The sequence below is a fragment of the Miscanthus floridulus genome, chromosome 9 (assembly GCF_019320115.1).
Source record: "Miscanthus floridulus cultivar M001 chromosome 9, ASM1932011v1, whole genome shotgun sequence".
Classification (NCBI taxonomy): Eukaryota; Viridiplantae; Streptophyta; class Magnoliopsida; order Poales; family Poaceae; genus Miscanthus; species Miscanthus floridulus.
In genome coordinates, this window is record NC_089588.1 from 92412720 (window position 1) to 92484808 (window position 72089).

General features: G+C 42.4%; 1 long non-coding RNA gene and 1 pseudogene across 1 annotated transcript; one reads left to right on the forward strand and one right to left on the reverse strand.

Annotated features, from left to right (window-relative positions):
* Positions 1 to 29769: 29769 nt before the first annotated feature.
* On the reverse strand, positions 29770 to 43195 carry LOC136483954 (transportin MOS14-like; annotated as a pseudogene).
* Positions 43196 to 54069: 10874 nt separating this feature from the next.
* On the forward strand, positions 54070 to 55741 carry LOC136482385 (uncharacterized). Its single transcript, XR_010765057.1, has 2 exons — positions 54070 to 54298; positions 54960 to 55741. It is a non-coding gene; the product is annotated as an uncharacterized lncRNA (long non-coding RNA).
* Positions 55742 to 72089: the final 16348 nt, after the last annotated feature.

The window sequence follows — 72089 nt, forward strand, 5'->3', positions numbered from 1 at the left end:
ACCCTAACTGCACAAATCCATTTTTACAGCTACAACTTTAAACTAAAACCTGACATATTATAGATCTAGTGCATAGAGAATTTCACAAGGATTCCAAAAAGTCCTCATTTGCTAATTTACGAATTTCCTATGATTTACTATGAAGTTTCAAAGTTTTACCCGATTTACAACAAATAAGTCCTCGGAAGCACTATTCACTTGAGTCAATGACATTGCAGATAGGCCCTTGACTATCGTCGAATTGTCGCGCGAGGTCCTCGACGGGATTTGGAGCAGAGGAGGCGCGGGAGTTCGCTGTTTCCGGCCGGAGGAGGCTCGTCGGCGGCGATGGGGCGGCGGTGGAGCACCAGGGACCTCGCGCGCACCCATGGGACAACTCGTCTTGGCACGAGGCAGCTCGTGGTGGCCCGGCCACGTGCGCCGGCGGCCGCAGTAGGCGACTGCACGGTGGCGGCGGAGCTCCCGGCGACGGCGAGGCCGGGGGTGGGTGGTACGGGTTCTAGGAAACCATGAGGAGGTGTTGGTGCTGCTGGCTAGGAGCGGGGAAGCACGGAGGCAGGGAACAACGGCGGCGGCAAGCTTCACTGCTCGGCCATGGCGGCGGCTCACCGTTCTGCGTGCACGGTGACGACGAGAGCGAGCAGAAGAGCGAGAGGTGGCGAGCGCGAGTGAGGAGCAGAGGGCGCCGGGCGCTCGGTTTTCATGCACAGAGGTGGGGCGAGGTGGCAAGCAAGGCGGCACACAGGCACCACGCGGCGGCAAGGCTCTGTTCATGTCGGCCACGTTCAAAAATTCCAGGCTAGTTCAAAAATGTCTGAACACACGACTGAACCTCCATATTCTCGCCTCTCTATCTCCTAAACCGTTTAGTTTTGGCATGAGAGGTAATAACAAATGTTGTATAGCTACAGGTAATCTCCAAAATTTCCAACATCAACATCGTCTAAAACTCCACCGTTTTCAAACTATGAGGCACCAAAGTACACTACACGAAAACTGAAAAACGTTCAAAGACTTAGAAATATTTCCAAGTTTTCAAACAGCAATACAATGATCTTTGTGATCCAAATTCAAGCATGTTAGGTGCTTAATTAGCCTATGACTCAAAAATAAAAGTTGTTACTCTACTCAAATACTACAATTTTTCTTAAGTGAACACCTCCATGCAAAGTCTCTATGACATAGTTCAAACTAGGTCAAACATACTATATTTAAATGATGACTTACACTGAAACTATGACTTAGCGACCAAATTAGCCCTAGCCATGTATACCAAAGTTGTTCATAATGACACTCTAAACATGTTTAATGTATTCCTAAGGTCACACAAGCACTTTATACATTGGGTACATATTTTACTTTCTAGGTCAACCTACATATCATCACTTAGTAAAGCAATCCAAGAAAGATTATAACTTATCATTTCATGTAACTTTTTGATTCCAAACTTCACGAGACTTTTCCAATCATCCATGTGGGTGGAAATTGATGTGGGGCACATGAAAGAAGTAGATCCAACATTACTCAAGCATACTTTTTGGAAAGGGCAACATGTAAGCAATGGTGCATGGTCCAAGTTTAAGTGGTCGCTCATTTTGTAGATTAAATCTTGAAACTTTCATCACCACTTAACATGTCATGTTTGAGTTTAAACCCATTGCTTAACTGGTGACAAACACCTGGGGTGTTACACCCGGAACCCTTCCTATCCCCACTCGCGGGTAGGGTTTCCCACTCGCCGCCCTTCTCATCCCCACTCCGCACTCGCACCCCTCCCTCTCCGTCCCGTCCCCCACGCCGCACTCACCATCCTCTCCATAGCCGACGAGCCCACTGTTCCGAATCTCGAGCTGACGACGTGCCCTGCTCCAACATCTGCAGCGTCCTCCTTCACTCCACCTTTGAACATGATGCCTCCTGCACGGAAGTTGGCACCAAGCAGATGGCAACCAGCAGGTAAAATCATCAGATTTCTTGGATCTTAGCATAGGGTTCTTGTCGGGGATTAGATAGGCTCTGCATGTAGGTGATGTAGAGCTGCTGTAGTCGAAATCTGAGGGTAGCCTTGTAGGCAAGCTGGGGCGGCCGCCCCAGCTACTAGCTACCGAGCCATAGGAGAAATCTCTCCTTTTCTCCCTCAAATCCATGACTGGTAGCGAGTCTTGACGCATATCTGAAGAAGCAGAGGCAACGGCGACTTCAGTTCTGCCAAGATCCTAGCTAGCAGCATGGTTAGGAACTTGACTTACATTTTCATTAGGTTGCTGATTATGTGTTTTTAAAGTTAAAAAAGCTTGGTTCCTGTTATGTGCAAGCTATTCTTTTTAGTAGTACCTTAGCAGAATGAATTCATCTATATATTAAGTCCTGGCAAGTGCTTTTCAAGTTTAGAGCCTGGTTCCAATTCTGCAGCAAATATTTTCTAGTATTGTAGTTTGATCCTCAAAGAATCAGTTGATTTTCAAACCTTTTATCAGGCTCTGATGTTTTTTTGTTACCCGGCGTGTTCTTTTACCTATGCAGTCCTTCCGGTGTGTAAAGGACTGACGTAGCTTCAAGCTGCATTTTCATTGATAGGCGCCATTTCTAATAGGAAATATATCTTTGACGAGGCTATTGACATTGATCTGTTTTCCTGCATTCACAGAGTCGCCAGCCACTGAATGTGAAAGAGTAAGGGCTGAAACGATCATGAGGAACAATCGTGTGTTTCAGTCCCTTGGTATTAATGCAACAAAGGACATTTTGAACAAGACCACTGCAGCTAAGAAGGCTATGGCTCGTGAAAACTCTGGTTCATTGTATGACCCTAGAGATAGTGATGGCAGTGAAGAGGGTGTAGTTGATAAGGTATTTGTTGAACTCAGGTTCTTTGTATGACTCTGGTTCAGTAGGCAAAAAAAGATTAATCTTGATTTCTGTTTTCTTGTGTTATGCATATGAGGTTATGCAGGTTTCACAGAATGTGCCTTGTGACACCATCGTTGCTAATGGAGGAGCAAGAGGTTCAAAGAGAGTGCGAGCACCTGATGAACAAGGCCAAAATCAACCTCCTAGAGTGACTAGGCAGAGGACAAAGGAACTGATTCGAAGAGAGGAAGGCGTCCATGCTGCAACTACAACTATACAAGAAGATGCATTGACTATTGCCAATTGTCTTAACCAAACCGACCATGATACAGAAATGCGCAAAGAAGGCAAGAAGGCAAGAAAGTATGTTCTCTATTTCTCACCACTTTCTGAAAATTTAGAACCTTCCATAAACATTTTGTCCCTGCTACTTTTCTATTGACTGCCAATTTAGAACCTTGTGCTCTTGCCTGCTGTTGCATTGTGATTTTCTAAAGTTTCCTGTCAGGTTAATGTTAAAAATTTTCTATCACATTATATACTTCTAACACCTATTTTCTGATGCACATGCTCTTGACATGCTGTTGACTAGAATCAATTAGCAATTGATACTGACAGCAAGCCAGTCGAAGAGGCATGTGCTAATTTGCTCAGGACTGGAACACGTCAAATGAGGTACAATTTGAAGAAGCTTTACTTCAATGGTGTACCAGCAGATAAAGTTAGAACAACATCACCATTGAAGAGTATGACTGATGATCAATGGAGAGAGCTGGTGGAGATGTGGTCAAGCCCAAAGCACAAGGCATGTTGGTCAATTGCTTTCTTAAGCCATTTATTTTTCTTGCATTGGTTTGTTGCATGTTTCATGTGTAGCAGCAACTTCATGTTCATGTGTAGCAGCAACTTGTACATGCTTCCTGCTGTTCCAAGGAACAATGATCAATTGTTGCATGTGTAGCAGCAGCTTATTCATGCTAATCTGGCAAGATTGCACTGCATGATGTCACTGCTGTCCAGAAACCCTCTTAATAGCACATGTAAACTTGTAGACACTGCCAAAACAGAAATATTTCTAAATTCCCAACCTGTACTATAATGAGTCATCATCCCAAACTGTAGTGTAATAGTTTGTAGCATAAATGATTTCACTATATTGAATTGGGAAGAGTCATCTGTGTCATGCTCAATTATGGTAAAATATTCAGTTGGAAAAATGTTTTCGTGCTTTAAATGGCCTTTAATGTGAACCTTGATTGTTCATCTGTTTTACAAAGCCTGCATTCACTTATTTGAGCAATACTACTATCAATTATGACCACCTTTCTGTTGGTTTTAAATATACTAGTCGGTAATTAATTTCAGAACTGTCTTACTGATATGTTGATGTTTTTAGGCTGAAATGGAATCCATCGCTGCTGCACCTGTAGAAGACGGCCAAGTTTCAAAGACCCCCGCTGAAATTGCTGCTCAAGTGTTGCCGAAATCAAAATTTCTTCAAAATATTGGCCTTCAGCTAGCAGCCCCCAAGAGAAGCTCCAAAGCCATTAATGATGCATGGGTTATAGAACTTGAAACAGAAGTTGCAGCTGGAAAGCAAGACAAAGAAGAACTAAAGGATGAGATGGAGACTTTGAAGAAGGTGGAGGAATCAGAAAATGAAAGACGCAGGCTATTAGAAGAGACAAAGCAGTTGAAGAAGGCACAAGACGAGGCGAATGCTTTATTTCGTCGCATCTTCAGCAAAGAGTAAGACCATTCCTTTAACTCTGTAAGTTTGCAGATGCATATGGTTGGACGTCTGATTTTGAAACTTGGCTACTCAGACCATATTATTTTATGCTACAAACATTTGGTAGTGCTATTACATGAGACTTGGCTGATCTAGTTCAGATTATGCTACAAACATTGGTAGTGCTGTTATTTTGAGACATGTCTGATCTGGTTCAGACCATATTAATTTCTGCTATGTATCTTGTTAGTGTTGTCTTTTTGCTATATGGAAATGTGTTATCTGGGATTTGTAAAATTACTGATGAATGTGACCATATTTATCTAACCTTTGGAATGAGATCTGGATGATCGATGAATGTGTATGGGTTGTCATGCATCTACGGATTATATATGTGAATGAGATTCTAGATGATTTGATAAATGCGTAAGGGCTTTGATTGATGAATGTACAAATTATATATGGGCTGTTATGTAATGGATGCCGAAATGGGCTGATATGTAATGGATGCCGAAATGGGCTGTTATGAAATGGAAGTTGAAATGAGCTGATTATGTATGGATGATGAAAATGCTGTTTTCTCTACATGTTTAAATGGGCTAGGCCTTTTCTAGCCCACTAAATAAATAGGCCGCAAAAAAATTAGCCCAGAAATTGATGTTAATTTTACTTATATAAATGGGCTTTGCAAATTATAAATTTGGCTCATGATTATATTTGGTCCAATAAAAACTTGTTTAGTACATGGACCTTGCTAGGCCTTAAGATATTTAGTGACGACTTTTTAATCAGGTCGTCATAAAAAATTATGATGAAAAAATATGCGGTCGTCGTAGAACAAAGTTTACCACGCATGATCTATGACAAATGGTTTATCGCCATGCAGTCGTCATAAATACATCTGCTATGACAAAAATACTAGAAATAATGATGATAATAGGTGGTCATAGATTCTAAGATTTCTTGTAGTGTGCCTCTCCATCGCAGAATTAGCTCTGGCCATGGCTCGATGCCGATCATCCTCTGAGGCCGACCCGGTGGAGGATAGGTAGGCCAAGGCCAAGGCTAGAATCATCGGTGAGATGCCTACCACAACTTTCTGTCTCTTCTTGATTTTATCTTCAAGATCTTGATCATCCCTCCCTTGAATCTTTTTAGATCTATCAGCTCAGTTGGAAAGCCTCCGATAAGCTGCGGAGTACGCGGTGGGATTCATCAATGCTAAGGGCGCCGTTTTGGTGGTTCACTTGCACGACATTCTGAACCGTGTTAGAAAGGTCGCTCTTCATGCCGTTTATCATGGTGCTGCCATGGCGTTGGCTGATGCGCAAGCCCACTCTGGCCACGAGCTTCGGCTTCTTCCCCATGGTTTTTCAGCCATCGAACACCCTGGGGATCATGAGCGCCTGGTCGAGGACTTCTTCAACGCTGCCAACTCCATAGCCTTCGCTACCCAGGCCGAGGACATAGTGAATAACGTGTTCCTGGGCCTTTAGCTTGTAATAGGAGAAGCTGGCAAACAATTTCTTTGTTCTAATTGGTTTCTCTTTTTGCCCCATACTCCATGTTCCATGCATCAATTTGTCCATGTTTGTTTTGCTCTTGTAGGCGATACATATCGTACCAGCTTTTCCCCCTTCAGGTTTATTTTTGAACTAGAGGCGACACTCTTCTAGTATCGGCTATTAGAGCCGATGATCGAACAAAATCGGCTGTCAAGTATTAATCCAAATGCTAGGATAATATTTCTTTAGATATTTTCCATTGATTGGTCTATCAAACTCTTCTTCTCCTCCTAGTGTTTCCAAAATATAACCATTGCCAAGCGCACAACTTTTAATCCGATAAGGTCCTTCCCAACTAGGCGACCATTTGCCAAACTTGTTGTCCTTTGACCCGATCGGCAATTTCATCTTCCAGACTAAGTCTCCTTCAAAAAATTGTTTGCCCCTAACCTTTTTATTGTAATACTTTGCAATCCTCATCTTATTGGCTTCGATATTCTCAAGAGCATGCAACCGATGGCAACTTAAGTCCTCTAAGTCGTCTATCATAAGATTCTTGTAGACTTCGGCTGACAGATCATTTTGCAATGTGGCACGCCTCGATCCAGTTTGAATTTCCTAAGGAAGGCCTGCATTATGACCATACACAAGTTTATAAGGCGATGTTTTAATCGATCCATGATAGGCCATCCTATATGCCCATAATGCCTCATTAAGCGTTGAATGCCACTTCCTTGGTTGTTTCTCAATCTTTTTCTTGATCACCTTAATCATAATCTGATTGGACGTCTCTGCCTGACCATTAGCCTGAGCATAATAAGGAGAAGAATTTAGCAGCTTAACTCCCATACTGGCAGCAAAATCTCTAAACTCTTCTGATGTGAACATTATCCCTTGATTGATGGTGATAATTTGAGGAATCCCAAAATGATACACAATATGCTCCTCAACAAAATCAACCATGTTCTTTGAGGTTACCATCTTCAAAGCAATTGCCTCAACCCACTTAGTGAAGTAATCCATTGCTACCAATATGAACTTATGTCCTTTACTTGAAGGCGGAAAAATCTGGCCAATTAGATCAATTCCCCAACCTCGGAACGGTCATGGTTTGATTATTGGATTCATAGCCGATGCGGGTGATTTCTAAACATTACCAAAACATTGACAGTCTTGGCACCCTTTATAATATTCAAAATAGTCTTCCAGTATTGTTGGCTAGAAATATCCAGTCTTGCGAATAATCCATTTCATCTTATAAGTCGATTGATGAGCTCCACATATCCCTTCATGTACTTCACCCATCAACACCTTAGCTTCTTCTTGATTCAAGCATTTAAGCAACACTTCATCGACTGTTTTGTAATATAGCTGATCATCTAGTAAAACATACTTAGTCGATTTGTACCTTAGCTTCCTGGTAACTTTCTGTGATGGATTCCTAAGGTAATCGGCTATTTCAACTCTCCAATCATTATTTGAGGTTTCACTACTTAAGACCTCTTAAAACACTCGATAACCTGTTGCACTTTGAGCTAAACGATTAGCTTCTTGATTTTGTGCTCTTGCAATATGTTGAAGAGAGACATGAGAAAATTCCTTGAGCAACCCTTCACTCATCATAATATCCCCTCAGAGTATCTTCTTTGCATTCATATAAGTTGATCAACTGATTAATAATTAACTGTGAAGCTCCAAATACTTCAATTGCCTCGGCTTTTACTGCACGAAGAAGTTGAAGCCCCTTAAGAATAGTTTCATATTCCGCTTGGTTATTAGTAATCATTGGTTCAGCTGAAAAAGCAAACTCAAAACTTGCCCCCCCCCCCCCGAGGTGAAATAATGACAACACCAATGACACCACCTTGCTTGCATGATGACCCATCAAAGAACAACGTCCAGGGTACCGGCTCCACATAGCCAACACTTGGCTTATGATGCTGGGTGACAAAATCGGCTATTACTTGCCCTTTGACTGCTTTAGCCGATTCGTACCTCAAGTCAAATTCTGACAACGCAAGAATCCACTTTCCCATTCTTTCATTTAATATTGGCATTGATAGCATGTACTTGATCACATCAGTCTTGGAGACAACTGTACACTCAGCCGACAACAAGTAATGTTGTAACTTACTACAAGAGAAATATAAGCATAAGCATAACTTTTCAATGAGAGAATATCTTGTCTCTGGATCTAGAAGCCTCCTACTGAGATAGAAAACAACTCGCTCTTTCCCTTCGAACTCTTGCATCAGGGCCGATCCAATTGTCTGGTTATCGGCTGATATGTACAACTTAAAATGCTTACCTTGCCGAGGAGGGATCAGCATGGGTGGACATTTCATGTATTCTTTTATCTCCTCAAACGCTTTTTGTTGTACATCACCCCATTTAAATTCTTGATCATTTTTTAACTTCAACAAGGGAGAAAATGGCAGGACTCTCTCCAACAAATTTGAAATAAACCTCCTAATAAAATTAATTTTACTAAACAAAGATTGTAACTCTGTTTTAGTAGTCTGGGGCACTGCCTCATCAATTGCTTTCATGCTTTTTTGAACAATTTCAATTCCTCTCTCGTGGACCATGAAACCCAAGAATTGTCCAGCTGATACTCCAAAGGCACACTTATTAGGATTCATCTTTAGACCATATTTTCTTATGCACTCTAGTGTCTCCCGTAAATCAGCCAGATGTTCCTTGTACCCCTTGGATTTTATCATCACATCATCAATGTAGATTTCAACAATCCTGTCGATTAACTTATGAAAAATATAATTCATTATCCTCTGATAAGTTGCACCGGCATTCTCCAGACCAAAGGGAATCACAACCCATTCAAATAAACCGATTGCGCTAGGGCATCTAAAAGTTGTCTTTGCTTTGTCTTCCTCAGCCATGAAAATTTGGTTATATCTTGCATTGCGGTCCATGAAGCTAATAACCTTGTGCCCGGCTGCTGCGTCTACCAACATATCGGCTATCGGCATCGGATAACCATCCATGGGTGTAGCCTTGTTCAAATCTCTGAAATCGATGCAAACCCTTAACTTTCCATTCTTCTTATACACAGGAACAACATTTGATATCCACTCTGCATATCGGCATGGTCGAATAAACTTTGCTTCTAGTAATCTTTCAGTCTCCTTTTTGATATCATCAAGTACATTTGGGTTGAATCTCCTCGGAGCTTGATTAAACGGCCGATATACAGGTTTGATTGGCAACCAATGTTCAACAATCAATCGGTCTAGACCAGGCATCTCATAGTATTCCCAAGCAAAATAGACTTTAAATTCCTTTAATAAATCAACTAACTCTTGCTTATACTCAGGATCCAACTTGGCACTTACATACGTCGGCCTAGTCCTATCTCTAGAACTAATATCTACCACTTCTAATTCATCGGCCGACGTGAAGCCATGTCCTAGTTTGCCATCTGTACCATCTATTGGATTATCCATTAAAACAAATTTTCAAAACCAATTGCTTGGATCAGCTGTTGGTTTTCATTATTGATTCTAATGAAGACTCCTTCCCATAGCTTGCTAGAAAAACACTCGAAGTCTTCTAGCTCCCAATATATTGGATCGGCTATTGCGATACTCACGGATTCATAAGTGCAAACCAGCTCAACATCATCTCCATGAGATTGAATCAAACATTGATGCATGGTTGATGGCACACAACAATTTGCATGAATCTAGTCTTGACCGAGGAGTAAACTGTATGAACCTTTTCCATCGATGATGAAGAATGTGGTGAGCAGAGTCTTACTCCCGATTGTTAGTTTAACGTTCATTGCCCCATGGGTCTTAGACGTATTACCCCCAAAATCCTTAAGCATCATGTCGGTCTCAATCAAATCTCCTGGTCCCTTGCCAAGTTTACAAAAAGTGGTGTAAGGCATAAGATTGACAGATGCACCTCCATCCACCAACATCTTGTTCATCGACTTTCCATCAACAAAACCTTTTACATATAAAGCCTTTAAGTGTCGATGCTTGATTGGCTTATCGAATATAGCCTGCTGTATAACTATTAACTTGGAAACTATTTCTTCATACTCTGATTCATCAAAATCGGAATAAACTTCTTGATCTGCTGGATCTCTGAATTCTGATGGCAACAGAAAAGCCATTCAAATATTAGCTGATGGTTGCCCTCTATCGGCTATTCGTTTAGCATGCCACACTTGAGGCCTACCAGATGTCTGAGCCTGTTCTAGTTCTCTAATCCTTAGGCGTTGCACCCTTCTTTTCTGGCTTCTTATCAAACCTCTTGGACACCATTGGCCTTCCTGCCAAACATATTCTTCCTCATTACTTTCTTCTTCATAATCAACCCAGTTTTGATCAACAACTTGCTCTCCAAGCCGATCATGAACACTTCTATTTTTTAAGCGCCGATCCATGTTATTATGATGATACTCATCTTGAGCATGGATAGACCGGCGGTTGGTTTGAGATTGCCTAAACTCCCAATATTGCTCGCTGCACTCCGGACAGTTATTTTTGGTAGGCAATTTTAAACCTTCGTTCTAGCAATGTCTGAAAAAAAGGACAATTCTAATGTGATTCAGCTTGCTTTCTTTCATACCTCTCTTTTTCCTATTGACGTTGGTATTCCTGCTCTTCTAACCAACGCTGATAATCCTTTTCCTTCTGTCGCTGCCATTTACTCACCAAAATTCGAGATGTAACACGCGGCCTTATTGCCCCATCCTTTGACATTTCTCCCTGCTCATATCGGCTCTTTTGTTGGCCATGATGCCTTCTAACCTCTCTATATTCATCAGCCAATATTTACATTTTGGGATCGACTGTTCCAGTTTCTTTTGATCTAACTGATGTTAGGATTTTAGTCTTCCCTTTGAGCAGCCTAGCATCAACAATGCTCTGATCTCTCGGGAAAGGATTATCATCAACTTTCATCTTTTGAGGCGTATCAAATTTGAGCCTTCCTTGCTGAATAGCCCTCTGTATATGCTGCCAAAAAACTCTGCACTCATTAGTAGAATGAGAAGTGGCATTGTGAAATTTGCAAAACTTGTTCTTCAACTGATCAGGGGGCAACATAACATGATTATCGGGTAACTTGATCTGTCCCTTCTCGAGCAAAAATCAAAGAGCTTGTTTGATTTTGTGACATCAAAATCGTAGCTCTCTTCGACTCCTCTTCCCCAAGGATTTGGCACCATTACTATCTTTTTACCCCAATTCCATTTAGCCACAGCAACCTCTTCTTCTTCGTCGTCCTTATAGTCGTCATCGACAGAATATGGATTATAGGCTTCGGCCATTGTGGTATTCTTCTGGAATCGGATATCCCTGCACATATTCTAAAATTGGCTATTGAGTGTTGCCACTCGTTGAACCAACTGACCCAAATTGTCAAATTCTTACCCCAACAGCTTCTCTCTCCACGTTGGCAACATTCCTTGAACGGCCAAAGCAGCAAGTTGATCATCGGTCAAGTTCAATGAGAAGCACAAATTTCTAGTCTCTTGGAACCTCTGAAGAAACTCGGTGCCTGATTCATTAGCTCTCTGCCTTGTAGTTGTCAAATCAGTAATTTTCTTTTCTCCTGTCCTAGTGTAAAAATATGTATGAAACTTTTTCTCTAGGTCAGCCCAATTGGCAATGGAGTTAACTGGCAGTGATGAAAACCAAGTGAAGGCTGGCCCTGACAGAGACAAGAAGAAGAAATGAACTCGATGGGCCTCTTGAATGGATGCTTCACCCAACTGTGTAAGATACCGACTGACATGTTCTATTATGCTTGTGCTATCTTGGACAGTGAACTTAGCAAACTCCGGGAGCCTATAATTTCCAGGAAGAGCGACCAAATCATACCATTCTGGATATGGGCGTTTGTATGAGAAGGTCTGCCCTTTCGGCTTCAAACCGAACTGATTCTTCATCATCTCAGTCACTCTAAGCAACAACTCATCGGCATTTGAATTTGGATTTCTTTGCAATTGCTAACCCATCTATGGATTAAAATTTTGGGTACCTTGATACCCTAGATTTGGAATCATGTGAAGGGTATTGTAATATGTGCTATAGTGATACCCTTGTGGAATCTCCATCTGTTGGGTCCTTTGCTGGTTTGCTTCTTGAAGTCTCTGGTTATAGATATTAGGATCTATATCTTTACGAATCCTTTGAACTAATGGCGCTATTTTTTGAGCCGACGACGATATCTGGCCTGATGTGCCAAAATTGACCATTTGATTCCGAACTTGCCCCGTCGGCTATTGCACGTGCTGTTCTGAGGATCTAGGGTTATACTATATCTGATTAGTAATAGAACCCTAAACTTGCTCAGATGAACTCTAAACTACCTGAACATCATCATTACCAGTTGGTGCTACTTCTTGATGGCTAGTACTGGCTTGATTAGTCCCCTGAGTCAATGGATGTGGAATGTTGTAATAAGCTAGCCCAACCTGATCAACTAGAAACCCATGAAACACCTCTTTCATGGTGTTGTGGACTGTGTTCAAGAAAACTTCATTATGATTCGACATGGCATCATGAACAGACTTGTTTACAACTTCTATGAAGAAATGTATGTCTTCAGCTTCATCTGCATCTGCCTGCCCATGCAACAGAACTCTTGGTAGTGGATATTTCTGAACAATTGTATTGTCACGTGTTTTGATGTAGAACAACAAACACTTGTACTGAAATTCTTCTATAGCTTTGCTGATGACATCTTTATCTCCATCAGGTAGGTCTTCATAAGGCACCATAAGGATGTCATTGTAGTTGTAAGCCGCCATGACGATTGTGTGGTCCCACCGGGTGTGCCAAAACATATGTCGACACGAAAATGTGTCGGCATACAGCAAGCCAGAAGGATCTGCTTGATGGAGCTGGAGATCCGCTTGGCTTTAACGTAGGGATAATCGATCCTACGAATTTCTCCCGAGACGTGCTAGTCAATTTGACCCTGCAATTAATAAGGAGAGAAAGTTTATCAGTAGTTTAAGGTGGAATATGCTGGTCTGTGCCCAGACAGTTCCAAGTGTGCCACTTTGGGAGCAGCCAGACGGGAAAAATGACTAAATAGTCAATACGCACAGAAATCGGCTGTTACGGACTATAAAGCTCGTGGGCAGCGATTGATTTTATGTTGACAGGTACAGTACACGTAGATGTAAATGAGATCATCAGCTAGGTAGATATTACCAGTGTGAATCATTGAGCCGATGAATCTAACGAGAAAGGATATAGCATGCAAACAAATCGACTGTCTAATACAAATGGACCTACAAATGCTCTAAATCTAATCTGTTGCCATCAACAGTGAGGTTCGACTGGATTGATGGCAGCTATGATGATAATAACAAACTAAAACCGAAGAATCCGTAAAACCATCTATACTTCGATAGGCTTTTTGAAAGACATGCTATACGTGAAGGCTCGGGCGAATCGGCTAAAATAGCCAATTCGGATGAAAAAGGACTACAGCGTGTGAACAATCGACTATTTCACATGCACAAACCTATCAACTCGTCAGACCTAACCTGCTATCTCTAACAGTGGGGTTCGACCGGATCGATGCAGCCATGATAAAAGACAACAAATCAAACCTTTAAAGTAAACAGATCTATTCACGTTTAACAGAATCATGTAGACATACTATAGGCGTTAACGCATAGGCGATCGGCTGTTTAGCCGATGCAGGCATAGCAAACAGTTAAGGTCACGCCTAATCAAGAACAAATCTACTAACTAGCATCCTCCATTCTACAGTGCTATCAGTGGGGATCGACCGGATCGTTACAGCCATAATAGTGGACCATATATCAGATTTAACTAGTGTCACACCCAATTTTAAGGATAAAATTGAATGCACAATACTCATGTGTGCCTAGGAATCAGTCACACACATAAGTCGACAAATCAAATAAAGTATCATCACGGTGTCTCTTACAACACAAATAATAACATTAAGTAGTCTTACACAACACAGCGGAATAGTAAAGGATAACACTCTCGTGGAACACCATCACAGGGAAGGTCAACTGGTTGACCACAAGCCTAAAAATCCTCTGGGAATTCCTCATACCCGTTGTCATCTGTTACCCATCCGGGATTTTTATCCAAATAAAGAAAATAAACAAGCGTAAGTACATCCCGTACTTAACAAGCTAACATGGGGTTATGAAGCTCAAAAAGGGTTGACTCTGGTTTAAGGCAGTTAGCATTTTTAGTACGACAAGCTTTTATTATCAGATATTATCAAATTATGCTTAAACTCCCATTTAATCCCATAAGAACATATATCATGGTAAAGTGTATCGTATAACATCATAGAACATCTTAAATGATCATCATCAAGTATCCAGTTATTCTGTGAGTTTTCCGGGCCGCTTGTAACCGTGAGCACGGCTGTTATAACAGTTTGTTACCCTCTGCAGAGGTGGTGCACATTCACCGCGAGTCATGATCCCCATATGCCCGGGTTAATTACTCCCATGTCACTGCAAAGGTGAGCGGGTAGGGTACACTATGAAGCCATTTCATAGGTTTCACTAACAAGTTAGGGCCGCTAGGTTTCCTTGGCAGGCAGATGTAGGAACCCCCCTTTCCTATGGCACATATCCATCGCGGCTATACTCATAGGAACAGAGGCAGCCCTATACCCAACGTGGCAAGCCCCATTTGCGCCAAAAAGGTAACCTTTAACTAGCAAGAAAAGGTCCTATTACTGAGCTAAAGTTAGAGCCATATGACTCTCCCGGTTGCACTATCAGTCCAGCTTTTGCCGACAGATAAGTCCTTATGGAGGGCTAGGAGCAACATGATCAAAGGTCATTTGCACCTTCGCCCTATGGAACAGTTGTTATATATCATGTTAAACTCTTAGTTCCATAGAGTCATTCATCATCATGTAGATCAAGTTCAGTTAGAGCACTAGCAATCTACCCATATGCATTTAACCCATAGGAGACAAGGAACAGGATAAACAATCACTAGGATGTCCTTACGGTTATCAAAATTAGACACATGCAAATGAGTAATTGATTAAAGTGAAATAGGACATCAAGGTAGGCCCATGCTATACTTGCCTTGGTTCACAAACTCTTGCTGGTCCTATTGGTCATCGAAGAGTTCTTGGTCTCCAACGTTTTCCTCACCGTCTGAACGCGACCAACACGGCAACATACAACATCCCAAAAGCATTCATGCAAAGCAAACATTCCTATCATTAGAACAGTACACCAGCAGTATAGAAAACAAGATAAAATGTTTGTGAAAATAATCTACGTCTCGCTATGATCACGTCAACGCGAAGTTCACGAAAAACGGAGCTAAAATGCGAAAGTTATGATTTAAACGGGATTTCCTATAGCAATATATTTAATTAAATCTAACCAGGAAATTAAAATGTTCCAAACTTGACTAACAATGGTTCTAACATGTAGCTTATGGAATTACGAAGCTAACGCGATTTGAATAAATCGATTCAGAGCTAAAACGACAATTTTATACGCAAAACAGTTCAAATGGCATTTCTGTAAATACTGAAAACGTATTTTAGACTTAAGCAGTGAAGTTTACGTTTTCAAAACGAGAATGCGCATTCGGGGAACTATGCATTGGACTGCGGGTTCTATTCATTCCAAACTGAGGGTCTCTTTTGCAAATCTGCCACGCGAAGGGGTATCGGATGTTCTCGGCCGTTGGATAAGAAATGAGCAGCCAGGATTGGATTCGGGGGGGAGAGAAGAAGGTGGCCGGACGGAACAGTGACGCCGGCGGCAAACTCCATTGCCGGCGGCATGGAGGTCACCGGAGCGCGCAGCCAGAGGCCTACGGGCCACGGTTCAGAAATCCGGAGGCATCGGGAGAAAGCTGGGGAGGAGAGGACCTCGCCTAGGCCATCACGACGGCCGGAGGAGTGAGCCAAGGCGGCGAACGCCATGGCCGGCGGCCAAAGCTCGCGGGCGCATGCGGCCAGGGCGCTAGAAGCCATGAAAAATGAAATTAATGGTATCGGAAGGTAGAGGGAAGCTAGGGGTTCTCACCGCGGGGGAAAATGAGGATGGGGAAGGCTCGGGGACGGCGGTCCATGCGGAGGTGAGGACGGTGGCCGGCGGAGCTCCTCCGTGCGGTGGTTGTGGGGCTTTCGAGGCGTGAATGCGAGAGAAAACGGCGCGGGGGAGCAGCAGGGGCGCGCGGGGGCTCGGCTCCTATTTATCAAGGCTGAGGAGCGGGGGGGACGCTCCCACAACGCCCATCATGGGCGGCGGTTGCTCAGACGCCGGGCGCGGGCAGTTCCGAGCCACGCGGGGATGGGGATGGCGCCGACATGTGGGGTCGGGCGGTCAGCGGCTGCGGGCGCTAGGCAGACTCGGCGGCAGTTGCTGGCGGTTGTGCTGGGCCGGCAGCGGTGCTGGGCTGGTGGCTGGCGCTGGGCCAAGCGAGGCACGCGGTTGGGCTGGCGGCTGGCGCAGAGGAGAAAGCCAGCGGGCCGAAGGAGCTGGGCCACGGGCCAAAAATCAAGAAGGGAGGGAAAAATGGATTTTGCATTTTTTTTCTTTTTCCAAATAGATTTCCAAAAGCGTTTTCAATTAGGTTTTGAATTCATTTAAACTTTGAATCAAAATCAATCATCACAAAATTAGATATGCATCAAGAAATTTCTAACCTTATATTAAATTTTAATTCCACAAAATTCACTATTTTCCTATATTTTAATGCACACCTATTTGCATAAATAAATCAATTTAACTATTTTTAAAAGAATGTCATTTTTAGGGTGTTACAATTCTACCCCCCTTAAGATGAATCTCGTCCTCGAGATTCGGGTGATTGCTTACTCAAACAGTTGGGGATAAGTCTTTCTCAGATCCTCTTCTCTTTCCTAAGTAGCTTCATCCTCTGTATACCGATTCCACTGCACCTTGCACATCTTTATGATTCGGCTTCTTGTAACTCTTTTGGCAGTTTCCAAGATCTTTATTGGATACTCTTCATAAGTAAGATCCTCCTTAACAGCAAGTTCTTCCAAAGGAATTTGCTCTTCTGGTACCCTCAAACACTTCTTCAATTGGGAAACATGGAACACGTCATGCACACCTATCAAACTCTCAGGCAGTTCCAACTGGTAAGCTACTTCTCCACGTCTCTCTAGGATCTTAAAAGGTCCAATATACCTTGGTGCTAACTTTCCCTTCATATTGAATCTTCTCACACTTCTCATTGGTGACACCTTCAAATACACATAATCACCAATCTCGAAAGTCAGCTCTCTTCTGCGAGTATCAGCGTAACTCTTCTGTCGGGACTGAGCCACTCTCAAATTGTCTCTAATCATTCTCACTTGTTCTTCCGCGTCTCTAAGGACATCGGGTCCAAACACTTGAGTTTCTCCAGTTTGATTCCAAAACAAAGGCGTTCTACACTTACGTCCATACAACGCCTTGAAAGGTGCCATCTTGAGACTCTTCTGATAACTGTTGTTGTATGAGAACTCTGCGTAAGGCAGACTCTTATCCCAACTATCACCATACTGAAGTGCACAAGCTCTCAACATATCTTCCAAAATCTGGTTGATCCTTTCAGTCTGTCCATCAGTTTGCGGGTGGTAAGCAGAAATGAAATTCAACTTTGTTCCCAAAGATCTATGTACTTTATGCCAGAATTGCGATGTAAACTGGGTGCCTCTATCCGACACAATTTTCTTGGGAACACCATGTAAGCACACTATTCTTTCCATGTACAACTCTGCTAGTCTTGCACCCATATAGGTAGTCTTGACTAGTAAAAAGTGAGCAACCTTGGTGAGTCGATCCACTATTACCCATATTGAATCATAGCCTCTTTGAGTGCGGGGCAATCCTACAATAAAATCCATACCAACTTCTTCCCATTTCCATTCAGGAATCTTCATTGGTTGTAGTAACCCTGCAGGTCTTTGATGCTCGGCTTTCACTCTTTGACAAGTGTCACACAAAGCCACGTATTCTGCCACATCTCTCTTCAAACCATACCACCAATACTTCTCCTTGAGATCCAAATACATCTTGGTACTTCCGGGATGTATAGAGTAAGCAGACTCATGGGCCTCTTGTAGAATTGCATCTCGGATAGCTTTCACTTCAGGTACACATATCCTTTTTCCGAACCAAAGAGTGCCATTCTCATCCATTCTGAATCCGGGTGCCTTTCCAAGCACTACATTCTCTGCTATCTCCTTAAGTTTTTCATCCACCAATTGACCTTTGCGTATCTCTTGTTCCAAAGTAGGCTCTATCACCAATTCCATTGCATTAGTGACAAGGCTCAAGTTGAGATACTCCATTTCAGCACACAACTCTGCTGACATAGATGTTATCTAAAGTCCATTGGCATCAGCTACGATGTTTGCCTTTCCCGGGTGATAATGCACTTCCAAATCATAGTCTTTGATCAATTCCAACCAACGACGTTGTCTCAGATTCAGATCTGATTGGGTAAAGATATACTTCAAACTCTTATGATCAGTATAGATATCACTCTTATGTCCAATTAGATAATGTCTCCAGATCTTCAAAGCATGAACCATAGCTGCTAATTCCAAGTCATGAGTGGGATAATTCAACTCATGCTTCCTTAGTTGTCTAGATGCATATGCAACCACTCTTCCTTCTTGCATAAGCACACATCCAAGACCCAAACGGGATGCATCACAATAAATAGAGAAGTTCTTGCTTAAATCTGGCAGAATTAATACTGGGGCTGTAGTCAATCTCTTCTTTAGCTCTTCAAAATTTGCCTGGCATTTATCATACCATACAAATTTGGCATTCTTTTCCAACAGAGCTATCATAGGCTTGGCTAGCTTGGAAAAACCTTCAATGAACCTTCGGTAATATCCAGCTAATCCCAAAAAGCTACGAATCTCACTTACAGTTGTTGGTGGTTTCCAATTCAGTACATCTTGCACTTTGCCTGGATCCACTGCTATTCCACCATTGGAGACTACATGACCCAGAAAAGAGACTTCCTTTAACTAAAACTCACACTTGCTCTGCTTAGCGTACAACTTATGTTCTCTAAGCTTTTGCAAGACCAACCTTATGTGTTCAGCATGTTCTTCTTCTATCTTGGAGAATATTAGTATGTCATCTATGAATACCACCACAAATTTATCCAGAAATTCCATGAACACCTTATTCATCAGATACATGAAGTATGCAGGTGCATTGGTCAATCCAAAAGACATAACGGTGTACTCATATAATCCATACCGTGTAGTGAATGCTGTCTTAGGTATGTCCGAGTTTCGAATCTTAAGCTGATGATAACCAGAGCGGAGATCAATCTTGGAAAACACATGGGCTCCTCTCAACTGATCAAACAAATCATCAATCCTAGGCAAAGGGTATTTATTCTTGATTGTAACCTCATTAAGTGAACGGTAATCCACACACATCCGTTGACTACCATCCTTCTTATCCACAAAGATCACAGGTGCCCCCCATGGGGAAAAACTAGGGTGTATGAAACCTTTTTCTTGCAACTCTTTTAGTTGTTTCTTAAGCTCTTCTAATTCATTAACTCCCATTCTATATGGACGTTTAGCTATTGGTGCAGTTCCAGGTAATAATTCAATAATGAATTCAATGTCTCGATCAGGTGGCATACCTGGCAAGTCATCGGGGAAGACATCCGGGAACTCCTCCACGACATGATCTTGTTCATTGACTTCACCATCTAGCTGATTCACTGTGGCTGTAGGCTGAGCTTGCACTACCACTTCTACACAGATTCTATCTCCGTTGAGTGATGTCACAACCACAGATTTCTCCTAACACTGAATCACTGCCCGGTGTTGTTTCATCCAATCCATTCCCAGAATAAGATCAATTCTCGCTATTCTTAACACAATAGGCTTCACTTTGAAGTCTACCCCCCTTAAGGAAATGCTAGTTGAGGGGCTCCAATAAGAAGCGGGCATACTACCTCCCGGGGAATTTACTAGTATGGGGTTTTTCATGGCACACAAAGGTATGCTATGCATTCTAACAAAAGCTTGGGAGATAAAAGAATGCGAAGCACCAGAATCAAAAAGTACGGTAGCAGAGATAGAGTTGATGCTGAACGTACCCAACATGACCTCAGGCATCTCCTGAGCTGCATCAGATGACACATAATTCACCTTCGCAGTGTGAGGTGGTCGGGCGTTGAACTTCTGATTGCTGGTCTGGTTCTGAGGTGCTTGTTGGTTCTGCTTCTTAGAACACTGATGAGCATATTGACCTACTTCTCTGCATCGGTAGCAGGCATTGGGATTGTTGGGTGCACCACTCTTCATAGGAGCATTGTTGGGCACTCCTTGGCGTGCTGCAGGATTGCTGGTCTGTTGCGGGGGATGCTGATTCCCAAACTATTACTGGTGCTGAGGGCGTTGCTGGAACTAGTTCCGCTGAGGATACTGACCACGGTTTCCCTGGTGAGTTGGTCCTTGATTCCTCTGCTGGAAACCTTGCTGGGGATAAGCACATGGGCGAGTGTTGCTTCCATAAGCTTGCCCTTGGAGTCTTCTCTTCTTAGCTTCCATCTCCTTGCGCTTATCGTCAATCACGATAGCGCGATTCACCAAAGACTAGAAGTTAGGGTAAGTATTAGACATCAGCTGAAGCTGTAGTCCATCATAGAGTCCCTTGAGGAAACGGTGTTGCTTATCCTTGTCATCCGCTACATCATTTGGAGCATAGCGTGATAGTTGTGCGAACTTGTCCCGATACTCTGCCACAGTCATTGATCCTTGCTTGAGGGATCGGAATTCTTCCTGCTTCAGTTCCACTAGTCCATCAGGAATATGGTATGACCGGAAATTGTCCTTGAATTCCTGCCAGGTGATAGCAGGAGCATTGTTGGGACGTCCAAACTGGAATGATTCCCACCAATCCTGAGCAGCTCCTTGGAGTTGCCCGGAAGCGTACAACACCTTCTCAAGGTCGTTGCATTGTGCTATGTTTAGTTGTTTCTCCACAGCACGCAACCAATCATCTGCCTCCATAGGGTCTGAGGCATGGGTGAACACCGGTGGTCGACCTTTCATAAACTCTCCACGCTTATCTCTGACCTGAACAGGCGGTGGTCCTCTTGCAGGTTCGTTGTCCAAGCGCTGCATCATAGCTTGCATCAGCTACGCTTGCATTCCCAATATTTGTTCCATAGTCACAGGTGGCGGTGGCGGTGGATTTATGAGAGCATCACGCCCACGACCACGGCCTCTGCCTCTTCCTCCTCTTGCGGCCATCTGTTTTCCAACAAATGTGCAAAATTTAGAGATTTTTTCAATTATAGAGAGCTTACAAAAGATAAGACACAATGCTGAGAATTTTCTGGACAAGATTCAAATTCAGAAGTTTAGTAAAACTGTTATATCTCGAGTTTCAGAAATCCAACAGAGGTGCACCAAGATTTGTTAGAAAGCTTAGGACATCAGCTACAACTTTCATTTAGATCACTTTTACAGATTCTGACACACACATGGTCAAAAGTAGAGCTAAACCAAAACTGTTCTGGGTTCCAGACAGCGCAGGAACATCAACTTGTGTCAGCTAGATCTCCCCAACCTGAACAGATATTGATGTGATTCCAGAGACATATGAAAGATACAGAGGTCTAGTTATCTCCACAAAAATTTCAGAATTTTTTACAGCCCAGATTTCGAGATACCAGATAAAGAACACAGGCTACTCCAGAAATCAGCACAGCAGAGATAAGATAAAGCGAAACATCTGCATTAAGATTTCATTCTAAACTTAAAGTTCCAATCTAAGGAAGTTGTGGACATGCCCACAAACTTCCAGCAATCAAACAAATACCAAATCAACCAAGTTCAGAAATTAAACATCTAATCATCCAAGTTCACAAGACCAAACAAGTCTAACTATGAAACATGAACTAACGACGGGGTAATCTAGATCAAGGCACCTAACACCTATGGAGCGGTGTCAATCATGGTGAAGGACCGGCGCTTCTTCTTGTAGATGGAAGGCTGCCCAAGTTGTGCTCGAAGTTCATCCACTTGCTTCTGGAGGCGTCTCTGAGCCCTCTGAGATGCACGCAGTTCTCCTTTGACTTCCTCATCCACTCCCTGCATAGCGTGGACATGCTGCACCGTTGCTTCTAGAGTTGGGTCATTCTCTGGTGGAGCCAAAACCTGCCAAACACCCTCATGATCATTTCGAGGAAGGAACCTGAAGCGATCCTCCCTCATGGCCTCAAAGCGACGACCATGGTAGTGGATGTAGGCGTTCTGTGCTGCATCCTCCATGCCATCCAAGGCATGGGCTCTCCTGGCAGGGGCACAGTGGACAGTCTCCACCTCATGTCCATTCTTGATGTCGTTCCAGGCAGTGACCACCAGCTCTACCTTCCAGAAGGTAGCCTCCAATGGATGCTGGTACTCGGCGCAGTGGTAGCTGATGGAGGCGTGCAAGTCGGGGTAGTAGTCGTCCAGCACGTGAGTGAGGAGGGTGTGGTAGTAGGCTGTCTCTGGGGCTGGCTTGAAGTAGTACTTGCACATCCAGCCAATCTCCTCATCCACCACGAGGGCAGCTGGGGATGGTGCAGGTGTAGGGGAAGTAGCCGTCGACTCCTCAGGTGAAGCTACAACAGGATAGACCGGCGCGGCGACTGGAGTAGGAGTAGGTGCAGGCGTCGGGGTAGTCATCTCCTCGTCGTCGGAGATGATCACAACCTCTCTCTCCTCCTGTGGGGCACGTGGGGTGAACAGGGCACGATAACCGGCGGTGCTGAGGCGAGCAGTCTTCGGATTATGAGACATCTATAGATTTAAAGTGAGATAGAATTAGAATCAACAATTTTAAATAATAGATTAAGGTATGAAAAGCATAAATGTTTTAATAAAATAACAAGAATAAGACAGTAAGCAAGAAACCAGAGGAGCAAGGATGCTAAAACGACCATTTTCTAACAAGGCTTGCGTCCTACAGTCAACACGGCTCTGATACCAATTTGTCACACCCAATTTTAAGGATAAAATTGAATGCACAATACTCATGTGTGCCCAGGAATCAGTCACACACATAAGTCGACAAATCAAATAAAGTATCATCACGGTGTATCTTACAACACAAATAATAACATTAAGTAGTCTTACACAACACAGCGGAATAGTAAAGGATAACACTCTCATGGAACACCATCACAGGGAAGGTCAACTGGTTGACCACAAGCCTAAAAATCCTCTGGGAATTCCTCATACCCGTTGTCATCTGTTACCCATCCGAGATTTTTATCCAAATAAAGAAAATAAACAAGCGTAAGTACATCCCGTACTTAACAAGCTAACATAGGGTTATGAAGCTCGAAAAGGGTTGACTCTGGTTTACGGCAGTTAGCATTTTTAGTACGACAAGCTTTTACTATCAGATATTATCAAATTATGCATAAACTCCCATTTAATCCCATAAGAACATATATCATGGTAAAGTGTATCGTATAACATCATAGAACATCTTAAATGATCATCATCAAGTATCCAGTTATTCTGTGAGTTTTCCGGGCCGCTCATAACCTTGAGCATGGCTGTTATAATAGTTTGTTACCCTCTGCAGAGGTGGTGCACATTCACCGCGAGTCGTGATCCCCATATGCCCGGGTTAATTACTCCCATGTCACTGCCAAGGTGAGCGGGCAGGGTACACTATGAAGCCATTTCATAGGTTTCACTAACAAGTTAGGGCCGCTAGGATTCCTTGGCAGGCAGATGTAGGAACCCCCCTTTCCTATGGCACATATCCATCGCGGCTATACTCATAGGAACAGAGGCAGCCCTATACCCAACGTGGCAAGCCCCATTTGCGCCAAAAAGGTAACCTCTAACTAGCTAGAAAAGGTCCTATTACTGAGCTAAAGTCAGAGCCATATGACTCTCCCGGTTGCACTGTCAGTCCTAGCTTTTGCCGACAGATAAGTCCTTATGGAGGGCTGGGAGCAACATGATCAAAGGTCATTTGCACCTTCGCCCTATGGAACAGTTGTTATATATCATGTTAAACTCTTAGTTCCATAGAGTCATTCATCATCATGTAGATCAAGTTCAGTTAGAGCACTAGCAATCTACCCATATGCATTTAACCCATAGGAGACAAGGAACAGGATAAACAATCACTAGGATGTCCTTACGGTTATCAAAATTAGACACATGCAAATGAGTAATTGATTAAAGTGAAATAGGACATCAAGGTAGGCCCATGCTGTACTTGCCTTGGTTCACACACTCTTGCTAGTCCTGTTGGTCGTCGAAGAGTTCTTGGTCTCCAACGTTTTCCTCACTGTCTGAACGTGACCAACACAGCAACATACAACATCCCAAAAGCATTCATGCAAAGCAAACATTCCTATCATTAGAACAGTACACCAATCGTGTAGAAAACAAGATAAAATGTTTGTGAAAATAATCTACGTCTCGCTACGATCACGTCAACGCGAAGTTCACGAAAAACGGAGCTAAAATGCGAAAGTTATGATTTAAATAGGATTTCCTATAGCAATATATTTAATTAAATCTAACCAGGAAATTAAAATGTTCCAAACTTGACTAACAGTGGTTCTAACATGTAGCTTATGGAATTACGAAGCTAACGCGATTTGAATGGATCAATTCGGAGCTAAAACGACAATTTTATACGCAAAACAGTTCAAATGGCATTTCTGTAAATACTGAAAACGTATTTTAGACTTAAGCAGTGAAGTTTACGTTTTCAAAACGAGAATGTGCATTCGGGGAACTACGCATTGGACTGTGGGTTCTATTCATTCGAAACTGAGGGTCTCTTTTGCAAATCTACCACGCGAAGGGGTATCGGATGTTCTCGGCCGTTGGATAAGAAATGAGCGGCCAGGAATGGATCCGGGGGAGAGAGAAGAAGGTGGCCGGCCGGAACAGTGACGCCAGCGGCAAACTCCATTGCCGACGGCATGGAGGTCACCGGAGCACGCGGCCAGAGGCCTACGGGCCACGGTTTGGAAATCCGGAGGCACCGGGAGAAAGCTGGGGAGGAGAGGAACTCGCCCAGGCCATCACGACGGCCGGAGGAGTGAGCCAAGGCGGCAGACGCCATGGCCGGCGGCCAAAGCTCGTGGGCGCATGCGGCCAGGGCGCTAGAAGCCATGAAAAACGAAATTAACGGTACCGGAAGGTAGAGGGAAGCCAGGGGTTCTCACCGCGGGGAAAAACGAGGACGGGGAAGGCTCGGGGACGGCGGTCCGTGCAGGGGTGAGGACGGCGACCGGCGGAGCTCCTCCGTGCGGTGGTTGTGGGGCTTCTGAGGTGTGAACGCGAGAGAAAACGGCGCGGGGGAGCAGCAGGGGCACGCGGGGGCTCGGCTCCTATTTATCAAGGCCGAGGAGCGGGGGGGACGCTCCCACGACGCCCGTCGTGGGCGGCGGTTGCTCAGACGCCGGGCGCGGGCGGTTCCGAGCCGCGCGGGGAAGGGGATGGCGCCGACATGTGGGGCCGGGCGGTCAGCGGCTGCGGGTGCTAGGCAGGCTCGGCGGCGGTTGCTGGCGGCTGTGCTGGGCCGGCAGCGGTGCTGGGCTGGCGGCTGGCGCTGGGCCGAGCGAGGCGCGCGGCTGGGCTGGCGGCTGGCATGGAGGAGAAAGCCAGCGGGCCGAAGGAGCTGGGCCACGGGCCGAAAATCAAGAAGGGAGGGAAAATGGATTTTGCATTTTTTTTTCTTTTTCCAAATAGATTTCCAAAAGCGTTTTTAATTAGGTTTTGAATTCATTTAAACTTTGAATCAAAATCAATCATCACAAAATTAGATATGCAGCAGCATGTATGCATCAAGAAATTTCTAACCTTATATTAAATTTTAATTCCACAAAATTCACTATTTTCCTATATTTTAATGCACACCTATTTGCATAAATAAATCAATTTAACTATTTTTAAAAGAATGTCATTTTTAGGGTGTTACAACTAGCCAGCAAACCTCTTCAAGATTATACATGCCTTAACCGCGTACTATGCACGATCAAAATCGAAGTAAAAACAGCCGATGAAACACAAACCGTCGCTCAAGGTAAACAATATCGTGTTGTAGCAAGGAAAACGACAGACTAAAGGATATGAGGCCGATCTAGATCGATCTCGACCGGGCAGGTTGATATTGCTAAAACTAATAACGATAAAAATATCAGCAAGATCAGTAACTTAATGAATCTACTCGTAGGACGCCACCCTTAGGTAGAGCCGATAACTTGATCTTAATCTAATTCGAGCAGTGGAGGTCGACCGGATCGATGTAGCCGTACTTGAACTAGATAAGAGTCGATAACTAGCTTATACTAGAGTTCACAGTTGAGGTTGATCGGATCGATGCAGCCATACAAACAGAAGTATAAGCCATAACGGTACTTATAGACAAGCCGAAGGTCGGCCGGACCGATGCAGCCCTGCTTGTTGAAGAACTCATCGGAATCTACTCTACTCCTACTCCTAAGGGTTGGCACGGAGCCAAAAAAAATAAATTGTATTTGATTGATTGGATGTCCTTTTACAATAGCCGAGGTCCAATATTTATACCCGGAATCTAAGCATGAATCCTACTTAAGCACGACCCATTGCAATCTTTGGTATAGAATAAAACATTCCTAATTTAAGATAACTTGGACCATAATCTTTTCCTTTTTGTAGAGTCCGACATGTTTTCCTCGACGCCAACCGTAGCTCATTATCGTTGTCTGCTGACGTCATTCGAAGAGAGCCGATTCCGGTGCATCTGAATCAGCTTATATCGATCCTTATGCAATTGATTCCTCGATTGACATGATCTTCGAAGCTTCGAGTTCCCGTATTTCTCTTCTCAAATTTTGGTGTAAACACCCCCTAAATAAAATAGTTCACCACCGTTTACCGTTTAGCGGTCATTTAATTGGCCGTTTAGGCCATTTAGGCGAACATTGCCTTTAGTTCCATGTAAGCTTCTTAATCTCTTTCTTTCCTTGCATGAATGTCCACAAATATCTGTGATTAGTTTATCCCACTTGATTAGTTTTCTTGCATGGCTAATGGACTTCATTCGCTACTAGCCTTAGCAACGAGCGAGCGCATAATAAGAGTCCCAGAGTCGATGTCCTAGCACTGATCTATATTCAGCCTTCAACAAAGTCAATTAAGTACTTAACCATGTTTGTTCACTTAATCCACACTTGCTGATCAATGTGCACATAATTACTCACAAATGGATCAGATAATATAATAGCACAAATATAATAGGGATGTTAACCCTTAAGCACAATGTGCCAGCCTCGATTAATGCTCTGTTCAAACATTAACAGAGGCTGACACATTAGGGTGCCGCCTCATGGGTTGGGACCATGGGCCTCCAATAATGCTAAGAAAATATTTCAAACATGCAATGCATTAACAGAGGCAGGCACCTTAAATGTTACAATCTATTAACGAAGGCGAACGTCTTAGTACAACCGCCTCCGTTAATATGTTAACAGAGGCGGTCTCTTCCAATGACCACCTATGTCGTTAATATGATTAATGGAGGTGGTCGTCACACCCGCCTCCATTTGTAACATGTCAGCCTATTAGAAGCCTGTAATTATTGTGTTTTTGGCTCATGTGACATATGAGGAATTGTAGTTGATGAGTTTAGTACCACTTTGAAAGTTCAGGAGGGTGTGTTTATAGTAATTCTGAGTCAATCATTTTATACGGAGCGAGGACAAAAACATAAGAGAGATTATATGTATTTATACAGGGCCCATTCCACATACTGCATGCTTTAATGTTTAATGTACTAGTGCTAGTATGTCAGTTGTAGGCCAGTAGTGCATGCTTGTAATGTACTCCCTTCGTCCAGAAAAGAATGCAATTCTCGTTTTTCGATAAGTCAAACCGTTTAAACTTTAACTAAATTTATATAAAAAAATTACTATCATTCATGATATAAAATAAGTACCGTTAGACTAGTTATAAAATATATTTTTTGTAATAAATTTTGTTTGGAGACATAAATGCTAATATTATTTATTATAAACTTAGTCAAATTTGAATCACTTTGACCGGCACGGATTTCATACTTACATTCTTTTTTGAATGGATATGCCAGTTATTTATAGGCCAGCAAAGGTTGAGCACCACTGTAGGTCAGGAGCCTCGAGTTGACAGAACACCCAGCGCTAGCTGACAAAGAAGTCCCTACACGTGATCTTTTGCTTACGGCACGCATCAGATTCCGTATGCCTAGGTTAGAGAGAAAGCTAGGTTCTTTTGGCAGGATAATTTTCATTAAGCCAAGCTAATTAAGTAACCGCAAACTAAAAGCATCTGCAGTGATGGAGAGGATGCTTACTTGCAAAGTTTCGAGTGGATAATGTTGCCTGACCTCTGCGGCAAACATATGGCCGCTAATGTGTGCTTTACAGATGTAGGCCGGGTCGATACTCTACACCAGGCGAGGCTTATCAAAGGACGTGGCTAGCGCCCGCATGTCTGGACCCTAAGCCCGACGCCACGTCGCGCCGCTGCTCTCCATCCCACGTCCCACGCTTGCTTGCCCACGTGTCGCTAGCTGCGCCCGCCCGCAAGCACATGGGCCCGCCCACGCCTCGCCTGCTGCGCCCGGCCGCAAGCGTCCGGACCCTAGCCCGACATCACGCCGCTGCCCCCAATCCCGCGTCCGCGCTTGCCCGCCCACGTCTCGCCTGTTGCGCCCGCCCACAAGCACGTGGGCCCGCCCACCCCTCGCCTGCTGCGTCCGCCCGCAAGCACGTGGGCCCGCCCGCTCCAGTGGGGACCGTCTCCGCCTTCCCACGTGACACCGAGACGAGACAGCAGAAAGGCGAAGAGGGAGATGCGATACTCGATCTAGTTTTGAAATATCCAGATGCAAGAATTGAAACATATGTCTAAAAACAAATAAAACATTTGAAATATACGTTTGAAACACTTGCAAAAACACCTGAAAACACTTTGAAACCATTGTAAACATACACAATATCTAGATAAAACAATTGCATCATATGTGTGAAAACATATGCAATTTCCGATAAACACACTTGCAACATTACAACCATTGCAACATGCGTAACATCCCGATCTACTTTTGTAACATATGTATAAAATACTTGTAACATACCTCTGAAACACTTGAAACAGACACTTGCAACATACAGTTTCAGTGCAAACATCTTCTTGTTGTTTGGGAGAATGGAGGCTCGTCGGCATGTGGAGTTCGCTAGAGGCAGCGACCTAGCGGTGCTTGTAGGCAACGGCTCGGCAGTGACTGTGCGACAAGACAGGGAAGCAGCAACCACGCGCCGGGCAGGGAGGTAGCGGCCTCGTGCCGTGACTCACAGGCAGACACACGCCAAAACCAGGAGAGGGCAGCCGCGCGCCGCATCTATTAGGGCTAGCAGTCAAGCATCGCATGCAGGAGCGAAGCCAAGCGCCATGTGCAGGGCAAAGCAGAGCGCGGCATGTGGGAGTTAATTTTGTTTTTTAGGCGAGCGGAGTGTGCAACAGTGAGTGGAGCGAGACGTCCGACCTTCCATCTTATCAAAAGTAGAGTACTTCTATCATGCTTGCTAAATATAATACTATAATATGTATACTTGTATAAGTTGTTGCGGGACTAACTTGAGATGGAGCTTGGTCATAATTTATAATAGAGCGATCAGATAACGTTGTATGTACATTTGTAATTAATAGAGCGAGTCATAATTCTGGATAATACATTTGATTATGTACACTTTTCAAAGTTTCAACTGACATGATAGAGGTTTGATTAAATGCCCAGCATTACTGCCCATGTTTAACTCAAAATTCGAGCAGTAACACTACATATGAATGTTTTGTACATCGCCTGCCCAACCACCAAAGAATGGTATGTACAACTATGTGTTCATCTCCCCCCATCTTGTCTTCATAGCTTACCAGCACAATGGATTTCACAGTATGTCTCATCATGTATCCATGTTTCCATCAAAAACATTGGATCTCGAACCATGACAATGCGACTTCCAACTTTGGAAAGTACCACCGGTCTTGTAGCCCATGTACCTCCACAACATTCAACTCCAAGTAGTCAGCAGAACAATGGTGTGACTACCTTGCTATACAAAGAAGACTCTGCAAGTCCGAACCAGCAAATAGCCTCTTCCTCTTGCCGATGGAACCACAGGATCAGCGTGTAGCATGCCAGCAAAGACGGACATCAGTTCCACAAGGACCCCCTCTCTAGAGTCAGACTCCAAGCTACTGTTAGGACTGGGGATCCTCAAATCAGTAAGAGTGTAATACTTATGATACATCCATATCATGAAGGACTGGGAATTGGAACATTCCGGTGGCTTTCTGCAAAATCTCTGATTATGCGTTTAAGAGTTCTACCACCCTTCCCTTGCATGTAACCTTGATGGCTTCTTATATTATCACCAGTCCTGCTGTAAAGATAGTCTGAGCCTGCATCCTGAAGCACCTTGAGCCACAATGGAACTATAATTTCAGCTTCCCCTTGCTTTAGATACTCGGAAGGCAAAGATTTCACCTAATCAAACATGTCAGCCAACATTAGGCAATAGCTGTGAACGTATTGAGCACATGACTAAACACACTCTCTGCATCAATGGATTCAGATCTGGCATCAGATTGTCATGTAACCAAATGAAGGAAAAATAGTTCAACATGTTTTTGATCCAACATCCATGTTTCAAGTTAAATAAGAGAATAACAGAATCAATTATGCCAGATTGTTACCAAGAATATGATCCTCAAAGCAGTGCTAATCAAATCATACATGTGTGAAATTTAAATGGCGGAATTAGACTACCTCATGTCAAAAGTTGCAAACTCAAGTTAGTTAGAGAATTTTTTTTATCAAAAGAAGAAAAAAAAGATACAGAAAGAGCATATCGGCTGGGACTGGAACAATCACAGTGAAAGCTGTCGTGAAAAGAATACCGTCGATTGTAGCCACCCACAAAGAGAATTCCAACTAAGAACAGCCTTCCATGCCGTTCCCTCACAGAAACTGCACAATGCCGCCAGTTGTTGCAATATTGTGGCAGATTTATGGACCTGTTTAGAGAAAGAATGTGAAAACTCCGCAACATTTTTTGACCGAGCAGAACAAATAAATCAATAGAAGCACTTTGTGTAACAGCAGAAATAGTATCATCACCAGTATGCTAAGAACTTAAACAGTCGACTCATCCAAGCATAATCATTAATATAGTAGCTTATGCCAGATGAAAAGTTTGAAAACCCAGATAAGGTTCAGAGCTTATTAAGGTTTACATGCACAAGTACAATGTTCTGGCTAGTTTAGATGTCTCACATAACAAATTGTAGAGTATCCAAAAATATATATATACGCAAACAAATAGAGGCAAATACAACAAAATTATTCTTCAAATTGCACCCACCCTTGACAAGGCTGATACACCAAGTAGAGCATAAAGCACATTAGATAATAGACCTTCACCACAGCGTGCCAAGATTTGGATTAGGGCCACACCAGGTGACCCGTTAGGGATGCACTCAGGAGATTCTAGCACAGCAGCAAGGACAGCCTCAAGAAAACCTGCAGGTGGAATATAACTTTGGAATTATTTAGTTGGAAATGATTGAGTACAACCACAGGGATTTAAGTGCAATAGATTGATCTGATGCATGACAGTGCCAGGTTATAACAAACAAGGTGTCCATATGCCAGCTGTCTCCAATTTGAAGCATAAATGATCAGAGTGCAGAGATTTTAAACACACTCCAAAAACAATGAAACATGAACCAGAAAATTCCTGACACTTGACCACACACTTGCTCAAATGCTATACCAACTTGAAAGACCTTTAATAATCATGTTAAATAGTCATAGTTCTAAAGAGAAATCGCCAAGCCTAATAAAGTGATGCCAAGGTTTTACCATACCAACTCTCTTCGTTAGCTGAAAATACATCCATGCATTTGCAGTAAAAATAAACTCCCTTCTATATTGCTTTCATTTCTTAATGATGTTTTAATGGAAACTAAGGAAATTATTCTCTTTCAAATGGTGTTACAGTGTTATACAATCTCGAGAAGGAACAAAACTAAATCTTCCTAAACTGCACCTATGTTAACTAGTTGATACATTGTGAAAGACAAGAAGGCTCAATCTGTTGGCCCACTGAAGATGGCCAGCTTCAAAGACAAATGAATTTAATCACATAGCAAGAGACAAAAGTAATAGAGGTATGTAATTATATTATCTCTCTATAGTAAACATGAACAAGTAAAGAATGCCATTCAGAAGAACAGTGCAAGTATTTTGTTATGTATCATCCAGCTTACCAAGGAAAGAAAAATCTCATAGATGTAAAGCAAAGCAGGCCAATAGTAAACTTTATGAGCTAACATTTTGCTGACATGAGTTTTCACTCCAAATCCATCTATTCAGGATGTACAAAGAAGTTTACCCATCACAGAATGAGGGGAACACAAAAACATGCAATTAAAGCCAGAGGACAATACATAAAAGTGAATAAAATAGCACTCACACGACATATATGACATTGCTGCAAGTGCAGCTCCTCGGTGCATTGCTGTAGAGCATATAGCTGCCTTTTGAAATGATAACTCAAGCAGGGAGCTAGATGCCACAATAGCTTCCTGATTATTTATGCAATCAACAAAGAGATGTAGTGTTAAAATGGCATTACATATCATGCCAAGCTACTGAGCTAAAACATATTACTAATATCGAAACAAGAGAAAAATAAGAACCTTTGGACAGCAGCGAATAAACATAGATGTAAAGTAGGTATATGCTTCAACTAGGTCAGGTTCTTGATCACATGTATAAGAAGAATTCAGAGCTGATATTGAAGATGCAGAGCTAAGTGTTTCAAAAGTCCTAACACATAAAGCCCCATATTCTTCTTTGTGGCCAAACTCCTCAATAACATTGGCAGCTGAAATTTGAATGAGGTCAAGTAGAGTCAACAAATTTATTGAAATAAGATGCCATGCTAGTAATTTAGTGATAATTATTAGCATAACATATAGAAATCTTCCATGGATATGTATAGTTATGATTCTATGTGCTAGTTCAGAAAACAATGACTAGTAGCATGGCATGGTAGTTCAAAAGCATATCAAAAGTACATAGCTGAATAAAAGGCACTAAGGCAGGTAAGTATCCCCAGAGGCTCTAACTGAAACATATGGATCGAGTTGAATACAACATAAACTCATACATATTTGCTTTAGTTTAAGAGATCAACAATAGCCAAACTCTTACTTACATTATGATCAATTATTAACCCTGGTTATGACGAGGTGCAGAGAAGAATCTTTTTTTAATTGAATTTTGGAAGCAAAAAAAATTAGTTGTGCATAAAAGTATAAGGTCCTTGCCTGTCCTCAAGAAGCAGTCATGCCTTTGAAACAGCAAGAAATTTGCAGATAAGCACTCCATAACTTTAGGTAATAAAATATGAAAGTGGTGTCCTGTAAAATACAATATGCATATAAGAAAATTGATTTATATGCTATGCAACTTGAATTTTCTCATTTTAAAAATCCATTGAACTTACCACAAGAATGTATAGCAGAAGAAAGAGAACGACATACAGCTGCAGATAAATTCACATTCTCCATATGAGATGATCGGAAAAGCTTTTCAAGAAGTGGCCAAAGTATTCCAATAAGAACTATAATTATATCATCGTCAACCAGACCAGATGTGACTGATGTAGCCAAATGATGAAACAGAGCACTCATCCTGTAGAAGGGTATAAATCGCTTATATTATAATATCAAACTTCCAGCTTCTTAACGAATAATTGAATAGCCAAAAAGTAAAAAACAGGCCAGTGATATGCTGCCTTGTGCAAAAAGAAGGAACAGACTAGTTGTAAGATTCTGACATGTCAACAAGCCATGGAAGTCCAATCGATTGCTCAACATCACCCAGTACTGGTGCAGCATTACTTGAAGGAAAAGGAACATCAAACTAGAGCATGAAACAATACAAAAACTATACCTGTAAAGACCACGGACAGCAAGATCCAACGATTGTGTATAAGCAGCTGGATTTTGCCTTAGCGATTGATCTCTGTCTATGTCAATCTGGAAAATGGAAAGTCCAAAATTTGATGATGACACATTCATTAACAGTTCACATGTGGATTTTGTAAGAAAGGCTACACTACGGAAAGAGAACATACAATCTTTTCCACTGCTGAGTAACTGGAACAAAGTAACCTGGCCAGTGAACTTTTCTTCAACTCTTTTTCACTAACAGAACTTAAAGCATGTGTGATTGCACTAATTATCTCTTCCTCATCCTCTAGCTGCAGGTTCCCTTTATTCATGCCCTGTAAGAACACTATATTTTAAATATTACATTGCATACAATGCCCAAACAAGAAAGATTTATCAAGTTATACCTTTAAAGCGTGTATAAATGGGATTTAATTAACTTATGGCATGCAATGCTAAAACATTAAGTGAGCATATACGAGTTTATGACAACAGTAGCCAAAGAAGAAACTAATGCAAATAGTTTGTCCGATTAGCAAGCATATGAAAACTGAAACGAACTTTCTTTCTAGATGAACAAGCTTCATGATATTTATTTAGTTGTGATGATACCATGGTCATTCATGTAAGCAATGTCGTATCCACTGCATAAACTAAAACCTAAAGACCCACAAAAGCTTCTGTTGACAATCAAAGTAACAAATGCTCCAAGCATCAGCTTGTTGAATATAGAAGGCTCTATCCCTATGATCACCTCTTAGAGAATAAAAGGAGACATGCTAGTCAAATCAATGAAAATATTTTCAGCAACCTTCTCAGTACTAAGTTGATATGTCAGAAGTATAATCTGATATGGGTATAGTCGTATTCAATATATTGTATCTTTACTTATGACCAGTATCATTTAGAATATCGTGGTAGAATTAATTTGGCAAAGTAGAAGGCATAATGTTACCTCACTAATCCAGAAAAGAATTTCAAGGTTCTGAGGTTCATGGATGAATGAAGGAGCATCCTCACAAAGTTTGCGCAGGCTAAGGAGCAAGCATTTGATGATATAGATTTTGAAATTCCTGACGCACAAAATAGGCTGTACATAATGATAAAAACAAATTTAACAGTCATAGTGAATACATAGAATCCTTAAACTTCACAAACATTCAAAATACTTACAGTAAGGGCTTAATGTTACTTTGAGAAGACGATAGCCACTTTGAGTACGAACCAATGACATCACCAAACGATTTATATACCTTGACACTAACAGAAAAAGAAATCAGCATTAGCTTCATAAACTACGATAAAGAAAAAAAAGTCTGAGTGTATATATAATAAAAAAATGAAAACATATGGAAGAAGTCACACCAAAAACAAACTTCCATTCAGTTCAGGTGTTCCTGCTGGACAAAATGTTCACAAAATGCATTATGATTGAAAAATCGAAGGAGCTTTCATCTTGTAAAATCGTGTCAGCAACCTGAAATTCAACAATGTATCAGCATATACATGAAACACACTCTTCCTAGCATGGTTGTGTCCAAACATACAGTGATATGCACATGTCTAAGCAACTAAAAATGAAAAAAGAACATATAACTTGCAGAATATAACTATAACGAAATACTAGTGTGCAAAACTCACATGATGTCATTCCCTATGCAATCAAAAGATAGGGAATCGTCTCTTGATTGGTTCCAAAAGCAATTATAGGTGTGATTTTATCAATATTCAAAACTTATGGCCCATTTAAATCAATTTGATGTGCCCCCATTGAACCCTCTGAATGCAACAAGCTGTTCCCATAGAAGTTTGAAGTGCAGCTTGGCCCGGCCTGTTTGGCAGAGCTCTCAAAGCAGCTTCCAGCCAGTATATTGCACAGAAGTGATTCTACGTTGATTCTAAGAAGTGATTCTCTAGGAACTGAGAAAGGTAGTTTCTCCTGATTCACTTCCTGAATAGAATCACTTCTTACATAGGATTTATCCTAGAGTCATAGACAATCACTTTCAGCCACAGAATCACTTCTCTCGAAGAATCACTTCCCACAAATCAGGAGCAGGAGGTGCTCTACCAAACAGGCCCTAAGTGATATAGGTTTCTTTAGACATAGACATAATATCATACAGGTTTCTTTTAGATATGGACATAATTCGAAGGATGTAAAGATCTGGGAGGACGTAGTCATAGAATATAGTGAAAAAGCAGGTAAACAGCAATAAAATTAATATAGTCCATGAGGATCAAGTTATTTACATCTTATGACAACAATTTGAAACTTTTACCAAGTGGTACGATACACTTACCATGCTGAGTGCATACATTCTAACTTCTACCTCTTTCCAAGGAATTATTTGGCTTGAGAAGTCCCATCCACCAGAAAAGAGCTGCATATAAATTAAAATACAGGTAGAACACATAGTTTAGGTAGAATAACCTTATTAAAAATACAGAAGAAAAATGTCAAAACTATCTGTCGAAAGGAAAGCATTAAAATGATATCAATTCACTTATCAAAGATAAGCAGCTCTCCAGCATGTTCAATAAAAATAAATCTCAATTATCAACAACAGAGGTCTTCATGCCCATGAGGCCACGACACAGAACAAATCAAACATAAATTAAATACATAATTGACATGAAGATGTCAGTTTCTTGCAGAGAACCGCAAGAAGATTCGGAACAATTAATCTTTAGCAACTTAGTCTCTCTTCATTCTTGACCATATAAATTATGCATCTTTTCCTTATTAGCTTACGTCTGCTAGGTCACTTGTTCCTAAAATCTATCATGGAAAGGACTGGCCACTTTTCGTAAACAATGGACATTTCTTGGATCCATAAACAAATTGTACTTAGTGTTCCTACACCATACTAACGCAAATAAGAGTTCTAAGTAACAGAAGGTTAAGAAGCATGTTTGAACATTTGTTAAACCGTAAACATGTAATAATTGTGTGCATAGGGATGGATCATAAGCAACCATTCAGCAAACAATACGTACCTTGTTTATATATGCAGGGGCACCTAGAAGCAAACAAATATCGACGAGGAGCTCCTCCAAATTCATCCTGAACTTTGTTAGTCCCTCAGGTATACAAGGTGCTCCATCAGAATCAGTGTCGAATCTATGAATGGGCAGAATGTCAAGGCATAAGAAGGCAAGTTTACAAAACCTCTGTTCTACAAGTTAGATATAACCAAAAAATGGATAATGTATAGTTGCTAGTTTTTTCCCTTTTTTGATAAGCAATTGCTAGTTTAGTTAAAAGGAAATACAATACATGAAGTATGATTACAAACCAAAGGCTGAATTCGTAAGATAATCAGCTTCAGTTGATTACTTGATTATGACAAATAAGATAAATATGCAACTTTATAGAGAGCAGATTAATATAAAACAATACTAGTATTAGGTTTAATCATATATACAGGAGAGTCAAGCCATTTGGAAGAGAACAGCCTTATAGCCATACACATATAATGATCGTACATACAGGTAGAACAGACAAACCTGAGCACGAAATAAAAGAGCATCCAGCAGTGAAGAAAACACAGGCACAAACAACTCTTGTACCACATTTCTTTTGGCTGTCTTCACATCAATACCAAGAATAAAATGTGCCAAACTGCACCTGCAGAGTTTAACATAGAAAGTAATTAATTATATCCCAAACATGCACATTAATACCATGAGAACTAAACTTCACTTCAGGAGAATAGAAATATGGGAAATGTTCCAATTTACAAACTTAAATATTGTAGCATGGGTGACTTAGTAATTATTATACAGGTGCTAACCACAATGGAACTGCATTGAGTGAAATATCACAATACGAGTCGTTTAACAGGTGAACACAGCTGGAAGTCTAGGAGTAGGGTGTGTTCTAACTTCAAAGGTCAGACACAGCTATTTTATTAATGTGGACCATTAAAAACTAGTAAAAAATACACCTTCCAAGCAAGTTTGTCATGATACACCAGTTGAAGACCAATTCCTTGTGCCACACATAGGCCTACTGGATTCCTACAATCATGTCGGAGATGCTAACCAGTCACCAACCCACCCCATCCTAAATTAGTGCACACAGACAAAACACTGATGACACCTCAATACAAACCAAGAAAAGGAGCGCGTGATTTGCTCCCAAAGTACATGGACTAATTGTTACGTGATATTGCGAAGGAGCTTTTCATACATGAAAAGGTGAAAGTTAAGCATCATTACCAAAATTGCAAGGTTGACTCTGCAATTTCCCAATCTTCACTGGTAAAAGCTACACATCTGCAGTTGAGGTAGAGCACTTCACATAATGTGGTAAAAATAAACTGCACTATAAAATTATTTGGAAACCTTGAAAGTTAACATTAAAACTCAAGGAAAAGTACCACATAAACAATGCAATAAATTGACCTCAAAAGTCCATCGGTGAGAGCAAGTGCTTGGCTACCCCCTTCTGCAACCAAAGCAGGTGCCTAAGAAAGTTGAACAGCTATCAGGTCATGTTCAACAGATTCGAACATATGAGAAAAGAAAAGCAATTTTTGAAAATGTGTGCAAGGGTAATACGCTATTTCATATTAGAACTCCTCTCAAGACTTTCTGCCCTTCTGCTGATTGTAGAACCATTTTACATTAACAAAGCACAGCTCATTGCATTGGTGTGTTCTACATAGTCATCTTCTCAACTATCTCGAAACGGTCAATTCTTAGTTATCACATTTCAATTAACTCAACTGTATGAAAAGTCAAAAGCTCATTCCAACAAGCTATTAATAATGTTTTCTGATTTTGCTCATAAAATTGGCATGTATGGTAACTAGACTGAAAGAAAAGTATATATAGTGAAAAAAACTCTTACCGCCTGGCCAACTTCACACATCAAACAGGCAAGACCAGCAATGATCTTCTCACTTCGGTTGGCTAAAGCTGGTAGAAGAAGAACTTCCCTTATATAAGGTGTCTTACTCAGAAAGGCCTCAGGTAATTCCTGCCAACAGACAGCAGCACACATCAAGCCACTTCCAGTGAATTACAAGTTAAAATTGGTTTAGTTGTTAGGATGCCCAACACCCTTCGAGCCGCGGTCTCCTCGCATTGCACAAGCGAGGGTAAGGTTTGCCACTGACACCCTTCCCCAGACCCCGCACAGAGCGGGAGCTCTCTGCACTGGGTACGCCCTTTGTTAGGATGCCCAAAAATTTCAGGGGGGGGGGGGGGGGGGGGGGGGGGGGGATGGAAATAGAAGTCATTGACATTGAGGATTCTTCTATGGTACCAACCATTATGGGCGTAAGAAACTAAAAGAATGCGTGGCTTTGGTAAACAAAATGCCCCTTAAGCTGAAAGTGTTCTTGTCATTAGCCTCATGAGAAATTGCAAATGGGGTTCGCTCTGAAAAAGAAGGAACAGAAAGAAAACAAAAACCGCATCTTCTGTGGGTCCCTGAAGCAGTCAACCATGTGTTTTTCCAATGTTTTTTAAGCCTTTATAGTTTTAAGTGGTGCTGTTTTAAAGAAACACTAGGGAGGGATAGAATCACAGTTAGCACGAGGGATTTGCATGATTCCATCGCTATCTCTAGGGGCAGAGAACTATGGTCATAAACTACTCTTTGCTTGCTATTGTTGTGTGGTCGATTTGGAGTTTGGGCTACCAGAAATCAAATGAATATTGAACATGTCTTTCCAAAATTGTGAACTGAAGTCCTTTACAGAATTTGGATTTTTGTGCACACATGGCAGTGTTCCAAAATGCTTTATTAATCGTACACCTAGGCACGCTTAAGCATGAATCGAAGCCTCAGCGCGGCATTTAGGCCCTGGGCACTGAATTAAACGTTTGGCAAAGGTAGGTGGCCTGGAGCGAGGAGTGCGGGCAGACAGACGAAGGCAAGAGGGAATGCATGGGTGGGAGTGCAGAGAAAGGAGTGCGCGGAGGTCAGGAGCACAGGCAGGAGCACGAAACTAGGGCCTGGCGGCTAGGATTACCCGAAGGAATTTGTTGCCCCGTGCGGCAGCAGAGAAGGGGAACCGAGCTCGAGCTCTTCAGTCCTCATCATGTGATCCTCGCCACCCCCTCGTGCCTCCTTGCATCGCTGCCAGCACAGTCCCACCCAGCCACCCAACGGGCATGGAGGAAGGATGGCGATGAGATTAGGAGAGACCAAGAGAGATGACGGCTGCTTTGTTGTATAGTACAGTGCTAGGAATAGGGCATCACGAGGTGCATATAAGTTGGACGGACAGAAATGGCAGCCCATATCGTGCAATTCGTGAGGGGAGAGGCAAATGGGCCTTTTGAATGTATAATGGGCTCATCATAATTGCATGTGAATGGCTCAAGTATTCTTTTGTTATTAACTTATTATTATGCTGATGAATAATGTATAATGTTTTAAGTGTGTTCAACGCTTAAGCATTTTGTGCGCTAGGCGGTGCCTTAATGCCTGCCTAGCGCCTAGCGTTCTTTGCAACCTTGACAAATGGTGTGAGCTACTGAAGGAGGATGATCGCCGATGTCTGGAAACCTACTCAAGCCCAGTTAAGTCGTTCATGGAGGAAGAATACACAAGTTGTGACAGGGAGGATCTTCTTTGAGGCAAGCAGCAGCTGTAATGCTAGGCTTTCTCTTAGATTTAGCCGGCTTTGTTCTTTAATCTTTTGTTAGGATTGTTTGAGATCTTGAATGAGATGGATCCCCAGCAGACCTAGATGTAACAAACTTATATGCTTTCTATAAAAGCAGGGAATCCCTTTTCGGGAATAAAAAACAATAATTGCACACTCAACAAGATGACTCCTGAACTGTGGGGACTCAATACAAAGTTGAATAAGAAAAAAAATGCCTGCTTCATATCATAGCACTGGAGTTCTTCATCACACCAACCATATATAAGAAGAAAAATTGCATTGCCAATGCATGTGAAAGAAATAGAACTTCAATAAATTGGCATATCCAAGATCAGAGCTTACGTACAGGAAATTTCTCAGTGTGTGAAAAAGAAATGAAATAAAAATATGTATGCAGATGAAAATTGGGAGGAAAACCACTCAAAAGGTTGCACATGTTTGTTCTTGATGTGACTAGTGAGGATGGATTTTTGTGCTTGATGCCTAGAACAGAAGATAAACAAGACACTGAGGATTGGGTAGTGCTGAAGGAAATTATGACTGCCTAGGTTTGACCAAGAAAATGATGAATGAGCTCCGTACTTTGGTTCTCACTGCAGTTTCCAAGTGTGTCAGTAAATGTTTTATGTGCATTTGAGCTAGACCAGTTTGTTTATACTCCTAAATCAACTTAGTAACCTGAACCTATGACTGATTTGGTATGAGTTAAAGATATTTGAAACAGGGTATGCCCATCTGCTTCTAGAAAGATGATACAGAACAGGACCATCACTGCAACTGTTCCTGGTATTACTATCACATCATGTAGATATATAAGGCGAATAAACCTAACTATCTAGCGGTTCTCTGAACATTGCAAAATGTAGGTTAAAAGTAGTGACTATGAATTAGTCAAATTAATTGATTCAAGGGTTAAAAGTTAAATCCATGGTTAGCTACCAAAATACAATTCAAGTAGTAATTAATAGTTGTCTGTGTTACCATCTGTATATCCTGTGGTGGACTTCGATGGGTCTTGGTCGCTGGTTGGCTGAACCCTTTGTGTTCAGTACAATTAGGCAGTTCTTTAGTTCGGAGGTGTTTGCGCATTGGATTGACAAACTTCTGTAATTTCGTTGCTTTTAAGTAATGAAATTCGGTTCGTCCGTGGTGAAAAAAATATAGTAATTAGTAGTAAATACCACAATCAAACAGTAGACATCACTAGACAAGTTAACTGGACCAATGCATGCTTGCAGTAAAAAACAAACTGGACCAATGCAGGCTTGCAGTAAGGAACAAAGTAGCACGGCTCAGAAGAACATAACTTACTTGGTGCTGGCTGACAAGCTCAGTCATAACCTCTATGGCCACCTCAAACGAGAAGGACACCTTCATCAGCCACACAGCAACAAGACAACGTGTGAGCACGTGAATGCACAACTAATTCCTCGAAGTAAACTTTTCAGCCCTTATAAGGAACCGGAGGCTGCAAGTTCGCACCTGCAGCGAGCTGAACGCAAAAGTGAGAAGTGGGTGCGTGGCAAGCGCGGCTGCCGGCGTCTCCGAGAAGCACCCCACGCGGACCTACGGCATTGTCGTATTTGTCAGCGAGCAAGCTAGAGAAGGAAGCAGCCGAGCGCGGAGCGAAGTGAAGTGCAGGGCGCGTACTTACTTACCCAGCTCAGTAGGCACCGAAGGATTCTACGGTTGCGCTCGTGGAGGGGAACCCCGTCGTCATCGGTGGGTGCCTTCTCGGATTGCCCGTGGAGGAACTCGAGCACGGCGGGCGCGTGCGCGAGCAGCTCGCGCGTGAACCGGCACCGCGCGGCGGCGTCGACCCCCGTGTCGCCGCCCTGGTCCTGCGCAGCCTCCTCGGGGAGCACGGTGAGCAGCTCCAGCACGGCGGGGGGCGGCAGGTGCGGCATCCGCGCGAAGAGGCCGTCGACGCCGCCCTCGGCGCGGAGCGCGAGCGCGGCGAGCGCCAGGCAGATCTGCGTGAGCAGCTGGCGCGGGGCCGGCGCGGCGCAGAACCGCCGCGCGGCCAGGAGCAGCGCGTCGAGGAGCTGCGGCGCCAGGCCGAGCCCGGGGAGCGCGGGGCCGGGGGACTGGATCTTCCGGCGGAGCATCTGCGCGGCGAAGAAGAGGAGGTCGGCGGGCGGGGGCGGGTCCGGGGCGGCCAGGAGGGAGGTAGCGACCGCCCAAGCCTGCGGAGACCGCTGCAGCGCGAGGAGCCACTGGTTGGCGGCGAGGCGCGCCGAGGGGCTCGCGTCGTGGTTGAGCGCGTACACGGCCGCGGCCAGCCGCGCCTGCAGCTCCGACGCCTCCGCGGCGTCCATCGCGGCGACGGCGGCTGGACGGGTGGCGGGTGGATTCGGGTGCGGCCGGGAGGGAGGCAGGGGACGGACGGGATTGGGCCGAGTGGCACGCAGTCGCGCACGGACGAATGGGGGAATGCGGGATTTTTTTTTTCGCTTTTTATTTCTTTTTCTATTCGAGAATCTGCCGCACAGCAGCAGCCAGCAGGCTACAGCATTTAATGAGCACAGTTTTGGATCTAGGGCCTTGTTTAGATCACCTCCAAATTCCAAGTTTTTTCATTCTCTCTCCATCGCATCAATTTTTAGCCGCTTGCATGGAGCATTAAATGTAGGTAAAAAAAATAACTAATTGCACAGTTTAGTTGGAAATCACGAGATGAATCTTTTGAGCCTAATTAGTTCACGATTGGACAATATTTATCAAATAAGACGAAAGTGCTACTATTCATCAGGTTGAAAATATTTACAATCTAAACGTGGCCTAGCTGCTCCTTCGATTCGGGGTTTGCATATTTGAAATTGAAATTTGAGTTTGAGCATAATCACTGTTGGACATTAATTATTCTATACTCCTATTATTATTAGGTTATTTAGTGCAGGTTTAGTTTCCAAAATTTTGTAAAATTTTTCAAGATTTTCCGTCACATTGAATCTTTGGACGCATGCATGAAGCATTAAATATAAATAAAAAATAAAACTAATTACACAGTTTAGACGAAATTTACGAGACGAATCTTTTAAACCTAATTAGACTATGATTGGACACTAATTGTCAAATAACAACGAAAAGTGCTACGGTACCATTCCCAAAAAATTTCGCCAACTAAACAAGGCCTTAGTGTTATTACAGATTTCTTAGATAAGAAAAAATGCCATTGGCACTGTTCGCTTGAACTTATCAGCTGTACCGTTTCAGCGAAATAATAGTGTTTTTCTCTCCCAATGAATCAGCATCAGCCGTTTTTCCAGCCAGCCAAAAAGGGCCATTGATATTCACACCTATTCCAAAGCAGTTTTTTTTCATTATAATTCTCCCACTGTTTTAGAATGTGTCACACTATATGCCCCTTTAAAATATGCCACGATGTACATCCGGGGAGGCCCTAGACCTAGTTGCATGCATACATGGCATACCAGTATCGTCCTCGTCTCCCCCACCACTCTCTCATCTCATTTTCTCTAGCTCTTGTCTTGGTGAACCCTAACCCTAAGGTACAACGACTCGGGTGGCGACAACCTAGATGGAGCCAGTGACTGACAGCGGAAACCTGCGAGGTGATGAAGTCCGCTTGAGGGAATGGTTGACCTCTACCCTCATGGGACAGTGAAAGCCTCATGTTTGGTTCGGGTAATTGAGAAACTAGTGGACTAACCTTTTGCTAAGTGGTTGATTAAGCTAGGTGAAGTCCACACCAAGATGGTGAGCAAGGCTACCAGTTGGACGAAAGGTGGCCAATCCAAATGGAGCAAGCTCATACTTGGAGAAGATGAGGAGGTAAAAACAAGCCCGAAGAAAAAAAGTATATGTTAGGGGTTTTGTTTTCATTGGCCGAGACGCACTAGAGTGTGTGGTTGGGTTTAGGATAGATAATCGTAATATTAAGAGGGGAATTCCAAAGTTTAAACAGTTATCTAACCACTAGGTGTGAACTAACCTTGCATATCCATTAGACCTAGTGGCGTGGTGAGATGCAAGTGTGAAATGTTTTTTGAAAAACTAACTCAGTGCCTAAGGTGAAGATGTTCGTGTTGGAACATATTGAAGTTAGCAAAATTAATACGCTTGCGAAGTTAGTGACTTAGTGTTGTTTTTTAGCACTCACCGGATTTATCCGGTGCCCTGACTATGGGGTCAATGGAGTATGCGCTACGGTAAGAGGGTGCATGGTACACTTAGCCGAGTCTAGAGGTTGCCATTGAATTTATCCAGTGGTTGCCAAAAGTATGCACCGGAACACTATGGCACATTGTTCAACGAGAGGAGTTTTTCGAAGGATTTGTCGGAAGTCCTTGGTGCTGAGCATCGGACTTTTCGATGGTGGGAAATCGGTTTCTACACCTCTATGGACGACACCAAATTAGTCTAGTGTAGTCCATTCTTTGACGCACTAGAGCATGCACTCCACTAGCCGTTAGTCTAGTGTAGTTCGTTGTTTAACGCACGAGAGTATGCACTCCACTAGCCGTTGGCTTTAAACGACTAGGCCCTTGTTTGGATTTTGGTAATTAATGACAACACTTGTGGACTAACTTCTCTATTTGAGTGTGTGAAGGAAAGTTGGTTTAGTTCACAAGAAAAGTTGGATGTTGATATGGATTTGATTGTTAGCATGATGGAATGCTCAAATCAAACATGGCAAGCAAGTGAAGACCAAAGAAAGACTTGGCTGCGATGGACCGTGTGCAACACGATGGTGAAGGGCAAGCTAGTGGGCTTGGCACTGAAGGACCAAGGTGATGGTGAAGGGCAAGTCGAGAGGCTTTTGAGTGACGAACCGCACGTGGCGGAGAAGCTTGAGCGAGACTTGGCGCCGAAGGACCGAGCAACGATGAAGAGCAAGTGAGACCAAGGTTGATGGACTTGGAGTCTATGTGATGATTTGAGTGATCAACATCATCTATGGAGATCAAGCAAAAAATTCTTTGTTTATCTCAAGTGGCTTGGTGAATATGCCGGACAACACTTTCCTTGCGGGCATCAAACTTGTGGGACTTGGTTTTGCGCAAGGCAAAGGTATGAAACATAGGGTGTTTCATTTTACTGGCTAGGAGGTGTGTAGAGAAGATATAAATAGCCGGGTTTAGGATAGATAGCTATACTATTAAGAGAGGCAAACATGTTTTGCTTTACGATTATCTAGTGCCACTTGTGAGCTCTAACGTTGAGGTACGGTTAGTGGTAAGTGGTGAAAGTTAAAAACCTTTTGTGAAAAGTTTGTCAAAAGCTAACCGGTGGTGAGTTAAATGATTGTCTTGTGAGAGATCGTTACTTGGTGTTGGCTTACCTTGAAAAAGGTTTTGACAAGCGCTGGGACTAACTTTGAGATGCTTTAGAACTCTCCATTGAGGAGTGGAGTAGCCATCCAAAGCTAAGGAGGCAATGCGCTTGGTGGGGTGTTTTTTGGGTAGCCGCGGACTATCCGCCTTGCTGGCGGACTGTCCGTCGGTCACTCCTAGAAAACCAAAAAGATTGAAAACAATATGTTCTTGGTTGCCATGGTAACGACGAACTGTCCATGCCCTGGTGGCAGACAATCCGCCAGTCATAACTCGTGGTGAACAGAGTTGCTATAAACTCTGTCTTGGGTGCCGTAGATAAACGGCGGACGGTCCGCGCCCTGGCGGTGGATGGTCCGCCGGTCCAAAATGCCGGTGAATAGAGTTACTAACCTTGCTGATCAGGGAGCCCAGGGACAGCGGTAGATAGTCCACACCCCTATGGTGGACAGTCTGCAACCCTAGTTTTTGAACCCAATGGCTAGTTGCTGATAATGGCAGACAATCCAAGGCTTGTACTGCTGACTGTCCGGGAATGTCGAGTCAGCATAGTAACAACTAGTTTTTGGGTGCTCCTCTCTATATAGTGGGGTGCCCGGTTGGTGAGGGCTCTCTTGGCTATTCTAACAGCATACTCTTTGGGAGAGCACCTCTCATACTCCTTGCTTGAGGGCAACATTTGGAGAGTGAGCGTGCTCCACTAGTGTGAATCTTTGCGTGAGAGATTGCTTGTGGCATTAGGTGGTCGTCGTGCGGGCGCAGTTGCTTGTTACTCTTGGAGCTTGCTGGTTCCTAGATGGCTTGGTGATTGTGTCTCCATGAAGCACGCAAGAAGGATTGTACGGTGCTCCAAAGTTGGCTTTGTGAGGGGCTATTGAGCTCATCCCCGTCGGAGGAAGGCAAAGAGCATGTCTAGTAAAATCAAGGCTTGTGAGAGTGTCTAGTTGATTTGGCCAGCTCAAAGTTTAGTGCTCACGTGGAGCCTACCTAGTCAGGTAGTCCGAAGCTTGCGGGCTTGGAACTAACAAGAGGAGCGGCAATCCTAGAACTTGCCTCAATGTGGACTAAGTGACCGACAAGTCACCGAACCACGTAAAAACATTGTGTGTCATCCTCTACATTGTGGTTTGCTTATCTCAACACAAGTTTACTTCAGTGCAATATATATTGAGCTTGTGTTGTTGAGCTTGTGTTTTTTATCGTCTTTATCACTAGCATGTGTAGGAGCTTCAGAGCGCTTTCTCTTTTACTAGTTGCTTTGTTGCCAACTAGAATTGTTTTTGAGAATTCTCACTAGCTTCGTACCCTAGTTGTTCTCTAGCTCAATCTTTTATAATGGTGCTAGCAAATTTAGATAGAGGGGTGTAGTCGAGGCAAGACCGCATTTTCACTTACGCATCTAAATTGGTTAGCTCTTGCAATTAATTTTTAGAAACAACTATTCACCCCCCCTCTAGTTGGCCATCTCGACCCTACATGTGGTATCAGAGATAGGTCTCTCTTTTGTGGTCTTCACTGACCCAAGAGGATGGCAATTAGTGGGATAGAATGTTGTCACATATTTTTTATGGCACAAACTTTGCACGGTGGAAATAACACATGATTGATCATTTTCATGCAAAAGGACCCAAGTTCTCATGTGCTAGATCATAAAATCTTACCAAAGCTCCAAAGGTTTGCTATGAACTTGGTGCACATGCTTATTGCTTTATAATGGATGCTTTGAGTTTGGAGATTTTTTATAGGGTAGATTGCAAGGGGACCGCTCATGATTTGTGGGAGGCAATCAACCGACTCTATGGTGATTCCTCCACATGTGATGATGGCAAAATCAAGGAGGATGATCCCAAGGAGAGTGTGCATGAGGATGTTGACCATGACCACAAGTTGGTGATTGTGGAAGATTGCTCCACCTCATGGTCAAATAATGATGTTGATGATGGCAAGCTCCATGAGAAGGAAGATTGCATTGTTGGTGATGTTGAGCCTACTAATGAGATTGATATTGTTGGTGATTGCTCCATCCCGAGTTAAGTGATCGTGATGATCTCTCCACTACAAGCTCACTTAACAACAATGATGATTCTACAAGCCCATCTACATCAACTCATTGTCACATGTCCAATGACAACATAAAGGTAAACAATGATAATGATGTAGTTGACCATACCTACATATATGATGAGCTTGTAGATCTTGTTAAGGATATGTCACTATATTTGGAAAGGTAAAAACTAAAAAGAAAAACTTGAAAAATGAAAATCCCATTCTAAAGAAATCATATGATCGTTTCGAGCATTTACTTGGCATGCTTGTATGTATGCTTGAGGAGTTAAAATTGACTCATGAGGTTCTTTGCCTAAAACATAAGAAGCTTAAAAAGGACCATGCTTTTCTCACTAAGAGCTTTTCCAAAGAAGAAATCAAAATTGATGAAAGCTCATCATGTGAGTTGGATGGTCAATTGTAATGTGTGGCTAACCCTTGTGTTGTAAGCAAAAAGAATGTATCCACCTCTTGTGAAGATTCATTAGAAATTCCTTGTTCTTCATATTTGGATACTTCTTCTTCTATTATCATGAGACTAACCATGTAGAAGAAAACAATGAGCCAAATGATGAAGAGAAAGACTTAAGTAAAAAGGTGGATAGGCATGGATTTTCATGTCACTCGTGATCAATTATTTAAGAGCCACAAGAAATTTGGTAATATGAATGGCATAGTCTACAATAACACAAATATCAAAGGCAAAAGATGGGGCAAGAAGAAGTATGAGAAAGAGATGAGAAGACTAGAAGATGAAAAGCTTTCTCACTACTTGTGCTTCAAGTGCCACAAGTTGGGTCACTTATGTAACACCCTCGGTGTTACATTGTACTGTTCTTGCTAAACATCACATGAGCATCATATTATGTGCATATGTGTATAACATGAATTATAAATCAATGTTCGGCACTTGAAACATTTATGCGAAACAAGAAACGAATGCTATGTTTCGTGTCACCTAATGTTGTTTAGTATTCTAATCGAATTCTTATCAAAACAAAAATGTTATAGAACGTTTTGCGAATGGCGATAAAACATGTGTGGTTGAGGATGAGGATAGCTAGCTAGTACATCTAGTAGGTCGGAATTGGAATTCGACGCGAAACCGTTCGAAGTTTAAGTCGTTTCACGAGGTTTGTAAAGGGGTCGACGAAGCCATGTTTGGCAAGCTTTGTAGGGAAATCGGCTTAAAAGGAGCGTGGTGTCGTAGCATGGGTCGGTAGCCTTACGTACCCTCTTGTGTCTAAAAGAATTGGTTTGGTGTTTGGACCATTGTTAGGATTTTGTGATAGCTTTAAAAACCGTGCACGTCACCTACCTCGAACAAGTGCTGGGCTAGCCGCGGTCACCACTGCTGCCAAGGCTGCCTGCACCACACGCAAGCGCACTGCGCATGGGTCCTATCAGCTCTGCCTCACTGTCGCATTCGCGCGGTACCATGGTCGCGCTACACGCCACCCATCGCTCGCCGCCCGGCACTAGTCCTATTGACTCGCCACGGCTGCACTCGTGTGGGACGACCGCCTGCTTCCACCGTCACTTCGGCGTCGCGTTGCGCTCTGGTTCCTTGTCCAGCGCCATCCATGGTGATGCAGGCTGAGCTTCGTCGCCTTGCGGGTCGGCCGTGTGGACAGCCACCTAGAGCGCACCTCAATGTCCTTGTTGTTCGTGGGTGTTGGTACTTTGTGTTGATAGCTCCATGTGTGCCGAGCCGAGCCATGCCAAAGCCCCTGTCTCCGCTGTCGCCATGACCGATGGGACCTCCTTCCTTCAATTCGCAGTGACCGTAGCACTTTAATCAAATTCGTCGCATCCTCGGCTCCGCTTGGTAGCTGGTCGCGCAACCATCCCCACCTCGCTACATAGACCGCCGCACAGAGCTTCAAATTGAAATCGCCGCTCCGCCTGCTCCATAAGACCAGGGTGGACTGCGCCATCCACAAGCCACGGAACCAGAGCTTGCCATTCCAATTCAGTGCACTGCTAGCCTCTCCTCCAGCTTCTTATCGCCTTGCTCACCTCATTCGAAGCTCTACCGCCCTATAGCATCCTCTCCCGGCCAGCGGAACCCACGCCCGAGCAGAGCAGAAACAAGCCGAGAGCAGCCGGTTGGTGTGTACTGCTGTTATCTAGCCTATTGCACGTCAGCATGACATCATCCCAGCGTCACACTTGTTTTTTTGGCCATTTCCTTGTAGAGAAATAAATCATCGAATACGGTAGAAATACGCCGAAGCGTCCCACTGCTGCGCTGGGGCCCATCCGCACGCCTGCAGCCACCTAGGCCAGTTCCCGCACTCGCCGCGCTTGTGTTCGCGTCGCGCCTGGGCTAGTCACGCCAGCGCCCTGCTGTGGGCAGGTCTGCCATGCCGCGTTCGTGCGCGCCTGCCGCTGCTGGGCCACGCCCGCGCGCTCGGGCTCACGCCCACGCTGCCGCGCCAGGGACCGTGCCCATGCACTCATGCTCGCGCCCGCGCCCGCTGCTAGGCCACGCTGCCACGCCAGGCCGCGCCCGCGGGCTCGCGTCGCACCTCCGCCTGCCTGCTGGGCCGCGCTCGCGTCGCGTCTGTGCCGCCGCTTGCTGGGCCGAGCCACTCGGGTTGGGCCACACAGTAGGATTTCACTTTCCAAATTCCAGTAGAGTATAAATGATTATTCAATTTAGTTTTAAAGCTGAATTTTGATAAATTGTAGTAATTGTGTAGTTGTCCAAAAATAGTGAAACCAAGTTTGTTAGGTTCACAAAAATACCATCTATCTATTAGTGTAGTTAGTTCACAGTTAGCTATTATGATGATAGGCTCATAAATTCTAATTAGAAAGCTTAGTATTATGTAGATTAATGTTTGTAGGAATTCTTGTGGCAAATCATTAATAGTTTTAGCTTTGAAAATTTTACAGTAGGTTCCCTAGGATATTATGTACTTGCTATAAATTTCGTAGCCTTAGAGCGAGTTGCTAAATAAAGTAGTTATTACCCTTGCTTAATCGTATATAGCATTAGGAGTAAGAATATCTGTAGTTGCTATAATAATAATGAATGTCATATTTCAGATAGTCTTAGCACCCATGGTCGGTAGCACTAGCTTAGTAGTTAAATCGATGTACTGTTATTTTTAGAGTTGCTATTGTTATATTCCTAAGCATTGCACCGTCATTTCATGCATGTAGATCACGAGCTGGTAGACTTCGTGCCCGTTGGCGAGCTGGAGTACGACGAGGTGATCGAGGAGTACGAGGAGGAGATCCTCATGCAGGAGGGAGCCCAGGAGCCTGTTGGTGCTGACCTTGCTGACCCGACGCCTACCCAAGGCAAGCCTTGGAGCATAACCCATATTTTTATGATCACTGAATATATATATGTGATGTACATTTAAGTTACAAGCATTTTATGGAAACTACCTGCATAAACATACCTACCCATGAGTTCTACTAGTGGTCGAGTAGCTGCTATGCTTAGGATATCGGTAGCGTGAGTAACATGTCGTTACTCGTAAATAGGTAATAAAATATTAACACTCATGATAAAATGGTGGAAAGGAAAAAATAGTGACCGGGAAGGAATAGGGATTGGGTACTGGTGGGTGTAAAGGGTTGTGTCCTGCGGCCAACAGGGCATGACTTGGTTACACTTTTTCCCTATCCGTGTCGATTAAGGATCGGTCGTTGCATAAGGCATCGTGGGCAAGTCACATATTTATTGTCCCGTGCGCATACTTGGGTATGGGCGCAGGGAAGACTTATTGCTCTCTTATTGTGGATCCAGCTCTTTCCGGACCAACTGATGGGAAGAGGAGGTGGTGGAGGTCCTTGCACCACACTGAGTCCGGGACTCAGGATGTGAGGGCTTGGAGTCCAAGTTTGGACGGGGACCTGGACACCTGGGATAGGAGAGTGATGGGTTAGTCCTACTTGTGCCTGGGGTACAAGCGGGGCGTGTGTTTTCGAGGCACCCAGCTGGGCATATTGATTCGCGAATCGCCGAGCGATCCGGTACGACTTGTCTCGTGTTTAGCACCGTAGTAAGAACAGAAAGTTGAAAAGAGAAGAAATGGAACTGATTGCTCAACTTTTGCTTGAAAGTAGAATAGGTGCTTATATAGACTGGCTAGATGATAACTTAATACGACTAATAATAATACATAACTAAGGACTCATTATTAGTATTGCTTTCTGCGAAAAGAAACCCGCAAGTCATAAAGCTTATCATATTCCTTGGAGTTGGGAAATTATTCCCACTAGTCGGATAAGTCTTGCGAGTACACTGTGTACTCAGGGTTTATTTACCCCTATTGCAGGTGATGCTTCAAGAGTACATTTGTGTGGAGGATCCTTCTGGTGGGCTCATATGGAATCCTCACCCCTTACCGCTAGATGTTATTTTTAAATTCCGTTGTTTCTCATTCCGCACTTTGGTATTTGGTATTGTAATAATATACTTTTTAAGAAACTCTGATGTATGAAATGGACTTGTATTGTAACTCGTTCTCATTATTGGATCCTTGGGAAAAATGTGGATCTTTTGGGTTCTCCCTCTGGGTGTGCCCGACGGACACCGCTCACTGTAGCTTGCGTTTGGGGTTCTTAGTGTCTGGTGGAAGACGAGCGCCTCCGTAAGTGTGCTATTTCTGGCGGTTCTGCCACAACTTAGCCATGAGTTGCCCTAACAAGAAAAGGAAGAAGCCACAAGACTCAAGTGAAGATGAGTCAAACATTTCCCAAATGCAAGCTAATATCAACCATAAGGTTGATAACAAGTTGGGAAAGAAGAAAATACAAAGAGGAGGAAGAAGAAGAGATTTGAACAAAGATTTCTCCTCCGATGAGCACTATCAATATCATAATAAGGGACACTTTGCAAAAGGTAGTCCCAAAGGTAACAATCCTAAGTCAAGTTCAATTCATGAAAATTATTTGCTTAGGAAGGATGGCAATGGTACCATGAAGGCTACAAATGCTAATCATTCCTTTGTGCATGCAAAGGCCATTTGGGTGCCCAAGCATGTAATGACTAACATGAGAGGACCCAACATCGATTGTGTACCATCAAGCAATTGAATGATTTAGTAGGTACCATGGTGGCATTGGAAACTTGGTTTACTGATTCATAATTTTCATCTACATGAAGCCAAGTTTGAGATGACATACTTTATATCTTGAGCCAATGCTACTCTATATGATGTTTCATGACCAAGTCATTTCTAGTGATCTATCATGACTATATGCAACAAGTTCAACTTCGACAAGATAACCACTCAACAGCGTGTGAAGAAGCTTGAAGAAGGTTCAAACCGAATTTGATGCATATTATGAGTAATATGTGTGATTGGAAGCTCATGAAAGTGCTCTAGCTCAAGCAAAAGTGATGAAATCCAAATATTTTGTTGCTTGATGAATTGGTCAAAATTGAAAGCATCTAGGCCATGAAGAATTGGTGATTCAAGGATTTTATCATGAACATATCATATCTATTGATCTTCACATGGAATTTATATGTATTTGATCATCTCTTCACTCCAACCGGTGGTATGAAAAAAGTGTTTGTGCATTTTTCATGGCATACCTTACTAGTATGATTTAGGTGCATATTGCTTATTTTAGGAAGATTTCCTTGTTCATGCTTGTTTTACCTTCTTGTCAAAATATTGCCTATTTGTTGTTTGAATGCTTGATCAAGTTGGCAATATTGAGATTTTGTCCATAAGCATTGCTATCAAGAGAATAGAATTGTGAGATGAAAGAATTTTAAATAAACTTCATGTCAAATCAGTCTTGGGAAGATATTTGGTAAGTTTGAGAAAGAGAAAGAATTATTTTGAATTTGTTGGAATCAAATGATCAAAGGGATAGCAAGTAGTCTGTGCAAAATTGTCAACATCAGTCTGTTTGTCATAGGACCGCAGACTGTCCGCAAGTCGAAAATTCAGCCGGGGTATAGACTCCGTGCAGAACAGTTGGGGGCAGAAAATTTCAACGGTGGACAATCCACCGCCCCTCTGCGGACTGTCCGCGAGTTGGGTTTTGACCCAGGTCGGGATTGACCGAAGGGGTACGATGCCCACATATCCACACGTGAAAGCAACTGGCAGCTCTCTCTCTTACCCGTGGAAGAAGAAGGCGATAGGGGGAGGGGGACCAAGGGATTGGAGGCTTCCCTAGACACTCCGTGAAGTTCCCTGGACATTTCGCGAGATCCTCCACCATGTCCTCTTGGTATTTCAAAGTTTCCCTCTCTATTTTGGATGGATTTCAAGTTTGAATGGCATTAGGGTTGAATCTTGATCTACTTTTTGAGCCATGGATTCAGAAAACAAATTGGGGGTAGTTGTTACTAGTGATGAGATGATGATATGCCAAAAGTTTGGTTGAAAGTTATTGGATGAATCATGATATATTTGGATCAAAAGAGAAGAACAATTATTGCAGCGGTCGCGTATGAATAGTAACCGCGGACTGTCCACGCCCACAACGGCGGACTATCCATGGGTACAGTCTATGCACGATTACTGCAGTCATGGATGTTCTATATTTTGCACATATCATTGAGTATCATGTTAGTGCTCGTAGCAGTGTTCTATCATGCAGTCCACATACACAATTCTCTAGTTTGATTCAAATCACAGAAATTGGGCCATGGAACTTACTGTTAATCAGAAATTGGCAAAATGATTATTGAGTATTGCACTTGCAGCAAGTATGGGCCATGGAATTCTCTTATTTGTCATATGATTGTTGCTTCTCTTGTATAGTCGCTGCAACAAATTGTGATTGCTTATTCAAATAAAGGCAGTGGTACATCTATGGCAGTGATTCTTGAATATTTATGCATGTCACTTATACATTATCATATATTTGTGAATTGACCGTGGAAAAGGCAATAAAGTGACCACCTTCAAGAAAAAGACAGGAAGCACATCAAAGAAAAGGAGGACTGGGGATGATGATATGGATTGGAATCCAAATACAAATGAGGATGTAGATGAAGAAGAAGAAAGTGATGATGAAGAAATGGATGTTTCAAGATACAAAAGGAATTGGCAGGCAATGGGATTGGAATAGCTATATGTTAGCAAGAAGCCCAAATCAATATGAGTTGCAAAATGATGCTACTCTGCCATTCTTCTATACCAAGGTACAAGAAGATGCTTACTTTGGGTATATTCGTACAGCCATAGTTCATAAGCATCAGTATATCAATATGACATACTTAATGGACAAAGATGTAGCTGCGGGATTGATAGCAAACCTTCATAATAATGGTTTATATGACTTCCTTGAGCACCAATGCAACTGGAATTACTTGATTGTCAGGCAATTTTATGCAACCATGGAAATTAGAACTAACATAAGTGAGATTGAATGGATGACCGGAAAGAGGAGATATACTGCTACCTTTGACACTACAAGAATTGTGTTGATTCATGATAGTTTTTTTGTGACTGATTTTTTTCCGTCATAGATTAGCAGAACCAGACATGGGTTCTCTTGAAGCCCAACCTTGGGCCCAGATTCTGACAAAATTTATGTACCGTCACTGTTGATATCTAAAATTCGTCACAGTGCCTCTTTACCACATTTGATGCCACCATGGCATGCGGACATGGACATGGAGCCATTTGTTGGTTTTCTTGGTCATCAAAAAAAATTATGCACCAATGGAGAATCGAACTTGTGACGTCTACACAAGACCACTACAATATTGTGCTCTTATGTGTTAGAATCTAGATATTAGTTTTGTTTTACTCACAATATTATTTACTTAGAATTGTTAAACAAAGTTGAATGGAAAAATGACTAAAACAAAAGTTATAGATCTCGATGAGTTCTACAACTTTATTGTTGACGATGTTTTCATTTGAAATAAGTTACTATCCCAAAATTCTTTTTAAAGTTCTCATATTTGGAAATTTAAATTTTGAATTACACAAACGAACTCGGATGGAGAAATGACCAAAACAAAAGTTGTAGATCTCGACGAGTCCTACAACTTTTTTGTTTAGCACTTTTTTATTTGAAGTCATTTAGTATACTAAAATTCTGTTTGAAGTTCTCATATTTTGAAATTCAAATTTTAAATTGTCTAAGCAATGTCAGATGGAGAAATGATCAAGACAGAAGTTGTAGATCTCCATGAGTTCTACAAATTTGATGTTGATGCCTTTTCCATTCGAAATCATTTACTACCTCAAAATTCTGTTTGAAGTTGTTAAATTTTGAAATTCAAATTGAAATGATCAAGATGCCCAAGAGGGGGGTGAATTGGGCTAATTCTAAATTTTTGCAATAATTAAGCCCTACACATAGCATATTTCACCCCTTGTGTCTAAAATATGTTTCTATTGTTCTCCCGTACAAAAGTTTTGCACCGTAGGTTCCAATACTACTCTAGCATGGCAATTCTAGGAATGTAAAGACATGAAATTAATTGCTCAAATGTAAATGCTCAAAGTAAAGAGAGAGAAAGGAACACGGTGATGTTTTTCCGAGGTATCGGAGAGTCGTCACTCCCCACTAGTCCTCGTTGGAGCACCCGTGTAAGGGTGTAGCTCCCCCTTGATCCGCGCAAGGATCAAGTGCTCTCTATGGGCTGATTCTTTGACACTCCATCATGTTTTATCGTCCACAACCGCTCACAAAGTAACTTGGGTCATCCACACGCTCCGCTAGATGATCACCAAGCTCCTAATCACCACCGAGCCATCTAGGTGATGGCGATCACCAAGAGTAACAAGCACAAACTCTCACTTGACCAAGACAAGCCTAATAAGTAAGGTGTATGCACACTTGCTACTCTTTATGCACTAATGAGGTCCTTAATCTAGGATTATCAAATCTCAATCACCCCACTAGGCTCTTGCTCTCCCTTGTACTCTAAAGGTGTTTCTCAGTTGAACAAATGGGCAAGAGACCTTCCATGGATGAGTGGAGTAAGTATTTATACCCTCTCATTTAAAATATAACGTTTGGAGGTTGAGTCATCACTCTGCAGGCTGACCGGATGCTCGGGTCAGGGTGACCGGATGCTCTGGTTAGTTATACCCACCACCGTGTCAGAGAGAGCCGTTAAGCTCTGATCGGACTCTGACCAGCGTCCGGTCAGCACCCACCGGACGCGTCCAGTCAAGAAAAAGCCTCTCTAGAACATCTCTAGAGTGGGCCGAACGCAGGCACCTCAGCGTTCGGTCAGTACCAGATGACTGCAGTTGATCAAATGAACTGACCAAACTCACCCTCCAGCATCCGGTCACGACTATACCACCGTTCGGTCAGTCATTTGACCCTCCATTCACTTCCAACTCCAAATCCCATGTGAATGAAGTTGACTCCAATTGATCTTAGGGCTATTCCTGAGCTACCTAGTGCTAGGTTTGACATGTGTGCACCACACCTAATCCACTAGACTTACCTAGGTCAAGCTACTAGTCCATAACCCCCTTAATAGTATGGCCAAAGGAAAAACAAAGTCCTAAACTACTCTAAAGGTCTCTTCAACACCAAACGACACTTAGAACTAGTCCGTCCTTTACCTTGTCGTCCATTCTTTGAAAACCAAAATGATTTCCATTGACAGGGGCATGACAACCATGATTGCCCAATTAATTTCCATTACCATGACCTAACTCAAATTAGCTCTGTAAAACACACATTAGTCATAGTAATCTCGTGTTGTCATTAATCACCGAAACTCAACTAGGGGCCTAGATGCTTTTACAAATTTTCAAATTGTTTAAACTAACTCATATAGAGAAAGGACCAAAACAAAAGTTGTAGATCTTGGTGAGTTTGACAACTTTGTAGTTGACTACTTTTTCATTTAAGATAATTTACTACACCAAAATTCCTTTTGAATTTCTTATATTTTGAAACTCAAATGTTGAATTACACAAAAAAAGTCGGATGGAGAAATGACCAAAATATAAGTTGTAGATCTTAATGAGTTCTATAACTTCTATGTTCATGACCTTTTAAGTTGAAATCATATACTCTCTCAATATGTTGTTTCAAGTTGTCTTTTTTTTTAAAAATTCAAATTTTGACTATTTCAAACAAAGTCACATGAAAAGATGACCAACATAACTTAATAGAGCATGATTTTAGAAAATTTTAGAAAAAAAATCATCACATTTAAAATTAGTATGTGGGAGAAAGACTAGTTACAAATTTGAGCCAGAGATTAAAAAGAGAAATCACACTTATTCTCGAAATCACACATGTTCACAAGAACAAGTGTGATTTTTCTTTTTAATCTCAGGCTAAAACTTGGAACTTGTCTTTCTCCGTCGTACTAACATCAAATGTGATGATTTTTTTCCTAAAATTTTCTAAAATCATGCTATATCAGTTTAGTCTGTTCTTATAGCTATTATTTTGGTCATCTTTTCATGTGACTTTGTTTGAACAATTGAAAATTTGAATTTCAAAAAATGATAAATTCAAACAACATTTTGAATAAGTAAATGATTTCAACTGGAAAATTCATAAAAGTAAAAGTTGTAGAACTCGTCAAGATCTACAACTTTTATTTTGATCATTTCTTCATCAGATAAATTGCTATTATACATTGTCACAAATTGACAACAATGTTAATTTGTGAACAATGTATACTACCACTTTACCATATGGAGAAATGACCAAAATAAAAGTTGTAGATCTCAATGGGTTCTATAACTTTGTTGTTGATGACTTTTTCAGCTGAAATCATTTAGTATTTGAAAATGTTGTTTGAAGTTGTCATATTTTGAAATTCAAATTCAAACTGTTCAAACAAAGTCATATCGAAAAATGATCAAAACAAGTGGTACATCTCGATGCATTATACAACTTTGTTGTTGATAATTTTTCCATTTGAAATCATTTACTATCCAAAAAATATATTTGAATTTCTTATATTTTGAAATTCAAATTTTATATAATTCAATCAAACTCGGATGGAGAAATGACCAAAACAAAAGTGGTAGATCACGATGAGTTCTACAACTTTATTTTTAACAACTTTTTCATATGAGTTCATTTAGTATCCTAAAATTCAATTCAAAGTTCTCATATTTTGAAATGAAATTTTTTAATTTGTTGTGCTTTTCGGGCTTCCAACCTGGGCTTGTGCCTCACTTTCGCTTTTGGGCTCTAAAATCCACAGGCTTATTAAGGCTGTGGATGATCAGAGCCGTTGATCTAAGATGGATGGCTGAGATCTGGTCAGCTGAAAACGAACTCATATAAAACCTAGCCAAACCCTAATGCCCTCGCTCTTTTGGCTCCCTCTCCTATTCCTCTACGCCAACCCGGTGTAGGCCACCCTGACGCCCACCGCCTCTCCCTCCCAACACCCGCCACCTCTTCCTCCCATGCCGACAGTGCGGGCCGACACGCCTCTCCCTCCCCCGTGCAGGCCCGCCCCCATGTTTCTCTCCCATGCCTTACCCTCCTAGGCGCACGCTGTGGCCGCTCCCAGCCATGGAGATGGGCGGCACCAGCCTAGAACTGTGTCGGAGATCCTCCGCTTAGACTCGCCCCTCGAGCAGATCTAGCTCCTCGTATGTTTCTCCCTCTCCGTCTTCTCGTTCGTGTTACTCCACCCCACCTCCTGCCTCGATCTGTTCATAGCATGCGCCGGTAGTGACATGCGTAGCCCCAAGCGGATGGAGGTAGCGATGCGCAACCCGGCAGCAGAGCAGATCTGGCCGTCGGTGCCGCGGCAGAGCGGATCCGGTCACCTCACTCACTCACTCTCTCAAAGTCGGCCGCTGCTGCCTTTTCCTCTTGCGCATGCGGCAACGGTGGAGGTCTGTGTGTGTGGTCTGCTGCTACCTAAAGCGGCCTTTGAAGTGAGTGCCTGTAGCAGCTTCTGAAGCGGTGCAGCACCTGCCGGTGCCCTCAGGTGATGGCGCAATAGCTGCCGGTGCCCATAGGTGAAGGACCCTAGCGCGTCCATGGCTGAGGGCAGCATGGATGCGGACGTCGGTGTCGTGGTTCCAGGCGGAGGCAGCCTAGCGTCATGAACGAAGCTAGTGAGATCCTCTCCATCCTCTTCCTTCCTACCATTTTGCATTGGCTCCTTTCCAACCACCAGACGAATAGGATTGAGGTTCAGTAGACAAATAGGATGCAAGCTGCAGACAAATAGATTGCAGGTCGGATGAAGAATAGGATGCAGTAGCTGCAATATCCAAATATTATATGAAATAGAGATAACTGGTAAGTGCATAGGCAAAAAAGTCATGAAATAGAAATAACTGGTAATATTATATGAAATAAAAAGTTTCTAGCAGATCTTAAACAAGGTCACAACAGAAATTAGCATTTTAGTTTTCACCCATATAGAGTTACAGTTAGTTTTCACCTATATAAAATTAGCTTACAAAATCAACTATTGTTTCTATCTATCACATGCTTAATCAACTAACGATGTCTTCCTGGTTGCACTAGGGTACTAGATGTCTGATTGGGTACAAATAGCTTTGATGAATGAACAAAAGCTAACAACCACCTACTGTTATTGTTGTGCTGAAGTAACAACCACATAATTGTTGCCTTCAACTTTTATGAAATGTTTTTTTGTTTTCCTTTGAATTCAGTTTCAGCGGAGGCGGAGGTTGCAGGATTCGTTAGGCAGCCAGATGGTTACCTGTTCAGCTGGAGAGAATGCTATTGCTGCTTCCTCTAGTTGATATATGGCATTGTAAGTGCACGACTGTCCTCAAGTATAGCTTGGAGTGCACATAAAAACTGTTATCTGTGGACTATGTTTTACTGCTGCCCTATCTTCTACATATAAATTTGTGAGTATGTTTTGCTGATGCCCTTTTCATTTTCAGGTCAAAAAATTGTGGTACAAACAAGAAAAAATAATTATGGCTTCCTCACTGAGTATGAGAAGCAAAGGTTGCTGGCATTGCAAGGAATAAAAGGGTTCTGGAATCCTATGATGTCCTTGAAATGAGCAGCAGCAACACCCATCCAAGAGAAAAAGGTGATTTGTCTTATAAATATACACAACTACTAATATTCTAAATTGTTCCATTCTGTACAGTATAGTAATCTAGTGTTAGCCATTCTCTGTATTGTCTTTGTATCTAGCGTTATAGTTTTTGTGAACTCACTATTTTTGTCATAAATACTTCCAATACTTAATGCTCGTTATATCAATTGTTTTTTATGTGCCCCTTGCTGCTACTTCAGTTTTCCTCATGCCTATCACAAAATTGCCTATCACTCTGCCTATTTCAATTAACTTAACTCTGCCTATTTCAATTAACTTGCTGGATTATTTAAAGTTGTTATTTACTACCAAGTTAGATATTGTTTAGTTGTGACTAGAAATGAGTCATTTGATTGATTAGCTGAATCATATCCTACTGTTCTCTCTTTGTTGCTAGTACATGAGTTTCTATGCATATCAACATCTATCTCCATCTCTCTATTCTGATGAAGCTAAAAATTTTACAACTGTTTGGCCACGTATGTGCAGGGATTCATTGAAAAGGCCACGTATGTTTCATGGAAGGAATGAGGAGTGTCCTTTGATGCTGTAGTGGGCAAAGTGCCATGGTGTCTACTGGGTACTGTGATGTGGTTTTGGACAGGTTGTAATTATGTTGTATGAGATGTGAAGGTTGTAATGTGTTCCGTTTATGTGCTGATCTGGACCTGATGATGAGAACTGGTGTTAATTAATGATGATTGGTAATTAATTTGGCTGAAATTATGGATGAAATATTTGTATTTTGCTATCAGCCATTATTAGTTGGGCTGCATGACCATTAAAAGGCTAAGAAAAGGCCCCCAAAAATGATATTGGCCCAAAACAAAAAAAAATCAGCTGGTCATAAAATGGGCTAAAAGTTCTTGGAAACCCAAATTGGGCCACAAAACACCTGGGCTAAATCTGATGTGGCACCGGTGACACGTCAGCGTACACCTTGGCGAACACATGGTGTTTACGACGGAAAAAATCTTACATGGAAGCTAATTCATGATGGAAAATTTCGTCATAGACTACTGGGCTCAGCCCACTAGGCTTCTAGGGGATCCATGACGATCAAAATCCATCACAGATGGCTCACAGCCAATTTGTGACACTCGATACAAGACAAAAAAATCCATCACGGATGGCACTCTATGACGGATTTTGGGGCTTTTGTGATGGAAACAATTCATCATGGATCAATAGAATATTTGTAGTGGAATTTGCTGAAGCTAATAAGATAAACAGTGGGCTCCTGACAAACTCCATTGATCTTGATGAAGAAGATGCATTGCCAGTGGATCTGTGGAGACAATTGTATGAGCCTGAGCCAGAGGATCCCAACAAACCTCACCAAATTAGACATCCAAGGGGATTAAAGCATCATCCTACGCTAATCAACAAGATTGCTCGAGTGACATTCTTGCCAAAGGTAGGAGATAGAAGTGTCAATAGGGATAAGTTTTGGAATATCATTCATAATATCATGTACAGGGAAAAGTTTGATGTGGTCAAGTTCATAATGAATCAGCTGACAGTCTTGAAGCATGACATGACTACAAATCTCTACTTTGCTCCTTACATAATGTCTCTCATCCTTCAGAAAACAAGGTTTAAGGGGAGCATTAAGTCAAACATGTTGATTTCAGGCCATATTATAATGAGCCAAAGTTTTATGAGAGAGCACTAACTCCCTTTCCTCTAGATGAGGGAGATCAAGAAGGAGAAGCTGCTGATCATGATGAGCACATGGGTGATGATGAGGATCCTAATCAGCCACAGATGGAGCCAGAGCCTTAGCATGTCTGGGCACCCCCTATAGGTTACTTTGACCCCTACTTTCAAAGCATGCAGAACACAAGGAACACATCTTTTGCTCAGCTTGGTGAGAGTATTCAGTAGTAGATGCAGCAAGGTTTTCACACCATGGGCAGCAGTGGCAAGGTCACATGGAAACCAGTTTTCAACAGCTTGGGCAGCATCTTCACTCCACCATGTACTAGCCCATCATGACTAGTCTTCAGAATGTTTAGTAGGGGCTACAAAGTGACATTGATACTCTTAGTGCATAGCTTGGTTCTTTGTCTACACAGGAGCAGTGTCAGTAGATTCAGAACAGGCAAGATCTTATTGAGCAACATGTTGATGTGTTGAACAACAACTTCAATGCTTTCAGTGACCACTTCAGCATGATCTATCCAAGGCATGTTCCTCCTCCAGCTCAGTTTCCGTACTAGCCTTTCTATCCACCCTAGTTCCATCCTCCACAGTTCTACCCTCCTGGTGATGATGATGGTGCATGAGCTTAATCTTTTTGGGCAATGTAATGACAAAGGGGGAGAAGTGAGAAGAAGTGAAGCAAAATTGAAAAATTTGAAGCTCTTGGATGGAGGAAGGCTTGCTTATGGACCTTGCATGTTTTTATTTATTTGTTGGACTATGCATTTGTGTGCTTGCATCTAGTTGTAATAACCTTAAATTCATACTTTGTTGGCTTGTGTGTGCTAGAACTTGAACTTATGATGCTATGGTGTATTGTGCATGGTACTTCAAGTTAATATTGTGTTGTACTAACATTCTTGTGAAGTTGTTCTAGCATAATTGTGGTTTTCTGAGGATATTATTCATGTGTATGGCTTCCAAAGGTAATTTTTATATATATTGTGTTCCTCGGTTACCACTATGTAGGGAAAACTCTGCTAAAATTTCCAAATTTATGCATATGTGAATGAATTGAACCCAAATTTTATACACATATGTAGGGGGAGCTTTCACTGCATAGTTGAGTTTTGAAACATTTATCCATTCTAACTCATGTGCTTCATGCTATGGATAAATGGTGCAAAACTCTTGTACGGAGTTGTCTTAAAATTTCAATTATTCTTAACTCCTTATTGAGGTTATCATAAATTACCAAAAAGGGGGAGATTGAAAGGTCTAGGCCCTTGTTTGGGTTTTGGTAATTAATGACAACACTTGTGGACTAACTTCTCTATTTGTGTGTGTGAAGGAAAGTTGGTTTAGTTCACAAAAAAAGTTGGATGTTGATATGGATTTGATTGTTAGCATGATGGAATGCTCAAATCAAACATAGCAAGCAAGTGAAGACCGAAGCAAGACTTGGCTGCGATGGATCATGTGCAACGCGATGGTGAAGGGCAAGCTAGTGGGCTTGGCGCCAAAGGACCAAGGCGATGGTGAAGGTCAAGTCGAGAGGCTTTTGAGCGACGGACTGCACGTGGCGGAGAAGCTTGAGCGGGACTTAGCGCCGAAGGACCGGGCAATAGTGAAGAGCAAGTGAGACCAAGGTCGATGGACTTGGAGTCTATGTGATGGTTTGAGTGATCCACATCATCTATGGAGATCAAGAGAAAGATTCTTTGTTTATCTCAAGTGGCTTGGTGAATATGTCGGATAACTCTTTCCTTGTGGGCATCAAACTTGTGGGACTTGGTTTTGCGCAAGGCAAAGGTATGAAACATAGGCTGTTTCATTTTACCGGCTATGAGGTGTGTAGAGAAGATATAAATAGCCAGGTTTAGGATAGATAGCCATACTATTAAGAGGGGCAAACGTGTTTTGCATTACGGTTATCTAGTGCCACTTGTGAGCTCTAACGTTGAGGTACGGTTAGTGGTAAGTGGCAAAAGTTAAAAACCTTTTGTGAAAAGTTTGTTAAAAGCTAACCGGTGGTGAGTTAAATGATCGTCTTGCGAGAGATTGTTACTTGGTGTCGACTTACCTTGAAAAAGGTTTTGAGCAGCGCTGGGACTAACTTTGAGATGCTTTGGAACTCTCCATTGAGGAGTGGAGTAGCCATCCAAAGCTGAGGAGGCGATGCTCTTGGTGGAGTGTTTTCTAGGTAGCTGCGGATTGTCCGCCTTGCTGGTAGACTATCCACCGATCACTCCTAGAAAACCAAACAGATTGCAAACAATATGTTCTTGGTTGCCGTGGTAACGGCGGACTATCTGCGCCCTGGTGGCAGACAATCTACCGGTCATAACTCGTGGCGAACAGTGTTGCTATAAACTCTGTCTTGGGTGCCGTAGATAAACGGTGGACAGTCCGCGCCCTGGCGGCGGATAGTCCACCGGTCAAAAACACCGGCGAATAGAGTTACTAACCTTGCTGATCAGGGAGCCTAGGGACAGTGGCGAACAATCCACGCCCCTATGGCGGACAGTCCGCAACCCTAGTTTTTGAACCTAACGACTAGTTGCTGATAATGGCAGACATTCCAAGGCTTGTACCGCAGACTGTCCGGGAATGTTGAGTCAGCACAGTAACAGCTAGTTTTTGGGTGGTCCTCTATATATAGTGGGGTGCCTGGTTGGTGAGGGCTCTCTTAGCTATTCTAACATCATACTCTGTGGGAGAGCACCTCTCATACTCCTTGCTTGAGGGCAACATTTGGAGAGTGAGTGTGCTCCACTAGTGCGAATCTTTGCGTGAGAGATTGCTTGTGGCACTAGGTGGTCGTCGTGTGGGCGCGGTTGCTTGTTACTCTCGGGGCTTGCTGGTTCCTAGATGGCTTGGTGATTGTGTCTCCGTGAAGCACGCAAGAAGGATTATGCGGTGCTCTAGAGTTGGCTTTGTGAGGGGCTATTGAGCTCATCCCCACCGGAGGAAGGCAAAGAGCATCTCCAGTAAAATCAAGGCTTGTGAGAGTGTCTAGTTGATTTGGCTGGCTCAAAGTTTAGTGCTGAAAGCTCTAGTTTGGTTTTGGTGAATTGATGAAAACCCTAAGTACTAACCTAGTTTATCAACTGATCATGAGATATGTAGCACATTCTAAGTGATGAAGCAAATGAAGACCATGACATGATGATGGTGATGCCATGATGATGATCAAGTGCTTGGACTTGAAAAGAAGAAAGAGAAAAAAAGGCTCAAGGCAAAGGTATAAATGGTAGGAGCCATTTTGTTTTCGTGATCGAGACACTTAGTGAGTGTAATCACATTTAGGATCCATAGCCGTACTATTAAGAGGGGCAAAACTCGTATCGAAGTGCGGTTATCAAAGTGCCACTAGATGCTCTAACTCATTGCATATGCATTTTGGATCTAGTGGAGTGCTAACACCCTTGAAAATGTTTGTGAAAATATGCTAACACACATGTGCACAAGGTGATACACTTGGTGGTTGGCACATTTGAGCAAGGAGTAGGAACTTCACCGGTGGAGTATCTGCCTGTAGAGTGCAGATAGTCCGATGGTGCCATCGGTGCTCTATACAGAAAAGACGGAGGTCACTGTAAGTGACCGGATGCTGGTCTCGGTAGGACCAGCGCATCCTGTCAGTGGGTGCATGAAGACGCTGGTGTCGGTCCACGACCAGACGTTGGGTCACTTGGTGACCGGACACTGAAGGGATGCATCCGGTCCTGCTGATGTGGCAGCGCACAGAGGAGACGCCGAGTGACCGGACGCTGGGAAAGTCCGGTCGTGCATGATCGGACGCGTCTGGTCGTGATTTCTCGCTTCTGGATGCTTACTGGAAACGACCGGACGCTGAGGTCCAGCGTCCGGTCACTTCGTAGCAGCACGTCCAGTCATCACTTGACCGTTGGGATCAGGCGCTCAGTATTAGAAGAGAGGGGACACGTGGCGTGCATCGCACGACCAGACGTTGGGATCCTGCGTCCGGTCAATATGACTGGAGCGTCCGGTCACCCCATGTTGTGCCTAGTGAAGGGGGTACAATGACTGTATTTCATGGGGGCTTCTATTTAAGCACCATGGCTAGCTCAAGCTCACTCTCTTGGCCATTTGCATTGACATAGCCACCTTGTGAGATTAGCCAAAGCCCTCCCACTCATCTCCATCATTGATTCATCATCTTTGTGAGATTGGGAGAGAATCCAAGTGCATTGCTTGAGTGTTTGCATCTAGAGGCACTTGGTGTTTGTGTTTTGCTGTGGGATTCGCTTGTTACTCTTGGTGGTTGCCGCCACCTAGACGGCTTGGAGCAGCGAGGATCATTGAGCAGAGGTTGGTAATTGCCTCTGGCTCCGATCGTGGTGATTGTGAGGGGTTCTTGACCTTTTTCCGGTGGAGAGCCAAAAGGTACTCTAGTGGATTGCTCGTGGCTTGTGTGATCCTCATCTTGTGTTGGTTGTGTGTCACCCTATTGAGGGTTTGGCATGTGATGCCAATTAGCGCGTGAACCTCCAAGTGAGCGAATCGCCACAACAAGGACTAGCCTACCGGCAAGCAAGTGAATCTCAGTAAAAAATCATTGTGTTCATCATTTGATTCCGAGGTGATTGGTCTTCATTGGTAGTCATTCTTGCGATTGATTGGTTCACTCCTCGACACGGCGGTATAAACAAATTACTCACTCTCTTTAATTTACCACAAACTAGTTGTCAAGCTCTTTAGTGTAGCTAGTTGTGAGAGCTTGTTAGTTTGGTTAGTGTGGCTCTTTAGTTAACCTTTGAGAGCATACTAACTTAGTATAATGACATAGCTATTGCGTGGATAGAAACTATATAAACTAGAATTGTGATAGGTGGCTTGCATTTTTAGTAGGCTAGCGCAACACTTGCTTCGCCTCATAATTGTCTAACCGGTTTGTTAAGTGTTGTTGTAGAAATTTTTAATAGGCTATTCACCCCCTCTAGCCATTAGAACCTTACAAGTGGTATCAGAGCCGAGGTCACCGTGATTTGAGGCTTAACAACCTTCGGTGTAAAAATGGCTCAAATCAACAGCACCAAAAAGCCACCCTAATTTGATGGCTCAAATTATCCCTATTGGAAAGCTAAGATGTCAACTTATATCAAGTTAATCAATAGGAAGGTTTGGAAGGTGGTAGAGACAAAGATTGAGATTAAAGATGAAGAGGCTCCCACCGCCGCAGACGAAATACTACTCCAAAATAATGACATTGCTCTTAGTGCCATCCATGATGCTTTGGATGAAAGAACGTTTGAGCAAATCAAGAATATTGAGAGAGCTCATGAGGCATGGAAGAAATTGGAGGAATCATTTGAAGGCACTCAAGCCGTGAAGGGTGTAAAGGCATATATTCTCAAAGAGAAGTTTGCAAGCTTCAAGATGAAGGAGGATGAGAGTGTGCCAGAGATGTTCCATAGGCTTCAAGTGCTTGTCAATGATCTCAAAGCACTTGGAGAAGAGGTGAAGGACAAGGACTTCTCCCACAAGTTCTTGAGATGTTTGCTTTCAAGATTTGACACATTGGTCACTATTCTAGTGAGGAGTGGTTTGGACACCATGACACTAAATCAAGTGTTGGGAGATATAATGACCGATGATACATATAGAGATGATGATGAAAAGGAAGAAAAGAAGGAAAAGAAAGATGAGAAGAAGAAGAGCGTGGCATTCAAGGTCACATCATCCAAGGGCAAGGCAAAGCAAGATACATCAAGTGAAGATGATGGCTCATGGGATGATGATGATGAGAAGATGACTCTCTTTGTCAAGAAATTTGGCAAGTTCCTGATGTATAGAGTTTGGAATTTAGATAGTGGTACTCTTGAGGAAGGTCATGATGTTGAATTTGATGAAACCAAGGGTTCACAAGTAGAGAATGAGAACTTGGAAGATGTTAGAGGCATTCAACATTCAAATGCCATGAAGAACATGGATGTTGGTGAATTGAGGCCTAGGTAAGTGAATGATGATGAAGATGATCAAGTGCAAGTGCTCTCTAACTCAAATATGCAAGATGATACAAATCAAACTAGTACAAGTGGATCTCATGACAATGAACAAGATCAAGTGGCTAGTATATCATCTCAACCCAATGATCAAGCAAGTGCAAGCAATCAAGTTCCAATCCTCCAACCAACCAATATTGCAAGCGATCATCCATTGGACACTATAATTGGTGATATTTCTAGAGGTGTACAAACAAGATCAAGATTGGCTTCATTTTGTGAGAATTTCTCATTTGTGTCATCCATTGAACCAAAGAAGATAGATGAAGCATTGAAGGATGTTGATTGGGTGAATGCTATGCATGAAGAATTGAATAACTTCACAAGAAATTAAGTATGGGAATTAGTAGAGAGACCAAAGGGACACAATGTGATTGGAACCAAATAGGTCTTTAGAAACAAGCAAGATCAAGATGGGATAGTAGTAAGGAACAAAGCAAGATTAGTAGCACAAGGCTATACACAAGTTGAAGGTCTTGACTTTAGAGAAATATATGCCACAGTTGCTAGATTGGAAGCAATTAGAATCTTGCTAGCCTATGCTAATGCCCACAACATCAAACTCTATCAAATGGATGTCAAGAGTGCATTTCTCAATGGTTACATCAATGAAGAAGTATATGTTGAGCAACCTCCCAATTTTGAAGATTACAAGAAGCCCGACTATGTGTACAAGTTGAAGAAGACATTGTATGGCTTGAAGCAAGCACCTAGAGCATGGTATGAGAGATTGAGGGACTTACTACTCTCTAAAGGGTTCATGATGGGCAAGGTTAACACCACTCTTTTCATCAAGAAGATTAGAAAAGATTTATTTGTGTTGCAAATCTATGTCGATGACATCATATTTGGATCAACCAATCAAGACTTTTGTGATGAGTTTGGAAAGATGATGGCTAATGAGTTTGAGATATCCATGATTGGAGAGTTGAGTTACTTCCTTAGTCTTCAAATCAAGCAATTGAAGAATGGTATATTTATGAGTCAAGGCAAGTATATCAAGGACATGATCAAGAAGTTTGGCATAAGTGATAGCAAAGCCATTAGCACACTAATGGGAACAAATGGCAACTTGGATAGTGATGCAAGTGGCAATATGGTGGATCAAAAATTATATCGGTCTATGATTAGAAGCCTACTCTATGTGACCGCATCAAGGTCGGATGTCATGTTTAGTATATGCATGTGTGCAAGATTTCAAGCCTCACCAAGAGAAAGTCATTTGAAGGCTACAAAGAGAATATTGAGGTACTTGAAGTATACACAAAATGTTGGTTTGTGGTATCCCAAAGGAGCAAAGTTTGAGCTAGTTGGTTACTCCGACTCGGATTATGCGGGATGCAAGGTTGAAAGGAAGAGCACCTCAGGCACATGTCAATTGTTGGGAAGATCACTTGTTTCATGGTCATCAAAGAAGCAAAATAGTGTTGCATTATCAATCACCGAAGCCGAAACATATCTGCCCATAGTTGTTGTGCACAAATACTTTGGATGAAGGCAAAATTGAATGACTTTGGAATCAAGTTCAAACAAATGCCATTGCTATGTGACAATGAGAGTGCAATCAAGTTTACCAATAATCCGATTCAACATGCAAGAACAAAGCACATTGATGTCCGCCACCATTGCATAAGAGATCACCAACAAAAAGGGGACATTTGCATTAGGAGTGTAGGCACCGAAGATCAACTTGCCGATATATTCACCAAACCATTGGATAAGAAAAGGTTTTGCAAGCTAAGGAGTGAGTTGAACATATTGGATTTCTCAAATATGTGTTGATGCACCCCCACTCATATGACATGCCTCTCCTTCGAGCAATCCAAGGTAAATGTTGATTGGCATGACATACATCATTGCTAAGGACATGTTTAGTGCATCTAGTCATTTTTTACATTAAATAGGCTCATTCATGAAAATCAAATGAATTTGATGATTGTATGATACCACTATTGCTTCTATGCTTATTTTGATCTAGTGGTAGCATATGACATGTTTGTGGGCTTGTAAACCTAGTGTTTGATCTAGAAAATAAGCTCTAAGTATTTAACTCAACATGGTACAAGATAACCCTTATTTGGAGGTGTGAAGAAGCTTGTCCTTGGATCAAACTTAGTTAAATGTCTTTGGCATGTATTCTAGATTGAACCAAATTTGGGAAAATAATCCTCACCCCATTGATTGACATTGATAATCTCAACCTATCTATATTTTGAACCTTTGTGGTCATTGATGACAAAAGAGGAGAAAAACAAAGATATTAGTACTATGGGGAGAAAAACAAAGAAATAGTGTACTAAGATAGTGAAACGACAACAAAGGGGGAAAACTTGACATAGGGGGAGAGATATAACAAAGGAAAGGAATCAATTAAAATTTTGAGCACACAAGTAGGGGGAGCAAGCTCATGAACTTGTATGGTGCATTTGAATGTGCATTTCATATGTTTGCTTGCATAACACAAGTTTTAAATTTCAATATCCATGCTTATGTGGTGTATGCTAGTTGTAGGTTTGAATGATGAAATGAAAATCTAGCATGCATAGGTTATCTAGTGATTTCATTTCCAAGTGGTATCGAGCTAACCATGGTCCTAAGGATGGTATATAGGTGCACTCCGATTGGTATCACGCTTCAAAGGTCTATCTTTTATACCTTAGCATAATTTGGTAGACATTGTCTCCTATAATTTCCTATCTAAGCATATGTGCAAGCTACAATCCAAACTCTTAGCACATATGTAGGGGGAGCAATTGCTACCATTTGGAGTTCATGAAACTAGTCCATATCCTTTTACACCTAGTAAATATGCTTGGACAAGCAACATGGATTTAATTGAATTTCAATTCATATCTTTGTGAAAGGGTTGTCATCAATTACCAAAAAGGGGGAGATTAAAAGCTCTAGTTTGGTTTTGGTGAATTGATGAAACCCTAAGTGCTAACCTAGTTTATCAAGTGATCATGAGATAGGTAGCACATTCCAAGTGATGAAGCAAATGAAGACCATGACATGATGATGGTGATGCCATGGTGATGATCAAGTGCTTGGCCTTGAAAAAAAGAAAGAGAAAAACAAAAGGCTCAAGTCAAAGGTATAAATGGTAGGAGCCATTTTGTTTTGGCGATCAAAACACTTAGTGAGTGTGATCACATTTAGGATCGATAGCCATACTATTAAGAGGGGTGAAACTCGTATCGAAGTGCGGTTATCAAAGTGCCACTAGATGCTCTAACTCATTTTATATGCATTTAGGATCTAGTGGAGTGCTAACACCCTGGAAAAATGTTTGTGAAAATATGCTAACACACATGTGCACAAGGTGATACACTTGGTGGTTGGCACATTTGAG